The sequence below is a fragment of the Hyperoodon ampullatus genome (assembly GCF_949752795.1).
Source record: "Hyperoodon ampullatus genome assembly, chromosome: 11".
NCBI lineage: Eukaryota > Metazoa > Chordata > Mammalia > Artiodactyla > Ziphiidae > Hyperoodon > Hyperoodon ampullatus.
Window position 1 is genome coordinate 96,484,470 of NC_136924.1, and position 60,948 is coordinate 96,545,417.

The window sequence follows — 60,948 nt, forward strand, 5'->3', positions numbered from 1 at the left end:
CTGGTTGGGGAACTAAGATCCCACAAGATGTGTGGCATGGCCAAAAAAAAAAAGATAATATAGAAGAATTTATTCATGAATTCAAGGTGGGGAAATCTTTCTTAAGACAAATACACTAACCATAAAGGAAAAGACTGATACATTTGATTGCATTAAAATCAAGAACATCTGTTCATCAAAAGACAAACCACAGAATAGAAGGAAGAATTTGTAACATTATCACTGACAAAGGATGTGTCCAGGATGTATAAAGAACTCCTACAAATGAGTAAGAAAAAGTCCTAACCATAAAAATTATAAATGTGAACTAAAGAGTTGAACTAGCAATTCACAAGAGGAAATCCACAAGGTCAACGAACATATGAAAAGGTGCTCAACCTTATTAATAATTAGACAGATGCAAATTAAAACCATAATGAAATATCGCTGTATACACCAAAGTAGCTTAAACTAAAGTCTGAAAATATTGTGTTGACAAGTACATGGAGCAAGAGAAACTCTCCTACACAGCTAATGAGAGGACAAGTGGTTCAACCACAGTGGAAAAGCGTTTAGCATTATCTAATAAAGTGGAAGATGCCCATCTATGATGCCGTAATTCACTGCTACACGTATAACAAATACACCTACTATTATTACATGTGTATCTTCAAAAGCAGACAAAAGGAACTATATTGTTAAGGCATGTAGATACATACAGGGAAATTATTAAGAAAATCAAGTAAGCGATTGCCATAAAAGTCAAAATACTACTGATCTACCGTGAGGAGGGAATGGTATATGTTGGAGTAAGATCACAGAGGTCCTTTTTGAATACTGGCAAGACTCTTTTAGTTGGCCTAGATGGTGGCTACATGAGTATTCCCTCTCTAAGTATTCCCTTTATAACTATTCAATATACTTTATGTTCTCATTTATCTTTGTGTTATATTTCACAATAAAAATTGGCTTTGAAAAGCATTTAATTCAACAACCACATGTGACAGAACTCTTAGAAAACTAGGAATAGAAGGGGGCTTCCTTAACTTGATAAAATTTCATAATAAAAAAAAAACCTACAGCAAACACCATTCTTACTGGGAAAACGTTGGAAGTGTTTCCTTTAAAACCAGGAACAAAAGAAAGAAGCCAGCTATCACTATTTGTATTCAACATTGTACTAAAGGTCCCAGCCAGCACAAGCAGAGGGAATTAACAGCACAGTATTGGAAAGGAAAAAGCAAACTGCCATCATCTGCAGATGACATGACTGTCTTTGTAGAAAATTCCAAAAGTCTATAGAAAAATTAGTATACATAAAACAGAGCTTGTTAAGGTGGTTAATAAGCTAAAATCAATTGTGTTTCTATATACCAGCAAAAAGCAATTTGAAACGCAATCTTAAAAAATAGCATTTACCATAACAAAAAAGCAGTAAAGTACCTGGGAATAAGTAAAACAGAAGATGGGCATTATCTGTATGCAGAAAATGATACAAGTTCATTGAAAGACCTTAACAATCTAAATAAATTGAGAGATACCCAAAATCCATGATAGGAAGTTTCAATAACAAAAAGGTATTGGGCTTCCCTGGTGGCACAGTGGTTAAGAATCCACCTGCCAATGCAGGGGACACGGGTTCGAGCCCTGGTCCAGGAAGATCCCACATGCCGCGGAGCAACTAAGCCCGTGCGCCACAACTACTGAGCCTGTGCTCTAGAGCCCGCGAGCCACAACTACTGAAGCTCGTGCGCCTAGAGCTCGTGCTCTGCAACAAGAGAAAACACCGCAATGCGAAGCCCGCGCACCACAACAAAGAGTAGCCCCTGCTCCCCGCAACAGGGGCGAAGACTCAACGCAGCCAAAAAGAAATAAATTTATTTTAAAAAATACTAGCCAGCTATAGAGCCTTTTTTTTTAAAAAAAAGGATGACTCCAAGATTTTTGCCTTGATCAACTAGAAGAAAGGAGATGTCATTTATTAAGAGAGGAAGCGCTGAGGGAGGGGCAAGTTTGCAGTTGAATAGAAAAGTCTGGGAGAGGGAAGGGGCTGAGCTGGAGATTAAAATTTAGCATCATCAGTAAAAATGATATTTAAAGGCCAGAGACTGTAATGCGATCCCCTGGGGCGGGACCATAGATGGAGGAGACAGCCAAGAACTGGCTGTCAGGGAAATGAAGAGGAACTAGCAAGGAAGACGGAGCAGGAGGAACCAGTGTGGTAGCACAAAATCAGGACAGCATAGTATCATAAAAGTCAGGTAAGGGCTTCCCTGGTGGCGCAGCGGTTGAGAGTCCGCCTGCCGATGCAGGGGACACGGGTTCGTGCCCCGGTCCGGGAAGAACCCACATGCCATGGAGCGGCTGGGCCCATGAGCCATGGCCACTGAGCCTGTGCGTCCAGAGTCTGTGCTCCACAACGGGAGAGGCCACAACAGTGAGAGGCCCGCGTACCACAAAAAAAAAAAAAAAAAAAAGTCAGGTAAGAAAGTGCTTCTAGAAGGGGACACGATCACCTGTACCAAAGGCTGCTGATCACCAAGTAAAACGATGCTGATCATTGACCTCTTGATTTGGAAACATGGTGGTCACAGGTAACCTTGACAAGAGGCATCTCAGCATAGTTTGGGCAGAAGCCTGATGGGAGTGGGTTCAAGAGAGATCAGGAGGGCGTCCATACGACAGGATACTATGGAGATGTGTGAAAGGATGACAAGGCTCCCTATTCACTGATATGGCAAGATAACAAAGATACACCAAGTCAAAAAGGAAAGATGTAGAACAGTGTACATGGTATGGCAACTCTATGTCAAATACATGGGGGAATAAGAACTTGCATTACTGTTTGCTTGTGTGGGCGTAAAAAGACTCTGGAAGAATATGTCGAAATTAGTCACACTGGAGGCAGAAGATGGGAAGTGGACAGATAGTGGATGGGGTGAGAATGAGAATTTTCACTACATACCTTTTTGTACATTGGAAACTTTTTTTGCACATGGGAATGTATTACCAATCCAAAATAATAAATGACAAAAATCAAAGCTTACGTTCATAAAAGAGAAAGAGAAGGAATGGGAGGAGAAGTGGAAGAGCTGGTGAACAGAGAGCATCTTCTGAGATCTTTGCCTGTAACGGGAAGCAGAGAAGGGCAGACACTGGAGGGGAAACGCAAAGCTAAGGAGGGTTTGTTTCAGGCTTAAACTGCAAGAAGTTACAGTGTATTTACGTGCTGCTGGGCATAATCGAGCAGAGAGGAGGAGAGGGATGCGGCAGGAGAGGGAGGGACAGTCGCTGGAGTGATGGCTTTGGGTGGTTGAAAAGGCCTGGGATCCCGCACAGAAGGAGAGGTGGGGCTGGGATGCGGTGGTGGCCTGCTTCTATTTTCTCAAAAAAGCAACAAGTGAGCTGAGAGTGAGAAGGATTCAAGAGAACCGACATTTGAGGACAGGAAACAGACAGAAATGTACCCTGACAAATACTGGGAAGTCCCAGTGAGCCCAGAGATAATGATAAATGTACCAGCAGAGCCAGGCACAAGGAGAGAATTTACAGACTGTGGAGTGTGAGAAGGTCCTCAGATTCATCTGAAGACACATGTATCTCTCTGTTGTTTCGTCTCCCTGGCTCCATTCTAAGTTCCATGAAGACAGTGATGACTTTGTTCTTGCTCTCCACCATGCCCCAGACTGCAACACGGTACCCAGCATGTAGGAGGTGTTCAAAAGATAGTCACTGGGCTTCCCTGGTGGCGCAGTGGTTGAGAGTCTGCCTGCTGATGCAGGGAACACGGGTTTGTGCCCCGGTCTGGGAAGATCCCACATGCCGCGGAGCGGCTGGGCCCGTGAGCCGTGGCCGCTGAGCCTGCGCGTCCGGAGCCTGTGCTCCGCAACGGGAGAGGCCACAGCAGTGAGAGGCCCTCGTACCGCAAAAAAAAAAAAAAAAAAAAAAAAAAGTCACTGAAAGAATGAATCAATCAGGAATATGAGAAATAATTCATAATGACCCAAAGTCTTCAGTGTAAAAGTCACTTACACTGCTAGTGAATATTCACTTGATAAATTTGACCCACACCCACCATATCCTCAGGATGCAGCTGGGGCTCACTGGGGCCCAGGATTTGCACACCCTGCCTGACATGGCCCGGTTTGCATCCAGTGTGCACCGTCTTTCCCTGCCACTGGGAGACGCTAGGAGGAGGGCTCACTCACTGTCTTCTGACCTCGGAATGAAGGACTGTCAGGGACAGACAAGCAGCAGGGCAGCCACTGCAGATGCTGGTCAGAACAGCAGGTTTCCTTCCGGGAGGCGAGTGTGTCAGGCTAATGACAGTAATAACGCAGGGGATGAGGCGTGAGAGTCTGGAGGGGCAGGGGTGTAAGCAGAGACTTGGCTTAAAGCATTCTGCACGGGGAAGAGATCAGGGGGAGCAGGCAGACAGACCGGAAAGGCAGGTGGAGAACAGAGGAGAGAATGAAGAGCTTGGGGTGGGCAGGGGTCCCAGGTGAAGTTCGCTGAGCGATAAACATTGAGCATCTACTATCTGTCAGGCGCCAAGGAAGGACACAGGGTGAACAAGGCAAATGAGGTCTTTGTTTTCTAGTGTATGTGGGGGTGGGTGGGGTCAGACAATAAACAGTAAACAAATATAAGATCATTTCAGAGTGTAATGAGTTGGGAAAACAGTGAAACACACTAATGAGACAGAGTGGGTGGCTGAATGACAAGAGGGAGAGGATTGGTGAAGATGCGGGCGGCCAAGGATTCCAGGAAGAGGGGATGAAAAGTACAGGGGTGCCAAGAGGATAATTTCAGATGTTTAGAACATCAAGAAGTCTGATCTGGCACATTGTTTGAATATTGAGGAGTAGGAGATGGAGGGCCTCTCCTAACAAGGAGCTCAGGTTTACTCCAAGCACAATGAAAAGCCACTCAAATATTTTAAGCAGGCAAGAATATGATACAATTTAGATTTTCAAAACATTACTAGAGGCCTACCTGCTCTTTGGTGGGGCTAATGGCGGACTCTGGGAGGGCTCACGCCAAGGATCACTTCCCAGAACTTCTGCTGTCCTTGTCCCCGCGGGGAGCCACAGTCACCTGCTGCCTCTGCAGGAGACCCTCCAACACTAGCAGCAGATAAGCCAACATTTCCAGTTAAAGGTGCTTATTCCCAATGCTGAACTTTCTTTGGAGGAATCCAATCAAAGGGGCTTGGATCCACAGTCAAATCACTGCCCACAACTGGTGAAAGGTGACACGGAGTGTGAAAAGTTCTCCTGTTTTGAAAGGAATCTCAAGAAAGAATGGCTGAACTAAAAACCAAGCCGACGTGAAAAGTGGGGCCAGGAGGAGGGATAGCGACAGGACATTCTAGAGCCTCCTAGGGGCTCTTATCAGGAATAGATGCGTTAGAGAGCAGACAGCAGAAGCAAGAAGAACAACAATCCTGCACCCTGTGGAAAAAAACCACATTCACAGAAAGATAGACAAGATGAAAAGGCAGAGGGCTATGTACCAGATGAAGGAACAAGATAAAACCCCAGAAAAACAACTAAATGAGGTGGAGTTAGGCAACCTTCCAGAAAAAGAATTCAGAATAATGATAGTGAAGATGATCCAGGACCTCGGAAAAGAATGGAGGCAAAGATCGAGAAGATGCAAGAAATGTTTAACAAAGACCTAGAAGAATTAAAGAACAAACAAACAGAGATGAACAATACAATAACTGAAATGAAAACTACACTAGAAGGAATCAATAGCAGAATAACTGAGGCAGAAGAACGGATAAGTGACCTGGAAGACAGAATGTTGGAATTCACTGCCGCAAAACAAAATAAAGAAAAAAGAACAAAAAGAAATGAAGACAGCCTAAGAGACGTCTGGGACAACATTAAACACAACAATATTCGCATTATAGGGGCCCCAGAAGGAGAAGAGAGAGAGAAAGGACCCGAGAAAATATTTGAAGAGATTATAGTTGAAAACTTCCCTAACATGGGAAAGGAAATAGCCACCCAAGTCCAGGAAGCACAGAGAGTCCATACAGGATAAACCCAAGGAGAAACACGCCGAGTCACATAGTACTCAAATTAGCAAAAATTAAAGACAAAGAAAAATTATTGAATGCAGCAAGGGAAAAACGACAAATAACACAAGGGAACTCCCGTAAGGTTAACAGCTGATTCCTCAGCAGAAACTCTGCAAGCCAGAAGGGAGTGGCATGACATATTTAAAGCGATGAAGGGGAAGAACCTACAATCAAGATTACTCTACCTTGCAAGGATCTCATTCAGATTCGATGGAGAAATCAAAAGCTTTACAGACAAGTAAAAGCTAAGAGAATTCAGCACCACCAAACCAGCTCTACAACAAATGCTAAAAGAACTTCTCTAAGTGGGAAACACAAGAGAAGAAAAGGACCTACAAAAACAAACCCAAAACAATTAAGAAAATGGTAATAGGAACATACATATTGATAATTACCTTAAATGTGATGGAATAAATGCTCCAACCAAAAGACACAGGCTTGCTGAATGGATACAAAAACAAGACCCATATATATGCTGTCTACAAGAGACCCACTTCAGACCTAGGGACACATACACACTGAAAGTGAGGGGATGGAAAAAGATATTCCATGCAAATGCAAATCAAAAGAAAGCTGGAGTAGCAATACTCATATCAGATAAAATGGACTTTAAAATAAAGAATGTTACAAGAGACAAGGAAGGACACTACATAATGATCAAGGGATCAATCCAAGAAGAAGATATAACAATTATAAATATATGTGCACCCAACATAGGAGCACCTCAATACATAAGGCAACTGCTAACAGCTATAAAAGAGGAAATTGACAGTAACACAACAATAGTGGGGGACTTTAACACCTCACTTACACCAATGGACAGATCATCCAAACAGAAAATTGATAAGGAAACATAAGCTTTAAATGACACAATAGACCAGATAGATTTAATTAATATTTATAGGATATTCCATCCAAAAACAGCAGATTAAACTTTCTTCTCAAGTGTGCATGGAACATTCTCCAGGATAGATCACATCTTGGGTCACAAATCAAGCCTCAGTAAATTTAATAAAATTGAAATCGTATCAACCATCTTCTCTGACCACAATGCTATGAGATTAGAAATCAATTACAGGGAAAAAAACCGTAAAAAACACAAACACACGGAGGCTAAACAATACGTTACTAAATAACCAAGAGATCACTGAAGAAATCAAAGAGGAAATGAAAAAATACCTAGAGACAAATGACAATGAAAACACGACGATCCAAAACCTATGGGATACAGCATAAGCAGTTCTAAGAGGGAAGTTCATAGCTATCCAAGCCTACCTCAAGAAACAAGAAAAATCTCAAATAAACAACCTAACCTTACACCTAAAGGAACTAGAGAAAGAAGAACAAACAAAACCCAAAGTTACCAGAAGGAAAGAAATCATAAAGATCAGAACAGAAATAAATGAAACAGAAACAAAGAAAACAATAGCAAAGATCAATAAAACTAAAAGCTGGTTCTTTGAGAAGATAAACAAAATGGATAAACCATCAGCCAGACTCATCACGAAAAAGAGGGAGAGGACTCAAATCAATAAAATTAGAAATGAAAAAGGAGAAGTTACAACAGACACCACAGAAATACAAAGCGCCCTAAGAGACTACTACAAGCAACTCTATGCCAATAAAATGGACAACCTGGAAGAAATGGACAAATTCTTAGAAAGGTATAACCTTCCAAGACTGAACCAGGAAGAAAGAGAAAATATGAACACACCAACCACAAATAATGAAATTGAAACTGTGATTAAAAATCTTCCAACAAACAAAAGTCCAGGACCAGACGGCTTCACAGGCGAATTCTATCAAATGTTTAGAGAAGAGGTAACACCCCTCCTTCTCAAACTCTTCCAAAAAATTGCAGAGGAAGGAACATTCCCAAACTCATTCTATGAGGCAACCATCACCTTGATACCAAAACCAGACAAAGATACTACAAAAAAAGAAAATTACAGACCAGTTATCACAGATGAATATAGATGCAAAAATCCTCAACAAAATACTAGCAAACAGAATCCAACAACACATTAAAAGGATCACACACCATGATCAAGTGGGATATATCCCAGGGATGCAAGGATTCTTCAATATACGCAAATCAATCAATGTGATACACCATATTTAAAAATTGAAGAATAAAAACCATATGATCATTGCAATAGATGCAGAAAAAGCTTCTGACAAAATTCAACACCCCTTTATGATAAAAACTCTTCAGAAAGTGGGCATAGAGGGAACCTACCTCAACATAATAAAGGCCATATACGACAAACCCACAGCAAACATCATTCTCAATGGTGAAAAACTGAAAGCATTTCCTCTAAGATCAGGAACAAGACAGGATGTCCAGTCTCACCACCATTATTCAACATAGTTTTGGAAGTCCTAGTCACGGCAATCAGAGAAGAAAAAGAAATAAAAGGAATCCAAATTGGAAAAGAAGAAGTAAAACTGTCACTGTTTGCAGATGACATGATACTATACATAGAGAATCCTAAAGATGCCCCCAGAAAACTACTAGAGCTAATCTATGAATTTGGTAAAGTTTCAGGATACAAAATTAATGCACAGAAATCTCTTGCATTCCTATACACTAATGATGAAAAATCTGAAAGAGAAATTAAGGAAACACTCCCATTTACCACTGCAACAAAAAGAATAGAATACTTAGGAATAAGCCTACCTAGGGAGACAAAATACCTGTATGCAGAAAACTATAAGACACTGATGAAAGAAATTAAAGATGATACAAACAGATGAAGAGATATACCATGTTCTTGGATTGGAAGAATCAACATTGTGAAAATGACTATACTACCCAAAGCAATCTACAGATTCAATGTAATCCCTATCAAATTAGCAATGGCATTTTTTACAGAACTAGAACAAAAAATCTTAAAATTTGTATGGAGACACAAAAGACCCCGAATAGCCAAAGCAGTCTTGAAGGAAAAAAACAGAGCCGGAGGAATCAGACTCCCTGACTTCAGACTATACTACAAAGCTACAGTAATCAAGACAATATGGTACTGGCACAAAAACAGAAATATAGATTAATGGAACAGGATAGAAAGCCCAGAGATAAACCCACGCACCTATGGCCAACTAATCTATGACAAAGGAGGCAAGGATATACAATGGAGAAAAGACAGTCTCTTCAATAAGTGGTGCTGGGAAAACTGGACAGCTACATGTAAAAGAATGAAATTAGAACACTCCCTAACACCATACACAAAAATAAACTCTAAATGGATTAGAGACCTAAATGTAAGACCAGACAGTATAAAACTCTTAGAGGAAAACATAGGAAGAACACTCTTTGACATAAATCACAGCAAGATCTTTTTTGATCCACCTCCTTGAGTAATGGAAATAAAAACAAAAATAAACAAATGGGACCTAATGAAATTTAAAAGCTTTTGCACAGCAAAGGAAACCATAAACAAGACCAAAATACAACCCTCAGAATGGGAGAAAAGATTTGCAAAAGAATCAACAGACAAAGGATTAATCTCCAAAATATATAAACAGCTCATGCAGCTCAATATTAAAAAAACAAACAACCCAATCCAAAAATGGGCATTAATAGACATTTCTCCAAAGAAGACATACAGGTGGCCAAGAAGCACATGAAAAGCTGCTCAACATCACTAATTATTAGAGAAATGCAAATCAAAACTACAATGAGGTATCAGCTCACACCAGTTAGATGGGCATCATCAGAAAATCTACAAACAACAAATGCTGGAGAGGGTGTGGAGAAAAGGGAACCCTCCTGCATTGTTGGTGGGAATGTAAATTGATTCAGCCACTATGGAGAACAGTATGGAGGTTCCTTAAAAAACTAAAAATAGAATTACCATATGACCCAGCAATCCCACTACTAGGCATATACCCAGAGAAAACCATAATTCAAAAAGACACATGCACCCCAGTGTTCACTGCAGCACTATTTACAATAGCCAGGTCATGGAAGCAACCTAAATGCCCATCGACAGAGGAATGCATAAAGAAGATGTGGTACATATATACAATGGAATATTACTCAGCCATAAAAAGGAACGAAACTGGGTCATTTGTAGAGACGTGGATGAATCTAGAGACTGTTATACACAGTGAAGTAAGTCAGAAAGAGAAAAACAAATATCGTATATTAACACATATATGTGGAACCTAGAAAAATGGTGCAGATGAACCGGTTTGCAGGGCAGAAATTGAGACACAGATGTAGAGAACAAACGTATGGACACCAAGCGGGGAAAGCAGCAGGGGGTTGGGGGTGGTGGTGGTGGGATGAATTGGGAGATTGGGATTGACCTATATACACTAATATGTATAAAATGGATAACTAATAAGAACCTGCTGTATAAAAAATTACTAGATATTGTGAAGACTAGTTTGTAAAGGGCAGGGGCAGAAGCAACAAGATTATAGCAAGATTCTAACAATGATGGAGAGAAGGAGATGAATTCAGGACATATTTTAGATGCAGAGCTCACAGGACTTGCTGATGAATTAGATACACGGTGTGAATCAGTGAGACAAGGGAAAGGGAGGAAGGATGTTTCCCAGGTTTTTAGCCTGAACAAGCAGAAGCCATCATATCCCAGGACGGGAAACAGTACTGGGAGAGAAATGGATTGTTGGGGGGCAGCAGTGGTAATTCGAGACATCTATTTGAGCCATGGGAGCTTTGTATGGCTATTAGGCATCCAAGTGGAGATGTCAAGTAGGCTGTTGGATAAATGAGTCTGGAGTGCTGGATATAAATTTAGGACTTGCTGACATTTACATAGTATTTAAGCCCTGGGACTGGATGACATCACTGGACAGAGAATGTGGAACGAGAAGGGGGCCAAGGACTAAGCCCTAGGAAGTTCTAACATTTAGAGGTCAAGCAGAAGACGGAGAAGGAAAAACCAGGGAGGATGAAGGGAAACGAGAAGAGTGTGGTGTCCTAGAAGTGCAACTCAAGTAAAACAGGGTAACCTGAAAGGGCGGGGGGGTAGGGCAGGATGAGAGTGGGGGCAGGGGAAGCCCATTTAGACAGAGAGGTTAGGGAAGGCCTCGCAGAGGAGATGACATTGGATCTAAGTGAAATTTTAATGAAATGAGTGAATCATTGTGAAAAGCCAGGGTAAAACATTCCAGGCAGTGGGAACAGCAAATGCAAAGGCCCTGTGGCAGGTTAAGCCCTTCTAATTCTAGTAACATAGATCAGGTCCAGTGTGGCTGGGGCATGAAGAGCGTTAGGAGGGGCGGGGCCAGGTTATACAGGGCCCTGTAAGTCACGGTGAGGAATTTGATACTCTGAGCGCTAGAAAAGCTGAGTAATGCAACTCGGTCTACCTATTTTAAAGATCGTTTGGTTTGCTTCGGGAAGAATGCATTGCAGCAGGATCAGAATGGAATCAGGGGATCAAGCTGTTGGGATAATCCAAGGTCTCCACTCCCACCCTCACCCCGACCTCATCCCCAGCACTCAGCACTCTCCAACAGGGGCGAAACAGAGTTGGGGTCACAGAGCTTTGGGTGACTCAGAATCTCAGAGATTGACTGGGGCAACCAGGGGTGTCCATGGAGTTGGGGTGAAGGGTGGAGGAGCCCGCCACCGGAACCCGGGGAATCGGACGGTGCTCACCCTCCGCTGATCGGACGGTGCTCACCCTCCGCTGCCCTCTCGCGTTCTCCACCTGGGACGCGGCCGGGCGCGGCTCCCCAGGCGCGGCAGCGAGAGGGTTAAACCATGAGGGATGGGGAGAGGCGGAGACCAAGAGCTTCGTGCTGCCGCGCCGAGCCCCGCCGGGCCGAGCGCAGCCCGAGCCGAGCCGAGCCGAGCCGAGCCGAGCATCTCCCGCCGCCGCCGCCCCGCGCCCAGGGCGCCCGCCCCCACCCTCTACAGCACCCCGCTGCCCTCAGAACCCCCCGACCATGCCCAGTGCCCCACACGCTCCCGCGACCCCCCAGCCCGGCGCAGCCCCGAGCTCCCGCAGCCGTCGCGCCGCCGCGCCAGGCATGCAGGTGAGCGAGAGGGACCCCCCCGCCCCCGCCCGAGGGAGCCCGGCCCTGCCCTCCCCGACTCCGAGCCTTTCTCCCCCCGCCCCGCCCGACGCGGTCCCTCGCCCGGCTCGAGCCTCCAGCCCATAAGCGCGCCTTCCCAACCACGCTTTCCTTCGCTCCGCGGGTCCCGACTCCATCCTGCCCTCCTGGCGCAGCGGTCGCCGTCCCCGCCGCTGCCTTCCTCCCGCCTTGGGCTCAGCCCCCGGCTCCTTGCATCCTCCTGCCTCGGCTTCCCTTTCTGCTCTCGGCGCTCCCGCCCGAGGAGACCCCTTGCCTACCTCCTGGTCCTCGTCCCCCGCCCCCCTTATCGCTTTCCAGCCCTGTCCAGGGAGCGTGGGCCTGTGGGAGGGGTGGGCTCGCGGCCGCGCTGGGGATGGGGCCCGGTTCTCCCAGCCCGAGGCTCCCGCCCCACCCCCAGCTCGTCTCCTGCGCACAACAGGTCGGTGAGGAGCGAGGGGAGGGTGGGGTGGCGCGCCAGCCAGGGGACTTGGGGCTTCCTGGAGGGGGTGACTAAGGGGTGCGGGGTCCGGGGACTGGAGATGACGTTGGTTGGGGAGGGGGGATGCACAGGCGGAGAGGCGAGCGGGTCCTGGAGTCAGCTGGCCACAGACGTCCCTGGGAGCCCCTTTCCCCTCCCCCGGCTCACACGCCTTCCTCTGTCCCTGCAGCTTCGTTCTTTTCCCGGTTCCGTCTCCCTTCTTCCCACCAGGCCCCCATCCCTGCCTCTCTCCGTAGCTCCGTATCCCTTTCCGTTGGAAGAAACAATTTCCATCTCCTCCATCTTTGCTGTTCCCGTTTTCCGTGCCCCGTCCCCTCCTTGTCTCATTTTGTTCTCGGTACCATGTTCTCTCCTTTCCCGCTTCCGTCCTCCCATCCCTGGTCCCCTCCACCCCACTTCTCCCTTCCCCTTCCACGATCCCCGCTTCCCATCCTGCCTGGACCTTTCCTTCCTCCTCCTCCTGCCCTTCCTCCTTCTTCCCGGCTCCTGTGACCGCTTCACCCTCTCAGCTTCCCTCCCTGACCTTTACTCTCAGCCTCAGCATCCTCCAGCTGCCGATCTCCTCTGCGCCCCCCAGTCCATTCTTTCAGGACTAGCCGCCTTCATCTGCTTCCTCTTCACCTTTCTCTTCCCTTCTCACGCCTCACCAGCCTTCCCCCTCTCAGGCCATCATCGCTTCCCATCTCTCCCCACAGCCCACTTCCCCAGTCCCTTCCCCAGACTCACCCACCTTACTCCCCTGTTATTCTCTGAGAGTGCTTAATGTCCAGATTTAGACCCAGAATCCAGAGGACACCAAGTGTCATATCCTCCTTCACTGGGGAGCCTGCTGCCACCGCCTGGATCCACCACCCTCAGCTCTGAGAACGTGTCCTCCTCTTTCAAAACCATCCATCCCGATTCTCCCAGGACTCTTTACCCAGGAGAGCTACCTTTGAGGGGGTGGCCTCTCCCCAACTCCACCTCCCCTCAGAGGGCACCTGTGCATTTGGACGATCGAACATTGAGCAAATATTATATTCTGTAGTTTTTCTCCCGCCCACCTCTCTCTTTCTCTCTTTCCTTCCATCCCTCCATCTCCTCTTCCCCTGCTCCTGAAGATGAGATCCTGGGGCCATTCAATCCTAAGAGAAATGCCTCAGACAACAAGTGGGGTGGGCAGGCTGGGATGCTCCCCCTGTGCAACCACACACGTTCACACACTCACTCAGATTGACTTCCTCTTCCCTCCCCCACTCAGACTCCCTCCCTCCCTGGGTAGGTGCTCAAGGAATCACAAGGTTCTTGGCTCTAAATTAAGATCTAAGAAAAGCTAGGAGCTGTGGGCAGAGGAAGTGAGACGGAAGGAAGCCAGAGAAGTGAGAGTAGACCCTGGGGTGGGGAGGTAACAGGGGTCTGGGAAGTTGTGTAGATAGGGGCTGGGGGCTAGACAGGGGACTGTTCCGGGGGTTCCCCTCCCCGCTCCCCACCCGCCCGCCGCAAGAGGATGCTAGCAGCCATGTGTCCTGAGTGGCAGCAGCATAGCTGGCAGCCACAGCTGGGAGGGGAGTTGGAAGTGAGCTGGTGGATGAATGAGCCGGGGAGGTATTCAGGCCAGGGTTGGGGTGTGACAACCCCTCTCTCCCCCAGTAAAGGCTGAAAATCCGGGTCATCTCGGAGGAAGATCTCGGACATGGAGTCCAGAATGTGGTAAGTCTGGCCCAGCAGGGGAAGCTTGGAAGCCACTTTCCCTCCTAGGCCCACCCGGGGCCTTCCATCCTGAGGGCTAGACCCTAGGAAGATGGGAAATGAGACCAGTCTTCCCAAGGCCCACCTACTTTTTGCACAGAGTCTTGGAGGGAGGCGGTCTGTCCTCTGCACACATAAGCCCAAGATGGCCTCGGTTTCACCCGCGCTCTCTCTCCCTTCCCGCAGGCCTGCACTGCTGCTGTCCCATCTCCTCCCTCTCTGGCCACTGCTGTTGCTGCCCCTCCCACCGCCTGCTCAAGGTTCCTCCTCCTCCCCTCGGACCCCACCAGCCCCAGCCCGGCCCCCCTGTGCCCGGGGAGGGCCCTCAGCCCCACGCCACGTGTGCGTGTGGGAGCGGGCACCTCCACCAAGCCGTTCCCCGCGGGTCCCAAGATCACGTCGGCAAGTCCTGCCGGGCACCTCGCCCCCGGCCACCCCATCAGGCTTTGAAGAGGGGCCGCCCTCATCCCAGTACCCCTGGGCTATTGTGTGGGGTCCTACAGTGTCTCGAGAGGATGGGGGGGACCCCAACTCTGCCAATCCTGGATTTCTGCCCCTGGACTATGGTTTTGCAGCCCCGCATGGGCTGGCCACCCCACACCCCAACTCAGACTCCATGCGGGGTGATGGAGATGGGCTTAGCCTTGGAGAAGCACCTGCCACCCTGCGGCCAGTCCTGTTCGGGGGCCGCGGGGAAGGTGAGTGGGAGTTGGGGAGGTTGGTAGGGATTTGGGGGTGGGGAGGCTGGCGGAAGACTCTAAAGAAAGCAGCAGAGGTCCTGCCTGTTAGCTCCTTCCACAAATGTGTCGGGGACTAACGCTGGCACAGGAGGCCGAGTTCAAGATGCATGTGAGCCTCAGAGGAGCTCAGGTCCACTGGAGAAGACAGAGGTGTAAACACTCGGGGATGAGTCAACGTAATAAATGGAGGCGCGCACGGCACGTTTTTAGGCAGAGAGAGAAGGGAGAGACTACTTCTGCCCGGGGATCAGGACACCCTCCAAGAATTGACATTTAAGCTGGACCTTGGAAACAGTGGGAGTATTCCAGGCAGAGGAAATGAACGAGCCCTTCAGGGTGACATCTCGGCTCAGGGAGCGCTGAGACGGGGCCAGTGGTCTGGGGGTGGGGCCGGGGTGGAGATGGACGTTTCCAGCCCCTAGTTTCTGTGCAGTCTCTCTGGCCTTGGAACTTCCTCCTCATCCCATATATACAGAAGATTTGGGGAAGTGGAGAAAAAGGATTTGGGAGGAAAAGAGCTGAAAACTCTGGGGAAAGCCGATGATAAAAATAAAGTGGGGAGGCTCCAGAGAAGCAGAAAGAGTTGGGCAATGTGGCTTCAGACGGCAACACTCCAACCCCACCCCCAGCCTCTCTCGGCTCCCCCCACCTCGGGCCTCCCTAAAAATTTCTCCCTACCCCAAGCAGGTGTGGACCCTCAGCTCTATGTCACAATTACCATCTCTGTCATCATTGTTCTCGTGGCCACTGGCATCATCTTCAAGTTCTGGTAAGCTGGGGTGGGGGGAGGAGATGCTGGCATTCCCATCAATGTTTGGCTACATTTGGCTGGAAGGAGGGAAGGAGCCAGGGCGGCAGTTTTGCTGGCGGTGGGATAGGAAGTGGTGGATTAAGGCAAGACTTTGGGAAAAGGTAGGAAGGATTCGGGTGGGGGAAGCTCTGAGAAATGAGTGCAGATTCCTTCTGGGGAAATACGAGGGTGATGGGAGAGGCGGGGAGTCATTTGTGTGCACGGGGGCTTTGGTGGCCACCCCTTGTCCCCATATCCTCCATGACCCATTCTGCAGAGCCCCTTCTTAAGGCTGCCTGGGGAGGAGGGAGAAAAATCCGAGCTTCCTTTGCACACACTTAATATCGGGTCGTGCGGTCCTTCCCACTTTACTGCAAGAATCATTAGACTGAGGTGTCCAGGTCATTAGCTGACTTTGAACTAGAACTAAACCTGCCAGGCGCCTGCTGCGGAGGGAAATGGCTCTGCTGGGTATGGGTGGGGGAGAGGCGGTTCTGGGGGACTGTGTGTCTGGGGGGAGGAGCTACTCATTCTGTGGATCTGAACCAGGCGAGAGGGTGGTTTAGATTCCCGAGCCCCCTGGCGGGGAGAGGAAGTGGTTTTATGGACGCGGTTTCAGGACACGGGGCTTAGGGACCTGTTAGAGGCTGGTTTCTCTGCTGTAGGATGTTGTGGGTGCCTGAGGGAGGCTAGGGGCGACCAGCGGTGGAAGCCCAGGTTGGGGGCTTCCTGAGTGTGTGAGAACCTCTTTCCTTCCGGGGCACCAGCTGGGACCGCAGCCAGAAGCGGCGCAGGCCCTCTGGGCAGCAAGGTGCCCTGAGGCAGGAGGAGAGCCAGCAGCCCTTGACAGACCTGTCCCCAGCCGGGGTCACTGTGCTGGGGGCCTTCGGGGACTCGCCCACCCCCACCCCTGACCACGAGGAGCCCCGAGGGGGACCCCGGCCTGGGATGCCCCAGCCCAAGGGGGCTCCAGCCTTCCAGCTGAACCGGTGAGGGCAGGGCAGAGGGCTGGGAGGGTGGGCAGGGGAGGCACCTGGGGCTGCGATGGTGGGATTGGGGCGCTCCCTCCCGGGTGGGTGGAAAGGAGGCAGACCTGCCCCCCCACCCCGGGAGACTGGACCCCTCCTCTCCGGGGGCACCCTTCCATCTCCCGCTGTCTGTGGATCTGCGTCCTGTTCTCATGCTGCCATTTAACTCCAACTCTGCCCTCTTAACCTTGATCCCTTTTATTTCTTGGACTGCCCTCTCGATTCTGGCCTGCCTCTTGGTTCCTGACGGTGCCCTTTCCCTTTTCCTCTCAGGATTCCCTTGGTGAATCTGTGATCCCCCCCAAGCCTGGGCTGCCACCAAGCAGGGGGCCAAGGGGCCGGCACAGCCCCCATCCCGCTGAGGGCAGGGCGGCCGTGGGCGCCTCGGAACACTCGCTAGCCCGCGGGTGAGCGCACCTGCTCAGCCTCCTTTAGGTGGGGGCCTCACATATCTGTGGCTTTTGGCCCCCGGCCCCGCCCTGGCACACTCACATGAGAGCCTTGCACACTCGCCTCTCCCCTCACGAGCCACTGCACACACTCACGCTCTTGTACGGCCAGTCTCCCTAGCCACGTCTCTCCCCTCCGCGGATCCCTCACGTCCTCCCTTTCGTCTCACACTGTTCCCTTTGTCTTCTCCCACGTCCCACCCATTGCTCAGTGGCCCATCACTCAGAGGTCAGTGGGTGACTCCCGTGGACTCTCGTGTGCATGTCCCGGCCCTGCGCTGTGGCGTCGTGTGTCCTGCTCACATTCTCGCCTCATGAACACCCACTGATTGAGTTTCTGTGGCCCCTGCATGCTGCCCCGGAGGTGGGTGGGAGGTGAGCTGGGGGCTCCGTGCGCCTCCGTCTGTCACGGTCCCATCCCGCTCCGCTCATGTGTTTCGCTGTCTCCCCCATCCCGCTCCGAGGGCACGAGCACTTGTTACCCTGAGGGCTCCCTGGGGGAATGGGAGTACTGAGGGCGCAAACTCCTACCCCCTCCACTGCTAAATTCTGTTGTCTGGGAGATGGCTTTTGGGGAGCCACCTGCTGCACTACATGAGAAAGGGGCTCCCATTTGCCCTCCCCTGCCTCCCAAGTCCTTCTGTCTCGTCTGTCCTGGCTGTCTGTGTGTGTCACTCTGGAATTCAGAGCCCCCTGAGCCAGTCCTCCACTTCCCGGCCTCCCTGAGGGCCTCCCTAACTCCACCTAGGCTGCCAGGGACCGGAGCCAGCTGGTTCAAGGCCATCGGGAGTTCTGCCTCCCAATCCGACCCTCCCTTCCTCCCTCCTTGGCTCCTCCACTCTCCCTCCTTTTGCACCGCCCCCCCCCTCAGGTTTGTCCTGACTTCTCATGGCTTTCCCACCTTCCTTCCTACTTCCCTCTCTTACCTGGCTCCTATGCTGTGATATATATTTTTGTATTATCTCTTTCTTCTTGTGGTGATAATCTTGAATTCTTGTGGGTTGTAAGTTTCAAAATTTTCAAATAAAGCCTTTGCAAGATACCTGAGTCCCCTGGTTCTGCCTTATGAGCCCCACAGAGAGGAGAGGAGGAGGGGCGATGGGCAGCTAAGAGGGAAGAAAAGAAGGATGGGGGGGTGCGGATAACCCCTCCCGACCCGATGTGACCTGGCCTGCTCTGACCCGGGGTTGGGATTCGGGGGCTTTGACTTGGGATGGAATGGAAGGAAGAGACACTGAAGGGGGCAGTCTTGACAAGGAGCAGCCGGAGCAAGAGAGAAACCGGAAGAGTGGCTTGTTAATTGCTAGAGAAGGTCAAGGGAGACCACGAAAAAGGAGGCAGAAGAAAAGGGAAACACGTAGAAGCACAGGCGATGGCGCAACCAAGAAAAGGAAGAGGAGAGCGCTGATAGACACGTGGAGGTCGAAGGGCAAAAGGAGAAGAAAAGATGGAGCAACGGGCAAGCGATGAGAGGGTCCGCAGGAAAGAGGCTGGCTGCCCTGCTTGCTTTATTTGCAGCCTTGCCCCGTCACCCGCCCCCGCCCACAGCTGCCCCCAGAAGCCCCGCGGTTAGCTCTCATTAGCTTTCCCTGCTCTGCCCGCGGGCGTGCAATCGAGGGGTGCGTTTGGAGGAGGGAATGCAGGATGCCCAGCTGGGATCAGTCACCTCTGAGCCCCCAGTTCTAGGTCTGGCTCTCGAAACAGCCTTGCAAAAACCCACACGGCAGCCTCTCAGCTGTTGCTAGTTTCTGTTGCCATGGTAACCGCCCAGGTCCCATTTCTCCCCCCACCCCCATCTGTGCCCCACTTGCTCCCTGGAAATGGGGGTGCTCCAGGGAGGAGAGGAGACGGTCACGTGCAAGAGGGGGGCTGCCCTGGCCTGTGTTGGCCTCCATGTATTTATTTTTGCAGTTAGAATCGGGAATGTCTATGTATCTGTAGGTGGGTGCTTTAGGGGTTGGGGCGCTTTACTGTGTACTCAAGTGAAGTGTGGCTGAGTCCACGAAGCACACAACAGTGAGCGAGGTGGAGGGAGTGTATTTCTCAGGATCAGAGCAGTTTGTGGGTTCGGGTCATAAGACTCCCTAAGAAAAAGAAGAAAGAAGCAGATCCGGGCCAAGGAGTGATGAACCAGCTAAAAGCAGAGGTGCAAGGCAAACATGCTGCTGAGGCGAGCTCAGAGTCAACCCAGTGGGACCTGAAGAGACCCCAGCCTGGAGCTGGTGGAAGGGAGAGGGCTGGATGAGACCTGAGGGTGCAGGAAGAGGTGCTGCTGGGATGGGCTGGGGGCAGTGAGGGAAGGACCTGAGGAGGAGGAAGGGGAGGAGGGGGAGGAGGAGGAGGAGGAGGAGGAGGAGGGGGAGGAGGGGAGGAGGAGGGGGAGGAGATTGACGGGAGAGGAAGCCTTATTACCCTTTCCCTTCCTTCCCCACAGGAATCTAGTCCTTGTCAGGTGGGGGTTGGGGGGAAGAGGAGGCGCAGAAGGGGAAGAGCTGAAGTGCCCAGACAGCACATGTCTCTTCACCTTCCTCTTCAGAGGGACAGTGTGACCCCAAGGCTCATCCATATGCAAAAGGCACACATGAAGGTCCCTAATGAAGAGGGAATTAGTTATCACCTGATTAGACTGCTGTTTCTCTAAATTTAAATAAATTAAAATATACCAGCAAGACACAGGAAATTCTTACCTGTTCCTTCTCCCTAAATGCCCTCCTTCCCCATGGAAAGTCAGATGGCAGGGAGAGACAGAGGAGAAAGATGTCCGAGTCTCCTGAGTTGTCCTAAAGGAACGATCCCAAACTAAATCCCATTGTTATGCTAAGCAGGAAGAGTCAGGAGGCCCTGGGGAAGGATCCTAACTTTATCTCATGTAGTGTTGAAACTGAAACTATGGGGCCTCGGGAGGTCCTCAGAAGGCTCCAAGTGGCAAAGCAGTCACTGCTTAGTCACAGACCAAGAACACAAACGGTGGCCATACTACCCCTTTGCTTCTTGGAGGCCACCCATCACTACTGGGACCAGCATCTCTCATCTCTATGCTTTCTTTGCCTCCTGAGCTGTGCATCAAATGACTAAGCCAGGCTTCTCTTAAGCATTTTTCTGGAATGATTACCATTGTGGCTCAGACCAAACCAGGGAGTGGGGAAGCCCCCAGGAGGAGGGATCTCCCAGGCAGAGCTCAGGGTGTGGAAGTGATTCAAGATGGAAACAGTGTGCCAGCTGGAAAACCCCAGGCTAAAATTAACAGCCCTCCTCCCCCTACGCCCCACATTTATCTCTCTAAAGCTTTTCTCTAAGGAGTTCAAAGCACTAAAACTTGCTTCTTATAGCAAGGGCAGCAGCAGGGTTGACAATTGGAGACACCGAGGCCCCGGGGGGTGCAGTTATTGTAAATAGGAGAAGAACAGAAAGAGAACCAGGACTTATAGTGATTACCATCATTTTGCTCCCACTTTTCTATCTCTGCCCCCAAAGTCAAGGTTTCTCAAATCATCGATCTCTAACCCATACAGCAACTACGTCTGGTCCCATCTGCGCCCTTAAGACCCTTATCCTATTGTGTCACTATTGGGTTGACACAGACAGGTTACAGAGTCCCAAAATGTGATAAAGAGAGCGGATGCTTTTAAAAAGATACAAATACATACCTTCTATTTAAACAGTTAATTGGAATTTTTATTTTTAGGTGTCTTTTGCTACTTCCTGGGGAAGCTGTGACCTTGGGAAAAATCACTTAAGTCTTCAGAGTCTTATGTTCATTATATGTAAAATTTGGCATTACAGTTATTCCTATCCGGGTTATTTTGATCTCTAAGCAAGGAACTATTACTGTTAATAGGAGGCACTTTGATTCTGTTTCACTCAAAATAGAGCTGAGCCCAGAGGGATTCTGGTCAGATCTGGGACAAGCTGGTGGCAGCATTCATTTACTCAAATAGCATGTATTTATTTAGCATCTACTGTGTGCTCAGCAAAGCAGTGGGAGGGTACCATGTATGAAACAGTTTCTCCCGAGTTGCTGACAAACTTGCTTAAGAGTCACATATATGAAATAGTTAAAACAGCCAAAAAAAAAAAAAAAAAAAAGATACGGACTAAATGCTGTGGAAATTCGGAGAACGAGACCGTTGGAGCAATCAAGGAAGGCTTCCTGAAAAAGTTCACATTAATTGTTCATTGATGCAACAAACGTTTACCAACTGCTTACTAAGTGCCAGGCTCTGAGGATACAGCAGCGAACAACTCAGAGTCCTTGCCCTCGTGGGGCCGATATTCCAGTGAGAAGAGGAGGACATCCAACATAGAATATAGAATCCAACATCCAATATAGAATCAGGTAGAGGTGAGTGCTATATGTAAAAGTAAAGCCGGGTGAGTAGGAGATAAAGATGTGGAAGAGGGCTACAAGAACTTAGAGACCAAAGCAAAGAGAGTAAGGGGTGTGGTTAGGCAGGGGTCGGATTCTGAGGCCTGGGAGGGGTTATTAGTCACGCTTTGGGCCTAAGGAGGGACCTCAGAAAACTACTGACACATCCTTTTCCTTTCTTTCATATTCAAATCATTGAGACATTCTTGAGAGTATGTAAGAAAAAAGAATGGTAACTCCCTACGTCTGCCTATCGCCCCTTGGGGGAAGGGAACCAGGACCCGACTTTTAAGAATCCATGCCGCCCCTCGTACCTTGATGCATAATTCATGAACCTGTCGCGTTTCCACCCGCCCACTTCCCCTAAAGTCCCTTCCGGAAGCCCGGAACCGCAGTCGTGAAGGTTCGGCTCCTGCCCTTAGCAGAACCCACCTTCACTTCCGCTGTGGCGTCACATCCCTGGAGGGTCTACCGCGTCCCCGGGCAGAAGCTACTTCCGCCCCTACTTGTCGTAACTTCCGCCCTGAGTATGCTTGAGCGCTAACCGCGCCGGATGTGCTCTAGCTGCTCCCGGAAGTGACTCGACCTTTGCATTTTCACCCCCCCTTTCCCCATTGCCGCCCCCCCAACATTGCTATTTCCCTCCCTCCCCCCTTTTCGTTTCCGGCGCTCCCGCCTTCTCTCAGCCGCGACTCAACTCCGAGCCAGTGGGGGGAGGGAGGGAGGGAGGGGGCGTGGAGGAATCGGGGTTCTCGGGAGCACGAGCTGCGGCACCACTTCCGGGTGAGTGTTAGGGGAGGGAGGGAGGGAGGGGGCCACCCACTGCCTAGCGCCCCCGCCCTGCGGGTGTCTCGCGCACGATCCGTGCGTGTGAGTGTGTGGGTCTGCCTCGCGCCTAAAGTGCGTGCCCGCGCGCTCGCCTGGCGCTATCCCCCTCCCCTCGTCCTCTCTGGGTCCTCCCACCGCACTCGGCTCCCTCCTTCCCAGCAAACGCCGCCCCTCCCGCTCTCTGGCTCCGGCTCTGGCGCCGCCGCAGCCGTCGCCGCCGGGTGAGTCTAGCGCCGCTGCAGCCGGCGCGCGCCGAGCTCTCTGCTCCTTCCCCCTCCCCTTTTCCTTGGGGGGGGCGGGGAAGGGGGGGTCCACGATGGGACTGTACGTGTGTCCGTCCCGGAACCGGAAGTGGTTGTGGAGGAGCGGGCGATGGGGAGGAATGGGGGGGTTTAGGGGGCGGGTGTCTGTCTGGTGGGTGGCAGAGTTCAGCTCCCTGGAGAGGAAGGAGGGGCGTCCTAAAGAAGGGTCTTAGAGGAAGGGGTGGTGGGCGACCTCAGGAGAAGGCGCCCAGGGGCTGTCTCAGGGCAGCGAAGGTGTTTGGGGGACAGCCGGGGTCTCCAGTAGCTAGACCACTGTGCAGGCTGAGGGAGGTACTTCTTGGCGCAGGGCCTTGGGTAGGCAGGGGCGAAGTCCTCGCGGCGGGGGGGGGGGGGGAGGCCAGAGGAAGTGCCTGGGCCTGAACTGGCACTGTGCCTGACACAAGGGCTTGTGCATCCCCCCCGGGTCCTCAGCTTTGCCTTCTGAGCCAATCCTTGGGAGGCAGGGACGCTTCTCTTCTTCCAGCTCTTCTGTTCTCTAACCATCCCCACACACCCCCGCCCCCGCCTCCGGTTACCTGCGGCCCCGGGGGGACCAAGAAGAAGCAGTGTCTGAGCCCAGGGGTGGACCCCACACACTGGTGGTAGAGTTCATCTTAGTTGCTGGGAATTGGATGTATTTCCCTTGTATCCACATAGGGGGTGGCCCTGCACTCCTGTTGTTCTATCCTTGTATCTTTGGATCGTTGGTCGGGGGTTCGCCTGCCTTCTGGACTGAGTGCCGATGGTCAAAGAATTTCTGAGGTTCTCCACAGTTCTCCGGTGGCTGCACCCTTACCGGCCCCTGTAACCCAGACAATTTGTTTACAGAAAGTTCAGGAGCCCTGGAAAGGACAAGGAATAAGACGACAGGAGGAAGAGAGAGAGAGGGTAAGACAATTTGGGGTTAATGGCTTTTCCAGTTTTGGGGGGCAAAGGGGTCATAATCAAATGGCCCTTTTGCGGACAGCGTGACAGAATTGTTCAAGTAATAGCAATTGTAATACTAGTGTTTGCTGTGGGAGAAAAATCAGCCTCTTCGTATTATCTCTTGAGGATACCCAGGAAGTTTTGTGCAGAAAGTTGGCACTGTACCCCATCACCTTCCATTCCCACCAGTCCTCAACAAGAATGAGTTGTGAAATGCTCAAGTGAACTCACTAAGCAGTGTTGCATTGTGTCCAAAGGAGAAACTTATTCTGCTTTGGAGATAAATGGGCCCTAGTTACCAGTGTAGCCTTTGTGGCATAGCTAATGGAATTGCTTTCCCGTGTTTGGAACAAGCAGAACTGAGTTTAGAGTGGAGTTTGTATCCTTAACGTTGCATCGGTGTTTGGAGTGGATCTGGTGAGTGATTAGAATCCGTAGTGTGATGTTATTTGAATTTGACATGGCAGGGTGAAGTTTGGGGGAAAAAACTGATTTGTGGGTAGTTTGAAGTAAAATGGATAAAACTGTATGGAGTAGACTTCAGAAGTAGCTCTGGAAGAATTCAGAATATGAGGTTTGATGGTGATTGAGTTTTAGGTTGCCTGAAAATGACAATATATCAACCCAACAGAGTTTGAGTTCAGAGCTTATAATCTTAGAGGTATCTTCTGAGAACCAATTCCAGGCTGGTTTATAAAATTTATTCCCCATAGGTTTCTGAGCCAAGTTGGTGATTAACTATTAGGTGCATATTCCCTCTTCTCCAGACTTTTTTTCTTTGTTTTTTTCTTTCCTGCCTCACAATGCGCAGATCCGTCAGTTAATAGTGGAACGGGCAGGGCACGGGGAACCGCTATGGCGTTCTTCCTGCAGGGTGCAGGTCCAGTGGTCCAGTGGTGCCCAGGGTAGAAGGTGCTGGCTCAGATTGCCAGCTTTGTGGTGGTAGTGGTCCTGTTGGTCTCTTTGGGCATGGTGTGATGGTCTTTCCCAATAGAATTGGGATAAACCTGTTCTCAGTTATTTTGTACTTGGGAGAGTTCACAGTAGCAAGTCCCCAGATCCTATTGGGATGGCCCTTCTTGAATGCCCTTAGGACCTGAGAAAAAGATTTGTTTCCTAACCGAGGAAGAATGGTCCTGTGTATCCTCACTTCAAGTCTTTAGCTAACATTGCAACCTTTCTGCAGTTGTGCATTCTGGAACAGTTTTTTTCAATAAAGTGTCTGAGATCCATGTGTCAAGTTCCTTCCTTTTTTCTTTTTCTTAATTAATTAATTTTTTTAGTTTTGACTGCGTTGGGTCTTCGTTGCTGCGTGCAGGCTTTCTCTAGTTGCGGCGAGCCGGGGCTACTCTTCGTTGCAGTGTGTGGGCTTCTCATTGTGGTGGCTTCTCTTGTTGCGGAGCACGGGCTCTAGGCACGCGGGCTTCAGTAGTTGTGGCTCGCGGGCTCTAGAGCGCAGGCTCAGTAGTTGTGGTGCACGGGCTTAGTTGCTCCGCAGCATGTGGGATCTTCCCAGACCGGGGCATGAACCCGCATCCCCTGCATTGGCAGGTGGATTCTTAAACACTGCGCCACCAGGGAAGCCCCTCAAGTTCTTTCTGCAGTTGAATTTGAGTTCATTGTTCTTTGCATCTCTCTTTCTTGTTAGTGCTTCTAGTTGGTGATTAGTAAGCTGGGGGTTATAAATCTAATACTTTTGGGTAGTTCCTTTATAATTATGTGGTCTCTGTGTAATTTCTACTAATTGTCACTAATAGTCCTCATCACATGGAAGTGTTTCTCTAACTCTCCTCAGGAGTACTTTGAGCATTTTATTCTTTTTCTTCTGTGTGTTGTCTCCATCTCAATTCCATGTGCCTTATGAATTTTTAGGGGTTTTATACTCTTCCATCCTCTACCCAGGTAGAAATTTAGGAGAGTCGTAAATTACTCAGAGTCATTTACTGATGTAGGGCGTAAACCTAGATTCTGGAAGCCTTCATTCCTCGGTCCATCCTCTGGCTACTAAATTGGGTTGGTGTATTTCATGATTTCCTAAAGGTTGGTTGTGTGAGCCAATGTTATTTTCTTGAGAAAAGAAAACCATGCTTTATTTTGGGAGGAAAAAATGTAAAAATTGTAAGTACCAGGAAAGAAGTGGTGGTCTTCAGCACTGCTACGAAAACTGCAATGCTGGAGGCAGTGATGTCTTTATCCCTGGATGGCTGGTAGCACTGGGGAAGGACGGACAGATGGACAAAGGTCTGGTGCAAGAGTTCAAGTCCTCCTATGTGTTTCATGGACGTAACTTAATATTGTCCTTTTTCTTCACCTTCTCAGTCTTCCAAGGTTTCTTTTGAGATTGGAAAAGGAGTATGTAGTTCCTGAACCTCTTGAAAGGAAAATGCTGTCCAACTTAATTATAGTAAATGTCCCTTCTTATTGGAGAGCAGCAGAGGCATGGTGCGGTAGTAAAGTTGGAATTAGAACCCAGATTTTCAATCTGCCAACATCATCTTTCCACCTACTGTGTTTTTCCTTCTTTCCTGAGCTTTGGGGCTATAATAGAAGCCTGCCTCTTCCTTCCCAGTCTAGGGTAAACCCCTTCTGGTTTGTTTTTAATATGTTGGCATAATCATCAAAACTGATGCTCTGTGGGGAGTTCCTTGGTGGCCTAGTGGTTAGGATTCGGTGTTGTCACTACCGTGGTCTGGGTTCTATCCCTGGTCGGGGAACTGACATCCCGCAAGATATGCGGCGCGGCCAAAATATAAAACAAACAAAAGAAAACTGGCGCTCTGTGTAGAGATGAAGTTTCCCTGTAATATCATTACTTTCTTCAGGTTTTAAGAATGTTCATATGTATGTACCTGGATGTCAGGATGGTTTGGTAGGCGTTCCTCCATGCGTGATAGAGAGTTGAAAGGAGAAGTGGTAAAACCACAGTTGGCAGGTATTTGAGTGAGCTGGTGCCAGGGCGCCCTGTGACACAACCCCAGGGGGCGCCATTTACATCACATTCTGGCCTCAGAGCAGTTGACCCTTTCTCTGGTGTCATCCTGCAGGCAGATATTGCTTCCAGTTGGGCAAGCAGGGCTCCCCGTGCACCCCCTTTTGGGCGGATGTATTTATCAGGAGCCCACAGACACGTTTATCATCTTGTCCTAGGAGCAGCTGTGGTTCTGATCTTCAGCTTTGTTCTTTTAAGAACCAAAGCAGACTGAGAGACTGGGTATCCAGGGAGGTGGGGGAGCCTTTTCTTCTATTTACCCCTTCCGGACAGTCTGACCTTTTAATTCAGACCCTATCATTCTAAAATCAGTTATTTTGGTGGCCAGGTGAGGTTTCACTGGATGTGGACAGAGAATATCATCTTTCACTGCGTTTTGCTGTCATTGAAAACTTCGTTTTTGGTGTTTGCTTTTTTTTTTGGCAACCATGCTGTGGCTTGTGGGATATTAGTTCCCTGACCAGGGATTGAACCTGGGCCCTTGGCAGTGAAAGTGTGGAGTCCTAACCACCGGACCACCAGGGGATTCCCTGAAAACTTCATTGTTGAAAGCATTTATTGAGAACTACCTGAAAAGTATATAGTCCATTTCTGGAAATAGTCTAAATTTTGATTTGTGAATCAAGCCCCAGCATCAGAGAGCACGTACTTAAGTTGGTCTCTTGTAGGACCCTTTTCTAGCTTGCTCTTTGGTCCTGGGTTCAGATCCTTATTCTGCTATTTACTGTTTGCCTCCAGTTTCCTCGTTTGAAAAATGGGTAACACAACATTATAAATCAACTATATTTCAGTAAAATGTTTTTTAAAGAGAAAGAAGAAAGAAAAATAGGGATTGCACTATCCTGCTTCATAAAATTGTTGTGGGATTAAATGGTGTGGTGGTTGTAAAGTGCTCAGAACAGTACCTTGAACACAGTGGGCTCTTAATAGGTGCTAAGGGTGGTGGTGATATTGTCCTCCAAGTCACTTCGTGCCCGTTTGTCACAACCTACAGGCCATGTTTGACTCAGAAGCTGCTTCCCCTGAGCCCCTGGCAGGACACTAAGAATGGATGTAGTTTGGGCCGGGAGAGGAGGCTTGTTCGCCAGGATCCTGAGGGCAGCCTTATTTTCAGGCTCTCAGTTCCTCCCTCCTAAATTCTCACATCCGTAATGCGTTTACTTCCTTGTCTCTTTAGGGGGATATCATGATTAGATCCTCCTTTCCTTTACTCTCCAGCCTGACTCTCTACTGCGTTTCCACCACAGCCGCCACCCTTGTCGATTTCATGCCTCTCAGCTAGAAGGTTAGAGGGACGGGGGCTGTGGGTCCCAGTTGGAGCCCTTGGCTTGGCTTTCAGGGTCCGTATGCGTAGGCTGCTGCCACTTGGTTCACCAAGTATGGAATTCCCTACTGGGTGATGGGTCCTGTGTTAGAGCTTGGGGGCAGTTCAGGATGTGGCCCCTGCCTCCCCCAAAGCCGGGCAAGATCGGGTCCCCTTACACTGTGATCTCGCTGTTTCTCAACGTCCATTGCCTACGGAGGGCCTGAGGCTCAAGGCCCTTTATAAAGCTGGCAGGGAACTGGGTGGCACCCCTGTGGAGAGTGTCTGGTTTTACTGTGTTTATAACTCGGGAAGCAGGATTTGTCTGTGCCTGACCCTCAGGGCATTTAAAGTTGAGTCTCATTTGTGTGAAGCTGTGGTAGCCACAGATTTGCTTGCTTTACTTTGCTACTTTTGGGGGAAAATAGGCTGAAATTCAGTTCTGCTTCCCTTTATAGGTTTTATGAAAATTCAGAGTGTTGTTCAATAGAGCAAAAAATGTGATGAGACTTCTGGAGAAGGACCAGGAACACCATTACATTTAGAGTGAGATCTTTTGCTTCACCTCCTTTGCTGAAGAACTTTCCTGGTTTCCTTAGTCACTGCTTGAGACCCAGTTTCTCTGCCCAGTCTACCCACCCATCTCTTAGAATCCCTGGTGTCCGCCTCCAGCATGTCCTCAGTGGGACCATGTGTGTGACCAGGCTACAAGTCACAGCGTCCCGTGAGTCCTCCTGCCCCTCCTGGAGCCTGGCCACTCTTGGCCCAGAGCAGCACCGCGGTGTTAATGTTCACTCCCTCTCCTCCTCACTTCCCCTTCCCACCGGTGTCCTCCTCCGGCTTCACCTGCCTTCTGCCAGCCTGGATCTCTCCTGGTCCAGGCTTTTGGGAAGCTACTCCGGACCAATAGCCTGCCATTAAGCCTTGTTAGGAGAAGCGATCAGAGTATGAAAATGAGTGGTGGGCTGCCTGGGTTCCGGACCCATCTGTGACCTGCACCGAGATTCTCAGGGATTCCTCTTCTTGCTCCTTATGCTTCCCTCCCCAGGTTTTAAGCTTGCTTGTCGCCCGCGTACAGAGGAGAGCTTGAACTCTTAGAGGTATAGTGTTTGAGAACTACAGAGGAGTCTGGTAATGTGTGTGTGTTCTGACCCACCATTGTCCCTGTTCTAAATCCCTTTAGGTGGAGATCTGGGGTGCTGGTGCTAGAAACAGTCCCCCTTCTTTTTCTGGCCGTGCCATGTGGCTTGCAGGATCCTAGTCCCCTGACCAGGGATTGAACCCGAGCCCTCGGCAGTGAAAGCGCAGAGTCCTAACCACTGGACCGCCAGGAAATTCCCTAGAACCCCTTTGAAAACTGGTTAACTCCTAGGTTCTTACTGCTCAGTCCAGTGTGTGTGGTACCCAGTGCAGCATCACAGATGTTCTTAGACCTTGGTGGGATCCATGGGGCGTGGTCCCCAGATATCATCTGGTACCCCAAAGACCTTGATTCTGATTCTCGCCAATTTCATTCTTTAATTCTCTTGGACATTTTGTATTCTGGCCTAGAACCTTTTCAGGCTACAGGGAACTATAGACATGTCCGTTGGAACCCTTGAAATTTTTTATTTCAAGGAAGATGGATTTGAGGGACGAAAGGAGAGGAACAATGATAGGTACCCTGGCTGTTTTCAAGCCGATTGGTGATCTGCTTTGTGTGGACCTTGGGTCCATGCCTTCCTCTCTCATGACTTCAGTTTCTCTTTTTGTCAGCCAAAGAAAGAAATACCAATTCTGTTTATTTGGGGTACAGGAAACATTGTGTGGGTAAATGAGATGTGTGTAAGTTCTTTCACCAGCATCTGAACTGGGATAGCCTCTGTTGGATGGGGATGTAGTGGTGAGTGGCTCTGACCAGAGGGACTAATATGCTCGATCCTGAGGCCTTGACTACTCACTCCCAGTCCTGTGGGAAGAGACCCGGAGCTCCCCAGCGCCCCTTCCCCCTTACTCAGCTGCTTCAGATGATTCCTGAGTGTGATGTGGTCTCGTTTCCTTCTTCAGGTAGAATGGAAGAATCTCACTTCAATTCTAACCCGTACTTCTGGCCTTCCATCCCCACGGTCTCAGGACAGGTACGTGGTGTTTGGTTTTTTACTTCTGCTCCACTGGGTACTTTTTTCAGCTCTGAGTAGCAAGTCCTATTACCGTGGACACTGAAGCAAGATAAATCCCATGCTGTTTCGCCGGGCCCCCCATCGTTGAGAACTACACAGTGTTTCTGTTCAGTTTCTCTCTGGAAGCACAGATATTAACCACCCGCCTTTCGGTCCCCACAGAGGATGGACAGTGCAAGGTGCCGAGGGAGCGGACAGCCTCGGGACTCTCCCTCAGAGGCCACTGTCCCGTTCCTTTTCTTTCAGATTGAGAACACGATGTTCATCAACAAGATGAAGGACCAGCTGTTGCCGGAGAAGGGCTGTGGGCTGGCTCCGCCCCACTACCCCACCTTGCTGACAGTGCCTGCCTCGGTGTCCCTGCCCTCGGGCATCAGCATGGACACAGAGTCCAAGTCAGACCAGCTGACCCCACATAGCCAGGCGTCCGTTACCCAGAATATCACGGTGGTCCCTGTGCCGTCGACAGGACTGATGACCGCTGGTGAGCACCCTCCGCTCTTCTCCAATCTGAGGTGTTGATCTTCCACGATCAGTACCCCAGGCTGGAGGGCGCCAAGGACATGGGGAGTGGGATATGTGTTTGATTACTCAATCAGATTTTTATTAAGTGCCTACTGTGTGCCTAGCAATGCGCTAGGCATTGTGGGCGATACAAAGAAGTAGAAGATGCGGTCCCTGCCTTTGAGGAGGTGACATTCTTTCCTTCTCTGAATCAAGGAGTCTCCTGTTCTCAGAGGTGGAGAAGAGAAGGGAGTCAATCAAGGGGTAAATCTCACTGTTACTGGGGGCGGGGTGGGGACAGGGGTTAGGAGACCACTGTTTTTCTACAGGGTTTGGGGTTTCCTGTATACTCTGGGCGGGGGGGCGGTGGTGAGGGGTTAAATAGACAATGATCTGGGGAAAATGACGTAGGACTAGGATCAGGACTGGGCAACATGACACCATCTCCTTTTTCTCACAATCCTAGGTCCCGGCTTGGTTATCACATCCCCCTCAGGCTCCCTCGTGACCACAGCCTCGTCAGCTCAGACCTTCCCCATTTCGGCTCCCATGATTGTCTCAGCTCTTCCCCCTGGCTCACAAGCCCTGCAGGTGGTCCCTGACCTCTCTAAGAAGGTAGCCTCAACCCTAACAGAGGAAGGAGGCGGCGGAGGCGGTGGCGGTGGCACTGTGGCCGCCAAGCCCCCCCGGGGCCGAAAGAAGAAGCGGATGCTGGAATCGGGGCTGCCCGAGATGAGCGACCCTTACGTCCTCTCCCCTGAGGATGACGATGACCATCAGAAAGACGGCAAGACCTACAGGTAAGGATCAGAGCCAGGGCAGGATGGGGTGCGGCTCTCTCAGCTTCCCTGCCCCCATTGGGCTCTGCGCTCTGGCGGCTTCCACCTCAGATCCACGTGCATGTCAGGTGTTCTGTTGAGGGGTAGGAAGGTGGAGCTTCTGGCCCCTCTCTGGCTCCTCTTCCCCAGGATGCAGACCCATTTCACCCCTTCCTTTTTTGAGGTCTTCAGCATTGACTTATTTTGGGGTGACGTAATGGAATTTCTTTCTTGTAATGAGGCTTTAGACTGGGTTTGAGACTCTTGTCTCCAGCTCCTTTTTGGTTTCTACATTTTCCATTCCTATTTTTTCAAGAAACATTTCTGGTAAGCCCCTAACCTTAACCGGTGTGCTATCCACCGGTTCTTGGGCTGTATTTGAGCATTGAGCCTGCCTGACCCTGCATGGTTGGGATGATGGGAGGGGTCTGTATAAAAAGGTGGAACGATTAGGATACCTCCCCTTCCCCCCTGTGGAATATATGCTTGTGAAATGGCTGTTTGCTCACTTTCTCATTCATGGAAGTTCTTTTGATCCTCCACTTCCTTTAAGTCGTCCGTTGCCAAAAAGCATTATAAGCATATTTGCATGTGGTACTATACAAAAATAATTACATATCTAAACTCCCTGCCCTTTGAAAGGTGGAAATCTTTTAATCCCCTTGAGAACTGTCAAGGGCCCTAGTGGGTTTGGGGAGTCTGGTCCCAGTGTACAGAGTGGAATAACCACTGTCACAGCTTTGACGCAGACAGGGGTAGATGTGCATGGCTGGGAGACTGGGTCTGTCCTTAGTGTACCGAGATGGGCAATGTTGTTCCCATTTTAGGAGCGAAGGGAACTGCGGCACAGGAAATGGACAGAGCCTTGGGCTCATGGATTCAGTTCCCGGCTCCACCACGAACTTGCTGTGTGACCCTGGGCAAGTCCTTTTCCCCTCTCTGGGCCTCAGTTTCCTCATCTGTAAAATGGGGAGAATTCTGTTTATGCCTCCCAGTTGTTGGGAGTATATATCAAATGAGATTTGAAATGTTGGGAACTTCGAAAGAGATGAGAAATAGTCATCATTTAGCATTTACTTTTATGTGTTGTACACGTCTACCATGGAGAGTTCAGAGCGTTTAAATCCGTCTTTGTAAGTTAAAATGAGGGGAGTGTTGCTATGCAGAAAGTATTGAGCACTGCAGAATTCCAGCTTATAATCTGGAAGTTCACTGCAACTTTATTATTACAGGTGTAGCCCACTTTATACAGTAAAAGTGTTCCTGAGCAATGCTTACATCATATCATATTATAAAGGTACTTGACAAGTTTGGTTCATGTAAAGGTATCATACATTCCATGAAATGAAAATCCCTTTTAAATTTATTTTGTAGAAATTTGGATTTTTATGTGTTGGCTTAAAGTGAGGTCATTGTGACATGGAGCTACACCTGAACAAGACCGGTTGTTGCAGGAACGGTGGGAGGGCTCCCTGACACTCTGTAGGGCCCTTCACGTGGATCAGTGTCCTCTGGTTCTGCCAAGGTTTCTCTCTCTTTGTCTTCCGGACCCACATTAAAGCTATTTCTGGACTTCCCACACTGTGCATGTGTAAAGAAATGTGAATGTACAATTGGAGGGCAGCCCTGATAGGACTTTCCACACACTACCTCCAGGTGACTAAAGAGAACTCTGAATTTAAGGGGCACTGATTATGTTATAGGTAAATGGAATTTCTTCAGAAACTCAGAACTGAGGTTCCAAAGGAATCTTTTTAATCACGAAGAATCCCTGTTTCGATGGCAGGTGTGGGTCAACCACATCCATCCCTGTGGTCTGTGGCATTTGACTGGGTATTGGGGGAACTGGGTTCTTTTGCTCTGGGCAAGTCCACTTATTTCTAGTAAAATTTGAAACCAATCATGGCCCTCATCTATCCTGTGGAAATGTTCTCAGGGAAAATCAGAGTATCTGAAAGTGTTTTTTGAACATCTTAGGGAAAAAAGGGTTGATAATTCACTTCAAAGCGGTTCCTGTAACCAAGGCCATTGCCCTGCATGCCTCCAAGGGAGCACCCTTGTGGTGTTGGGTGTGAATGGTGCCCCCTGGAGCTGTGCGCCCAGCGACACGGCCACTGCCCACTGCCACAGCTCTCCTAATCAGGTTTCTTTCCCAGCACCTGACACCTTGCATTAGGCTTATTTGTACTTATTTGGCTTCTCTGTAGTTTTCGTGTTTAAACATTTCTGGCAGATGATAGGATGGTCCAGCTTCCCCCCTGGATACCTCTAGTGTGAGGAGTATTAAGGTTAGGTGAGACTGAATCACTGTTCGCCCTTTGGCAAACTGCTTTACCTTTCTGAGCCTTTGTGCTCCTTTCTGTAGAACAGGGATAGTACTTGCCGAGTTGTTTTAAGGAGCGGAAACAATGTGTTTAAAGGACCTGATTGGAGCCTGGCAGTGTCGGCACAACGACAGGTGGCAGCCGTTACTACCGTTATTATTATGTTATCGTTATGATTGTCCTTATTACACTCACACCTCTGGAGACAGCTCATTGTGTTGCCAGTCCATTATTGATGAATTTAAGTTTTGCAGATTCTTCTCTAGTTGCAAACTTTGAGGAAGAGGGTTATTTTCTCTTCTATAACTAATTTCAGGTTAAGGGGTGCAGTTATGTGTTCAGCATTGACAGGCAAACTCATGAGGTTTGGTTTGAGCTAAAATCATTCCACCTGTCTGAGAAATCTTAGTGGAGGGAAGTTATTTTGTAACTCTAGTGCAGTTCCTCTCCAAGTGACAATGTGTCTAGTTTTCTAACCTCAGTTTTAGTGAAATATATAGTAGCATGAGCTCACTCAGCACTGGTGCTGCTAACATTAATGCAGTTTTATCGTTAGAGAATGCTTGGCTTACCATTGACTATCCTGGGTGTTTGCTGGCCCTTTTGGGGGCAGTTATTTATCTCTCCATTTTACAGACCAGAAAATTGAGGTCTAGATTGATGAGCAAGCCTGTAACTGAACCCTGAGTAGAGCCCCGGTGTCCAGACTTCCGTTGGCTGTGTCCTTTGGACCCTGCTAACTATAAACAGAACCTCCTACCCTCCCACACAATGGTTGGGCATCCCAGACAACAGCCAGGGGTTGGTAAACAGGTAATCGGATTTCTTTCAGAATTATCAAGTGACTAGAGAACTAGAAATTGGCCTCAATGATTGGATTTTTAATGGAAGCATTAATACAGGAACAATACCCCCAAGTAACAGTGGTCTCGTCTTCTCTGAGGAGCTCAGAGTTCTTTTTAGTCTGCATCTCAGTTATTCTCTAATATTCTCTTGGGATCAGGAAAAAAGCAGAAGTCACCCTTCACCATCCTAAGCCCCTCCTAGAGAGAGAAGTTGGGGGGGACCCAGAGAAGAGGGACTTGCCCCAGTTGCCTGGCTTCTAGGCTGCGGCCGTTGCTACCAGCCCACATTGTGTGCTGGTGAGTTGTTTGAGTGATAGGGTTCTAGCTCACATATAGATAGCTTTCGCCCAGTAAAGTCTGAATAGTTGTGACTTATCTTGCCCACAGGCCTCCTTATTCGATAGTGTTGGGCAGTATCAGAGCAGGAAGAAGGATTACCAGCTCAGATGATGCATGAAAGTGTATTCAGATGATACGGTTGTCAACCCCAAGTGCTGGCATTGTGCTAGGAAAGAGGAGAGGTTTAGCGGGGAAGCTCAGCATTTTGCCAGTCTTTTTCTCCTTAATATTTGAGGGATACAACCCACTCCAGCAGTTACCTTGGCTCATTGCAGAAGTAATTCTCACTTGATTGCCAGGGGGCCGGGGGATAGGGGGAGTCGGTGGAACATCAGATCCAGAGCAGAGGCTGGACGTGTGGTTTGGGAAAGCCCCCTCCAAATAACCCTGATTAATTCTTCACCTCATCCCTCTAGAAATCACTGGCAAAAAGGAGAAAATCTGAGAGAAGACAGTTATCTGAGGAGACAGGAGAAAAGTCCTCTGAGGAATCTAGTCAGGTTGTCCTCATTGTCCCCTCAGGAGCTTGAGGATTACCTGAGGGATGTACTTTCTCCACGGGAAACTGGGGAGAGGGGTTCTTCAGAAGTCTGAGGTCAAGTTACAGGCAGAAGGAAAACAGAGGTTAGGTGATATTCCTGGTCCGGTGAAAGCCATGTCAGCCCAGGGCCTGTAATAAGACTTTCCTGTCTTACCTGGTTGAATTCTTGTTTATGTACACACTTAGGGAGTCCAGGCATTTCAGCAAACACTTATTAAATACTTGCGTTGGGCTGTATTAGAAGTGCAGGCTGTAAAGATAGATAAAATAGAGCTGCTCCTCTCGAGGGCCTCGCGTTGTCGCTGGAACAGAGGAGAGATCAGATAGGTCGGCATCTTTGGAAGCGGAGGGGCGGGTTCAGCGACGCCCTCTCAGCGGGCAGGGTCCTAACCGCTGCCCTCCCTTGGCCCAGGTGCCGGATGTGCTCCCTGACGTTCTACTCGAAGTCGGAGATGCAGATCCACTCCAAGTCACACACCGAGACCAAGCCCCACAAGTGCCCACACTGCTCCAAGACGTTCGCCAACAGCTCCTACCTGGCCCAGCACATCCGTATCCACTCGGGGGCCAAGCCCTACAGTTGTAACTTCTGTGAGAAGTCCTTCCGCCAGCTCTCCCACCTCCAGCAGCACACCCGGTAAGGCTGCTCTCAGTCTCCCCACGACTCCCTGCCGTGGACCCCTCACCCCGAGGCCACGTGGCCCACGCCTCCTCTTTTCTCCACGTGTTTTCTTTTGTCCCTTTCAACTCTGCCATTTGGGAGCCTTGATTCTCTCCCACTGCTGTCTGTGAAAACTAAACTCCGTATCCCCGCAGCTTGGGGGTGGTGCCTGGAAAATTGTGCTCTCGGTCCCAGAGTCTGGAACGATTTGTGTGGCTTCTCTCTGTGTCTGTGTTTGGAAATCTTCTGCAGAGCAGGCCCTGCTTTTACTATATGCTTCAGTTCAGAGCCAAGGTGTGCATTCAACCTCAGGTCCATGGGGAACAGGCGGTGTTGGTCTTTGTTCAAATTACTGTTTGCAAGCAGGGTGTCTGTGGTGAGTGTGTAACCTTGGCACAAAGCAGAGGGCTGACGAGACCGAAATCTTTAAGGTTACAGGAGCCAGGGGTGCAGCTCTTCATCATCTCACTGCCATTCTAGCCACCGACTTAAGATCCGCAGCAACCTAGATGTGGGTGTCCTCTTCACGAGCCTCTCCAGGCCGGCGCGGGTTTGTGGGGGAGGGAGGAGGGGTGCTCTCATCCGTCAAGCAACATCATTTCACCCAGCGGAGAGCCGAGCCCGTGGTGTCGAACCGCTCCCTCCTCCCCCCTTCCCTCCTCTCCTCTCCGGCAGGATCCACTCCAAGATGCACACGGAGACCATCAAGCCCCACAAGTGCCCGCACTGCTCCAAGACCTTCGCCAACACCTCCTACCTGGCCCAGCACCTCCGTATCCACTCGGGGGCCAAGCCCTACAACTGTTCCTACTGCCAGAAGGCCTTCCGCCAGCTCTCCCACCTCCAGCAGCACACACGGTAAGGGAGAGTGGCGGGCTACTGCCCCCGCCCCGCTGGCATGCCCTCCCCACCCCCGCCCCGGACACACACAACAACCCGCATGCGGGGGGCGGGGGAGAGACCCGGCTGGAGGAGAGAGCTGGCCGGAGGAGAGCGCAGCTGGCATCTGGGAGGAAGACCAAGCAAGAGTGGAGACGCAAGTGGACGCTCAGAGAGCCTTTCTGGGGCAGAAGCAGCGCCGAGAAGACACAGTGACTGTGGGACATTCCCTGATCCGAGGGAGGAGGAAACTCACTGGGAGCGGAGCCAACGTTTCCTGCCCTCATTCCCCTCCCTGGAGACACGTGTGCACACATCCTGCAAGATTCTCTCCTCGATGCCAAAGCAGGGCCATTTGGTTGGAGAAGACCATCCCTCTAGCCCTTAGGGCACCGATTATGAACGGGAGGAGGTATAATCAGACTCCAGCTGGGTACCAACCCAGCGACACCTACAGCACCAGGCAAGGCTCCAAGGGATGCCTGGGCTACAGAAGAGAACAAAGCGCAGCGTAAATGTTCACAGAGAACCGGCAAGTGAGATGAAAACGCTCTTACTCCGTAAGGATGCGCGCTTCGTCCCGTGAATCTGGAGTGGCTCGGAGGTGAGCCCGCCTCCTGGAAGAGCTGATGGTCTCCTTCAGCGGGGTCTCAAGTTGAGCTGGAGTCCGGACTCCTGCTGGCTACAGGTCTCCTCTCCCGGCTGCTTCCGGAGGTGGCGATCCCCCTTAAAGCGGTCCGACAGCTTGCTTCTCGAAGAGGAGGAATCGGCCTTTCCTCACAAGGAGACGTGTCCTGCGAGGTTTTCAGGATTTTATACCCGGGATCTCGAAAAGCACCTGGTCACAGAGATGCTTCTGAAGTCCCTGCCGAGGAGCAGGGGGTCTGCCAACCCTCAAGTCCTTGGCTCGTCTCAGCAGAGGGCCCTATAGTGTTTGGAAGGAGGTCAGATCAGTAGTAAACTAGGCGTTTCCTGCTGTTAGGGGCTGAGCTGGGAAAAGCCCCGAGGAGCTTCCACCAGCATCGAGGTTGCTGCCACCCTTCACGGTTCGCATAACTCTTGTGCTTTGCTTTGACCCCAGGACTTTCTCTGGGATCGGTGCTAAGGCTGAAGGGGTACTTTCTGGCTGTATGTTGGGGGCCAAGGGAGAAGTGTTATGTGTTTCTTTTTTCTCGCCGTGTGTTTATCTCACGTTTCTGAACTCTCCTGAGGGCCGGTGACTGTAGGAGCTGCCTTGGCTGCCAGATCGTGGCCTCCCTGCGCCTTGGCTGCCAAGCCCCCGGCCCTCCCCCAGCAGAGAGGAGCCCAGCTTGAGCGGAGTGGTGCGGGCAGCGAGCAGCAGTCGGGCCCGTTGGCCTGAGCCGGCGTCTCCTGGAGACCCACCCTGTGCTCCCAGAGGAGGCCTGTTAAGGCGCTGGTCCCTGAACGGCCTTGCTGATGTCCTTCCCCTTTCTTCTTCTCTCGTCCCGTGCAGAATCCACACCGGGGATAGGCCGTACAAATGTGCACACCCAGGCTGCGAGAAAGCCTTCACACAGCTCTCCAACCTGCAGGTAGGTGTTCCACCCTCCACACGAGGCCTTGAGTGTAAGACTTGGGGTCACAGTGCCGTTTGACTAGTACAGTGGTTCTCAAACTTTTCCAGGATGCTTTATGTTCTTAACAGTCACTGGGGAGCCCAAAGAGCTTTCATTGATGTGGGTAACACCTAATTACATAGACATTAAGAAACTGAAAAACTATTTAGTAATTTGTTTAAAAATAACAAACCCCATTGTACATTAACATAAATAACATATCTCTTAACCTCCCTCCCCGCAAAAAGAAGTTTAGTGAGAAGAACGGCATTGCTTTATGTTAATGCACGTTTCTCTAATGTCTGGCTTACTAGAAGATGGAGAGATTCTCTTACCTGCTGCGTTCAGTCTTTACGATATTACACAGCATGTAATGTCTGTATAGTCATGGAAGAATGAGAGTGAAAAGGCACACAGTGCCGCCTTATAATTATTACTATTTTGAAAATAGTTTTGACCTTGTGGGCCCCCTGAAAAGGTCTTGGTGTTCCCTGGCAATCCCCATGCCTCCCTTTGAGAACCACTGGACTAGTGGGACCAGGCGTAGCCGCCATTCTGACTTCAAGGATCCTGCAGGATGCTGCTTCGCTTAGCTGGTAGCGCCTGAAATTTCATTTGAAGCAATTTCTGCTGCCTTCGGACGGAAGAGAACCCAGGAGGCCTGGCACCCAGCCCAGGGCTTTCCATTAAGGTCAAGGAGGCAGGAGGGCAGAGTCTGGCGCACCCGTCCTGATTTCTCCTTATTTTCTCAGTCCCACAGGCGGCAGCACAACAAAGATAAACCCTTCAAGTGCCACAACTGTCACCGGGCGTACACAGACGCAACCTCGCTGGAGGTGCACCTGTCCACGCACACAGTGAAGCATGCCAAGGTGTACACCTGCACCATCTGCAGCCGGGCGTACACGTCGGTGAGCACTCGGAGCCCCCTCCCCTCCCCTGCCAGCGGCTTCCCCCGGCCTTTCCGATGAAGAGCTGCCGCAGTGAATACACCCCATCCATCCCTTGCTCCAACTTGCCAGGATCAGTAAAGAGAACAGAAATTGAAAAGACCCAGAGCTGAGGAGTTTGGGGGATGCCTGGTCCCTTCAGCCTATAGCGATTGCTCAGCAGTGATTCTTCATTTTACTTAGACATAGGACAAAAGACAGCGTCTTGAAATTGTGAGAGACGAGAGATTTCAGTTAGATGTTTTCCATTAGACTCCAGAAAAAGGTGGTCAGGTTGTTCCATTCAGAGACCTTTGAGAAAGTGATAGCTTTCCCTGTGCCAGTTGAATGCCCACGGTTACCCTAAAGGTCCCCCCCTTGTCCACCCGGTGCAAGCACTGAGAGTGGCTCATGGGGAGAACCTGCGTGGCTCTAGAGCACCTCTGTGTAAGTGTCGTTCTGTTCAAGGTAACAGCCCAGGGTGCTGGTTACAGGGAGCTTCCTTCCTCCTCTTTCTTCCCTCAACCCCTCTTCCATCCCCCTCAGGAAACGTACCTGATGAAGCACATGCGCAAACACAACCCTCCTGATCTCCAGCAGCAGGTGCAGGCGGCGGCGGCGGCGGCGGCGGTGGCCCAGGCCCAGGCCCAGGCCCAGGCCCAGGCTCAAGCGCAGGCCCAAGCGCAGGCCCAGGCCCAGGCCTCCCAGGCTTCGCAGCAGCCACAGCAGCAGCCGCCACAGCCTCCGCACTTCCAGTCCCCGGGGGCGGCCCCCCAGGGCGGGGGTGGCGGGGACAGCAACCCCAATCCCCCGCCCCCGTGCTCCTTCGACTTGACCCCCTATAAGACGGCGGAGCACCGCAAGGACATCTGCCTCACCGTCAGCACCAGCACCATCCAGGTCGAGCACCTGGCCAGCTCGTAGAGACCTGTGCCGCCGTCCCCCGGGGAGAGGGGAGAGAGGCTCTGGTCCCTTCGTCCTCCAGCTCCTCTTGGTGGGAAAAGTCCTCTCCTTCCTTGACAGGCCACGGCTCCATCTCCTTGGGCCTCAGGCATGGCCTTCTCTCACAGGATGCCATCCTTGTTGTCTCAGCTCCTCTTCCGAAGGGACGTCAGCCCTCCTGAATGGCAGAGGAGTTCTGAGCTGGTCGCGTGATCCAGCAGCCTCCCGCCTAAGCGTAGCTTTTAACATTGGGGGTTGGTGCTCAGGGGAGGGGTTTGCTATGACCTCATAGAGACTTTTCCAGCGTGGGCACTTACTCTCTCCTCACCCTCGTAATCCTCCAAGCTCGGGCTGACAGAGGACTAGAGGCTGGCACTCCCAGACGGCACAGAGGAGGGAGCCCTAAATGCAAGCAGCCTCCTGTTCTGTTCTTGCCTGCGAAAGAACAGGGGCTCCTCCCGTGCCCCTGTCCCTGGGAGCCGTTTTCTTCCCCTCACGATCTCACTTCACTTCCTGCCTGATGCTGGAGGGAGGTCTGGGGCGGGTCAGACCCCCTTTATTTGTAAAGGGGCAAGGGCCGCGATGTGGTCCCCAAGGGGCCGGAGATCCCCAGAATGGCCGACGGTGGCTTAGAAGTGTGGGTTGTGGTTTTCCTTGGAGCCTCGCCCCTTCTCTGCCAGCCGAGGCCCTGTGCTCAGTCTCCCCGTCCCCAGCCTAAGGAGCTGCGGGTTCTTTATGAAACCCCACAATAAGGGGGCTGCAGAGAAGGGAGGGTTCGGGGCAGATGCAAGGACTGGACTTAGCTCCCTAGGTGCCGCGGTCAGTTGCCGGACACGGATTTATATATAAATATATATATATAAATATATATATACCCACTCATCATGGCCATCTTTGTTGTAACCATTTCTGTGTTTATAAATGCATTATCTCTGAGAATTTTCATATTTGATGTTTTGTTTATTTTTGTCCCTTTTGTTTTTCTCCACCCTGTCCTCTGGCCAATGGCATTTTTATTTCCTTTCGTCTTTTTTTTTTTTTTTTAAATCACGGCAGATTTCAGAGAAAAGAGAAAATGGAAAAAAAAAATCAGGAAACCAGTTGTTATAATTTAAAATGAGGAAAAAAAGAAAAACTTATGTACAAAACCAAGGGGTGTTTTTAGAACCTTGTATAGAAATAAATTCGTGTAAAAGGATCAGAGGCAGTGGAGCTACTGATGTGAGTATAAGCATGGGAAACAGCTCTTTGGGGAGATGTTCAAGGCCAGTACTAAGGATTTACAGTAGAGTCTGCAAACGGTAAGGATGAATGCTGTGTGATGGGGCTGTGTGTGTATCCCTGGCCATAGAAGGGCACAACTTTGAAATTTCTGAAGTGAAACCTTGGTTTATGAGGGTTCCTACACACAAATCCTGCTGTGAGGACTGTGTCGCCTAAGGTGTAGGAGCAGCGTTTCAGTCGTGTGTTAACAAGATACCTCGAAGCTCTCCCTATCCAGGAAACGGAAGCACGGCCTCCTGGAAGGACCTGCACTGCTGCCAGCGCATCCGTGGGCTCAGTGCTAATTCCAGCTGGCATATCCTGTGGCACCTAAAACCAGAGGTTTCCAGTGGTGGAACCCATAACCGGGATAGAAGAATGAAACAGGACAGCTGTAGTGCTGAGGGGTACAGCATGGGCGGGAAACCCGGACTTCCGCCCTGGCTCTCCCATCAACCAGCATGGGCCGCAGTGCTTCTTCAGCTGTTAAACGAAGGGATTGGGCTAGATCACCTCCAAGATTCCTTTCTGAAAATTAAAAATCTTTTAAGCACTGAAAAAGTAGTGACAAAGCTCCCACGTCTGACAACGTGGCCATCCTGTGTGGGACTGCTGGGCGGCCACGCTCGTTAGCTGGTGGCGTGTGGATAGGCAATGAAATAACACCTCTGAGCTTAGGGCTCGGGCTCTTGTGTGGGCATCCAAAATAGTCTCAGTCTGTGGTGTGACACTAACGACTGTATCACATATGACCAAACGTGCAGTGTGTGTGTCCTGCACATTTACTACTTTCCCTCCTGTTCTCACCAACTGTTGAATTGACATTGAGAGCCCTACCTTCATCACAGGTATTACAACCAGCGCCTCTTTTGAAGGGTACCCTCGCACTTCAACAGCAACAACCCTATGAAGTGCGCAGTGTTCCAGGCATTTGATAGAGAAGGAAACAGGCACGGAGATTAAATTATCCAAGGGCCTGCCGCTTGCAATTAGAGGGACGTCTTCTAGATTCTATTGCTCTGTCTACCACCTGCTCAGTAGTAAACCTGGGGTTTCACCTTGCCCTTTTTTACATATTTGAGCTAAATTATGTGGCTGAAATGTTTCATTGAAAACCTGCCACGTGGGCGTTCCCTGGTTGCCTAGTGGTTAGGATCTTGGGCTCTCACTGCCGCCACCCGGCTTAACTCCCTGGTCGGGGAACAACCCGCGAGCCGTGGCGCAGTCAAAAAAAAAAAAAAAAAAAAAAAACACCAAAACCTGCCATGTGACATTAATACTTATTATTAAGAACGCGTGATTTGGGGTGACAATGATCTCCAAAACTGTCTTACACTCTCCGGCTCTGGGCGTTGAGTTCTGCGTCCCTGGTGTGGTGGCGGCCTGTCGTGCACTTGGTGGCTTTCCATCCGTACGAGGAGCGTAGTTGTCGCTGTGATGTCGCGGACCAGGGTGATAGTGGGCATCCAACTGGCCCCGTTGTGACAGCTCCGTGCCCCAATCCTTTCAGAATTATGGTGCCAGTTAACATCGTACACAAACTCGAATAAAAAGGGAGACAAACAGGAGGGCAAGGCCAGAAGCACTCCGTCACTTTACAAGCGAGAACGTCCTCAAGTGACAGGAACCCTGACACAAGGTGTGGAGAGTCGCAGCTTTATTGTGTGAGTAGTTCTTTGTATGTATAAGTAGAGTTTATAAATAATCAATTGTTTCCACGTTAAAACATAATCCTGGGGAGCTGGTGTTCGCGCGAGTAAACAGAAACGGGGAGGATTTAAACCTCGCACCGCCAGGCGCCTCCTCAACTTCCTAAGAAACTAGCGACTCGGGAGAAGGCACCTGCCCTCGTCGCCAGCTTCACATTACGCCAAGGGGCCGATTCACATTCCCCAGCTGCTGAGAAGGACTTTGTGGACTGAAAGCCCAAAGAGACAGGTTTCCTTGCTCTCACGCCCACACGTCCCCGTCCTGGAGGGGAGGGAAGTTTGAGCGAGGACGCAAAATGGCGCCCTCGGCCGCGGTAGCCGGCCCCGCACCCGGCCGACCCGCCACGGACTAGTGTCTGCGCCAGGCGAAGGCGACTCCGCGGGCCCTGTACTCAGACCGGAAGTTCGTCTCGTGAGGGCGGAAGGGCTCCAGGCCGGGTAGGAGCGCTTCGGCTCCCTTCGCGTTCAGTCACTTCCGGGGCGGAGCGGAAGTTGCTTTGTTTTGCTTCAAGATGGCTGCGGGGATGTATTTGGAACATTATCTGGACAGTAAGAGCAGGCTGGAGGAGGGGGTCAGGGGTCACAGACGGGTGGGGGCGATCGGGGCTGAGGAGCTCTACGGCCCCGAAGTCTCGGTGGTCAGAAAGTCACAGTCGTGAAGGGTTGAGAGAAAATACTGGAGGGTGTGAAGAAATAGGGGGCGGGGCACCGGGGTCGAGGCCTCGCTCTGGGGTGTAGACGGGGGAGGGGCTGCGCGGCAGGGCTGGGGGACGGCTCTTGAAGGGTTGGTGGGCATAGCCGGGAAGATATTTGCTGCCCCCGTCTGCAGACTCTCTGGCCTCAGCATATATCATTTTCTTAAAATCGTTCCGAATCGGTCGTTTTCGTATTAATATATCATCCACTGCCATTTGGAGCAGCGATGAAGATCTGCTCGCGGCTCCTCCAACCAGTTCTTTCGAAGAAGCGGCTTCTCGTGGGATGGGGGTTTACGAGTGACCACTGTCAGATGATGAACTGGAAGCCTTCTCCTCTTGGAGTAAAGATCCAATTCCCATCAAATGGAAATCTGGTGTTACGTTTATGCCATTTGTGTAACCTACCTCTTCACAGAGTCTGTCACCCTATGCCCTTACATTTGGCTTACCGTTGAGAGTCATTCATTCATTCGTTTTTTGAGGTTCTGCTATGGGTCAGACATAATGGCAGGTACTGGCGACATACAAGGATGAGTAAGACCCGGCTCTTGCCCTCAAGTGCTCATAGTCTCGTAGAACACAGGTTCTGCTCATATTTATAAAACAGTGTGACAAATGAAATAATAGAAATACATTACAAGGACTGTAGGTAACACTGGAGAAAGAGGGGCTCATTATCTGGGGGTGTAGGTAAAGCTTTACAGAGGATGTGATGTATAGAAACTTGAAGGTTGAGTGCGGAGAGGGAGAGGGAATTGCAGGTTGGGGAAAGCATCAGCAAGGGTGTTATGATGGGTTTGTGGCAAAGCCAGGGAAAAGTGAGGCCAGAGTGTTTGATATGTAGGACTCCGGGGTGGAAGATTGGGAAATGAGACTGGAGAAGGTAGCTGGGGCTAGGTTGTCCAAGGTCGTTTAAGCCAAGCTAAGAAGCTTGCACGTTATATTTATTTGTTTGTTTGTTTGTTTTAGCTGCATTGGGTCTTCGTTACTGCCCGCAGGCTTTCTCTAGTTGTGGTGAGCGGGGGCTACTCTTTGTTGCAGCGCGCGGGCTTCTCCTTGCTATGGCTTCTCTTGTTGCGGAGCACGGGCTCGAGGTGCGCGGGCTTCAGTAGTTGTGGCACGCGGGCTCAGTAGTTGTGGCTCGCGGGCTCTAGAGTGCAGGGTCAGTAGTTGTGGTGCACAGGCTTAGTTGCTCCGCGGCACGTGGGATCTTCCCGGACCAGGGCTCGAACCTGTGTCCCCTGCATTGGTGGGCGGATTCTTAACCACTGCACCACCAGGGAAGTCCACCACTTTAAAGTCCACGCACTTTAAATAGCGAGGAACCAACGGATTTTCTAAATAGTGATTTTTTTTATATAAAGGAAAATAAATGTTGCATGATAAATTGGAGCACGATGACATTGGTAATAGGGACATCAGTTAGTGATAACAGTCCTGGTCAGAGATGAGGGCCTGATCTCAGGGAGTGACAGAAAGTGTTTAGGAGTTAAATGTGACAGGATTGACTGACTGAGTGGTTGAGAGAGAAGGAGGAATCTAAGGTGACTTCTCTATTTCCTGTTTGGGAAGTGAGGTTGACAGTAATCATCAACAAGATAGGAAATTCAGGAGTAACAGTAACATATTTATTCAACTTAGATTTAAGCATAGGAATGGTAATTGTATCTGTAAGAGTAAATGAGATGGAGATCATTCAGAGAAAGCAAGTGAGAAAATTAGAGGATTAAATTAAGTGTAAGCTCAAGAAAATATTAACATTTAAGGGACAGGCTAAGGAAATGTCTGTGATGGAATTGCTAGAAAGTACGTGATGAGATTTGGAATCTTAAGAGGAAGAAAGTTATTCGAAGACGAGAAGGTGGTGCCAGATGCTGCAAACGTTAACTTTTTTTAGGATAGGACTAATAACCTGTCATTTGATTGGTAAGTCATTGATGACTTTGTCTCAGTAAACTGGTGGTGGCGAACCTCAGTTTATAGGTTAAAGCAGTGGAGGCATTTTAAAAGTTGGAAGTGGAGTCATGGGAAGAGATTTTTCTTTTATGAGAGAGACTTAAGTATTCATGCATTTATTCAAGTATTTATTGAGGATCCGCTGTATGCACATCATAGTTCTAAACTCTAGAGAAATAGGAAAGAAGACAGATACATCTAACCCTTCTGGAGAGCTGGGGAGACATACCAGATAACTAATTACACAATTACTTATTTAAGTCCATTGGATAAGAGCCCAAAAGGGTAGACATAGAATACCACGACAGGGACTTCCTTGGTGGTCCAGTGGTTAAGACTCTGCGCTCCCAATGCAGGGGCCCTGGGTTCGATCCATGGTCAGGGAGGGAACTAGATCCCACACGCTGCAAATACAAGATCCCACATGCCGCAACTAAAAGGTCCCGCACGCGGCAACAAAGATCCCGTGTACTGCAACTAAGACCCCGTGCGGCGAAATACACATTTAAAAAAAAAATAGCATGACAGCATAATCCAGGGCACTTGTTGGAGTCTGGGGCAGTCAGGGTTGAGCTGAACTTTGAAGAATGAACAGGAATTTGAAGGCCAAGAGGTATGGTGGAGGTGGGATGAAGACGACTGGGCAGGGCATTCTGGGCAGAGAGAGTAGTGTGTGAAAAGCCAAGTGTCAGGAAGAGCAGTGGCAAGTTCAAGGCACTCAGAAGTGGCCAGTGTGACAGAGCAGAGAGAGCACAGCCAGGGACTGACGTGAGTTAGGGCTGGTGTGAGGGAAGCAAGGCCGGAAGTGCAGAATAGGAATAGGGGTATTGCACTAGGAGGTTACTAGAGGGTTATAAACAGGATAGTGACTTGATCAGATCTGCATTTTTTTTTTTTTTTGCGGTACGCGGGCCTCTCACCGTTGTGGCCTCTCCCGTTGCGGAGCACAGGCTCCGGACGCGCAGGCTCAGCGGCCATGGCTCATGGGCCCAGCCGCTCCGCGGCATGTGGGATCTTCCTGGACCGGGGCACGAACCCGTGTCCCCTGCATCGGCAGGCGGACTCTCAACCACTGCGCCACCAGGGAAGCCCAGATCTGAGCCAGAACGTTCTGACTACTGTATGGAGAGCAGATTGGAGGTGTGTGTGTGATGAGCGGTGGAGGGTGCCAGGAGGGTGTTTGTAAGTTGAGAGCAAGGAGCTTGGAGACAGAGATGGAAAGGAAAGGAAAGGGAAAGGCTGATTTGTAGAGTCAAGTCACTGAAGGGAGGAAGGGTGGGAAGGCTGTGTGGAGATGGAGGGGTTAGTTTTGGAAAGAGGCGGACGTGACCTCTCCTGAGAGCAGCGTGACGAGTGCTGTAGCAGATAATCCAGCGGTCTGAAGGAGGGAGAACCGAGTGTTGTTTTGGACCTGTTCTTAAAAGCAGCTGTAGGGCCTAGGACGTCCAGGGAGGCTCAGTTTCTCCTCTTCTCCCCAGGTATTGAAAACCTCCCATTTGAACTGCAGAGAAACTTCCAGCTCATGAGGGACCTGGACCAAAGAACAGAGGGTACGTGCAGAGTAAGGAGTCCGGTGTATAGTGAGTGTGTATATGATCGTTTCTTCTTCTGTTTGGTGTTACCGTATCATCTGGTCTGGATCGCTGCAGCTTCTCTCTCTCTCTCTCTCACTCTCTTGCAATTCTTAAAAGGAGAGTAATAATGACCCATATTTGTGTGTCAGCTTTTCCATAACACGTGGAGTATCGTGACAGTGCCTCAAGAATTCAAAGATGCTATGCTCTTTATATTTCCCTCAAGAAGAATTTAAAAAACCAAAGTCATTCCTAGAATCATTTCTGTTCTCCATGTTCAGTATGTTGATAGGAAGACGAGAATGTTTCTATTCCATTGGATTGTTAATGTTACTGTCACAAAATTCACTGTGGTTTTAGACTGCAACTCATGTTGGTAGACAGGAACTTTGCTGCATGAGAAGATCTTAAAAAGAAAGAAAAAAAGAAGGAAAAGCAGCAATGAACAAACATCAGGATCTCTACACTGTATTCTTCAGCCGTACAGAAGCACTGGGTACCATCTGTGGCCTTGCCTGGACATGGAGCAAGTTTGGCTGCACTGAGGCATTCGTTTGGAGCCTGAGGCCACACTACAGTGGTCAGGTTTGTCTCTTCAAGGTCAAAGGTGTTTGTTGGAGCTATCCCCCCACGCCTGCTGATGGATATATAGGTGCATCCTCATGTAACTGCGCCCAAGGATGTAGCAAGCTGTTATTAGAATACCTAAAGCTGTGATTTCAGTTACTCTTGGTAAGTTTACTCATGAAACGGTGAGCATCGTCTAAAATCCTGGATGTAGGGGCTTCCCTGGTGGCGCAGTGGTTGAGAGCCCGCCTGCCAATGCAGGGGACACGGGTCCATGCCCCGGTCCGGGAGGATCCCACATGCCACGGAGCAGCTGGGCCCGTGAGCCATGGCCTCTGAGCCTGCGTGTCCGGAGCCCGTGCTCCGCGACGGAAGAGGCCACAGCAGTGAGAGGCCCGCGTACCAAAAAACATAAAATAAAATCCTGGACGTAAGCCCCTGAGAACTCCCTGCTGATTGCTGAGCACCAGCTCTTTGCTTTGTAATACAGTTCCAGCTCTCGAGTTCATGCACAGAAAGACCAGTTGGAGATTACTGAACTACATCCATGCTTTTCCAACTTCCTCCAAGAGCCTCGAATGAAGCGGGGCGTAAACCTAGTGTGCACGCAGGCCTTCCCTGTTACCTATTGCTGCCCCGTGTTGCAGTCATACTTTTTTCTCCATCGACATTTTTTGTGAGCACTACCAAATTTTGGGCAGTGGGCACCTAAAGTCTCAGTGTCTTGGGACGTCACCCGCCTTGCAGAAACGTTTGGAGCAACATCTAAAATGAACAAACAGAAAAAAAAGTGATGGGAAGTATAAGCAAGTTGCAAACGATGCGCAAAACAGGGTGGGCAGTGGTAGAAGTGTGCCGTGAATGGACCAGGGCCTAATTTTAAATGGTGAGATACAGATGTACAGACCTGGAAGCCAGCAGCAGCAGATGACCCAGCCTGGTTTGTAGCACTCAGAGCTGTCGTGGGATGTTTTCGAGACGAGAAACCAGATGGCTTTTGAGACAAAGTTCATGGTTCAAGAGGCAGCAAGCCTTGCAAAGAAGCTATCTTCAGACAGCGACAAAAACACACTTCGTATTAGTGCCGGCTGCCAAGAATCCCTCATTATGGTTCAATAAATTCAGTTCCAACTAGGGTAGCAATGTTTTCAGCACCCGAAGGGACCTTTGAAACAAATATCGTGAAGATGTTGCATTACTTGAGTACGTGGCACAGTACCTAGGAACGTTCAGTACGTTTTAATTCGAAGGTTATGATGGTTAATGGAAAAGGTCCAAAGAGCAAAAGCAAGAAGTGTGTTCCACCTAGCCACTCAGGGGGCCATTGTGACCAGGCCTCTGTCTTTGTTGCAGACCTGAAGGCTGAAATCGACAAGTTGGCCACTGAGTATATGAGTAGCGCCCGCAGCCTGAGCTCCGAGGAGAAACTGGCCCTTCTCAGACAGATCCAGGAAGCCTATGGCAAGTGCAAGGGATTTGGTGACGACAAGGTGCAGCTTGCCATGCAGACCTATGAGATGGTATGGCCCTGCTCACGGCCCCCGCCTGCCCCCCGTCCATTCCTTGGGGTCCTACACCCCCTCCTTCAGCCGTGCTGGGATCTGTTTTGGGTCTGGGAGATCCATAGAACGTGCCTCAGCCTGTTTTCTTTAACTGGAACCAGCTCTGTAGCTCTTCCTTCTCCTTCCTTCCCACCCAGGTGGACAAACACATTCGGCGACTGGACACAGACCTGGCCCGTTTTGAGGCTGATCTGAAGGAGAAGCAGATTGAGTCAAGTGACTATGACAGCTCATCCAGCAAAGGCAAAAAGAGTGAGGAGGGGGGCGGGGCTGTGAGAGGCGGGACGAGGACCCCAAGGGAGAAGCCAGCCTGCTCCTCAGCTCCGAGGGCGGGCCACCGGCTTGGAGGGGCAGGGGGAGGGGGTCTTAACCCATCCTTCCGTCCCCCTGCCTTCTGGCTTCCCCCGCTCTTGCCTAGAAGGCCGGACTCAGAAGGAGAAGAAAGCTGCCCGTGCTCGTTCCAAAGGGAAAAACTCCGACGAAGAAGCCCCCAAGGCCGCCCAGAAGAAGTTAAAACTTGTGCGCACGTGAGTGTGTCAGGGAGCATTTTGCCAAGGGACAGACTCCTCTTTCCCGCCACCTCACCCCAGCCACAGTGCCCCTTGCCGCTTTGCTGTCTCCTGTGCCAACACCTCCCCTTGCCATTTTGGTATCTGCTGGCTACAGAGGAGAAGCCACAAATCACTAGCCCCACAAGGACCTCCTCTGCCGGCTCTGAGCATCTCAAGCTGTAGCTTCCCTTCCTGCAGATGACACTTTCTCTCCCTCTTGGCACGCAGAAGCCCTGAGTATGGGATGCCCTCAGTGACCTTTGGCAGTGTCCACCCCTCTGATGTGTTGGATATGCCTGTGGATCCCAACGAACCCACCTATTGCCTTTGTCACCAGGTCTCCTATGGAGAGATGATTGGCTGTGACAACCCTGATGTAAGAACCGTTTTGCCTCAGGATGGGCAGGTTCTGGTGGACATGAAGGGAGTTGGGTACAAGAAGGGGGGTAACGGTTGAATAGGGGGACTTCGGGATAGGAGGAAGGTAGTTGGAGTTGGTTGGCCTTGGGCCCTTCAAGAATTCTCCCAAGGGATGGAATAAGGGAGTACTCCTAAGGGATGGGGGGGGGATGGAGGGTGGGAGGGTGGGTTCTTTTCTTTCTTCTGCCCCACCCTGGTCCCTGAGTTCTGCTTCTTCCATCCTCTTCCTTTCCCAGTGTTCCATCGAGTGGTTCCACTTTGCCTGTGTGGGGCTGACCACCAAGCCTCGGGGGAAGTGGTGAGTGAGAGCCGCGGTGGGGCTGGACTGTCACCAGCTGAGTGAGTGACAGAGGGCATCCTCCCTTTCGCTCACTCTCTCCCCCTTCTCTGTCACGTTCCTTTGTAGGTTTTGCCCACGCTGCTCCCAAGAACGGAAGAAGAAATAGACAAGGGCCTTGGATTCCAACACAGTTTCTTCCACGTCCCCTGACCTGGGCTAGTGGGGAGAGGGATGCCTGGCTGGGGTCAGGGAGAGGTGGGTGGCGCAGAGTTGTCATGCCCTCTCCTCCCCTCCCCACTCCTGGTGCTGAGGCTGCACCCAGCCCCTGGTACCGGGGTTGCTGCAGCCACTAACGGTATGTGCTGTCATTCAGCCCGCCCCCTTCAGAGGGAAGGGGTCTTGCCCACTGTCCTTTTGCCTCCATGCTGAGGTTGGTGCTGTATTTTTGAGGGATGGTCCTCTTTACTCCCCTTGCTTTGTATTTAAGGACTGGGGCAGTAGCATGGGGCCCGCCCCCAGCCTCCTGATCCCCTCCCCTCATGGGGGGCCATGGCGTGATAAACTTTCTTCACTCTCTTCCTGCTTTTCCAGCGGGGGCTCCTCCAGATCATCTGGGCAGTGGCCCTGGCTGAAGGGTCACCCCTTCCTCTGTGCCAAGAGGATTCGTCCTGGTTTGTGAGTGGGAGGGGCAGGGTGGAGTGCAGATATCTCATATGTAAAGGAATTGGGTCTGTGAATAAAAGCTGTACATGTTGGCCTGCAGTGTTTATTGTAGAGACACTACTTTAGTACATGTGCTAAGCACATTTTGCATCCTCTGAGTTGGCTAAAAGGTGGGAGGATGACATGCCAGAAGTGAGACAAGATGTGGAACCAGAAGTGGTACCTCTGCCCCAGAATCCACAACTTCTCTACTTCTCTGGAACCACCAGAGCTGCCTGGGGACTGTGCCTCAGACCAGGGGTTTCCAAAACCTTTAAGATTCTACATCTTTTCTCCCTCAGATACCTTTCACTTAATTTCCAGTAAATGTGTATTTTGTGCTTTATACGTGACTGAGTATCAGGCTGACTTATTTTAAACACAAAACAGAAAAACACATAGTTTGCCCTACACCAGTGAGCTGTCTGGCCCGCCTCCACCAGGAAACCACCTCCTTAGACTGAGCCCCCCTTATGCCCCATCTCCTCCTCACCCGAAGCCCCTCTTGCTTCTCCTTCGGCTCCTTACCTGGAGGCGCCCTCTCCAGACTTTGTGTTGTACGTCCCATCTCTGCGCGCCTCACTTCCAGGCCTCACCCCCTCTTGGGCAGATTGTAAAATAGGGCTAATAACAGTATCCACTTTATGGGATCACCTTGAGATGAAATAGATGTCACGCGTAAGGAACAACACAGGAGCTCCGCCATCCAAGGCACCGAGTCAGTGATCACTCTTGCCCTCCTTGTCCTCTCGAGCTGGAGCGTGACACGCGGGGACCCGCACCCGCCCTCCGACCGAGCCCGGCCAAGCGTCCGTTTCCCCGCCCCCCACCCCCCGCGTGGCCCGCCCCGCCCTTTGTGACGTCGGCGGCCTCGCACCCGCGGCCCCCGCCCGCCGGCTAGCCCTGGCTCGGCCCGTTAGAGGCCGCTCGGTCCCGGGAACACGGGCGACCGTCCGGGGCCATGAGGCAGCTCGCCGCCGCCTCCCTTCTCTCACTCCTGAGGGGTGAGCGCGCGTCCGCCCCCGGAGCCCTCCCTGCACCGTCTCTGAATCGCCTTCCCCTGGGCCGGCCGCTTCCAGCCCCCCCCCGCCCCGCCCCCGCCCCAGCCCTCTCGCCCTCGCCCGCGGGCTCGGCGGCAAGACGCCCCGGTCCCCGTGTGCGCGGCCCCGCTCGCCCGGCTGCGTCCGCCCGGCCCGGCGGGTGTCGGAGTTGGGTCCATCCGTGGTCTGTTCCCCGCCCCGCAGTGCTGCTCCTGCCTCCGGCACCGGCCCCCGCCCAGGATTCCCTCTCGACCTCCACTCCGGGCAGCCCCCTCTCTCCCACCGAGTATGAGCGCTTCTTTGCGCTGCTGACCCCAACCTGGAAGGCAGAGACCACCTGCCGGCTCCGCGCAACCCACGGCTGCCGGAACCCCACCCTCGTCCAGCTGGACCAGTATGAAAACCACGGCCTGGTGCCGGAAGGTGAGGGCCCGCCTCGAGGGCCGGACCTGTGCTCGCTGGACCCGGGGCGAGGGGGTGGCTGGCACCTCACGCTGAGCCCGCGTGCTGGGCTCTCCATCCCCCGGGAGCGCACCGCCCCGTCCCGCCCCCTCCCAGAGGGCGTGCCTCCTCCCAGAGGGCGTGCCCCTTGGTGTGTTCACTTCCGCCGCACGCCCTTCCCCAGGCGCTGTCTGCTCCGACCTCCCTTATGCCTCCTGGTTTGAGTCCTTCTGCCAGTTTACTCAGTACCGTTGCTCCAACCACGTCTACTACGCCAAGGTGAGGCCGGGACAGAGGTTGGATCTGGTGTCAAGGATCAAGGGACAGGCGGTGGCAGTGGCTCCAAGCCAGCCTTAGGTCCTCCCTCCCTGCCACTTTGCCATCATTTACCCAGATTATACGTGCGTACAGTCTCACCTTGGGCATTCAGACTGTCAGAACGGTCCTGTTACTGCAAGAAAAGTAGGGAAGAGGGATGGGAGGAGGCAGAGATAAGCCCTTCCAGCAGGTCAGTGATGTCATTCAAGTCAAATGCAAAAGACTGAAGGCAGGAGTGTGGGCCAGACGGGAGTCTGATCTTGCAGGGGACCCTTTCTCAGGTCTAGAGAGTTCCACCGGGGGCCATGTCCCCTCATTCCCACCCAGGAACTGTGAGAGAGGAGACCCGAGGGACAGGGACTGAGGATAAGCAGGAGTAGAAAAGTCCGCCCTTTGGGAAAGTCGTTCCCACTTTGCTTCTCTCCTTGCAGAGGGTCTGGTGCTCCGATCCAGTCTCAATCCTCTCACCAGACACTCTCAAGGAGGTGGACACTTCCTCTGAAGTGCCGCTCACGACGATGACCTCCCCCAAGTCCTCCCACGTCACAGGTGAGACCCTCCCAGCACCCGGGAGACTCCCAGCCTCGAGTCCCACGAGTCCCGGAGCCCAGGGTTTAAGGCATCAGTGGAAGGGATGTGGGGAGATGAGCCAGTGGAGGTGGCCACGGGCAGCTATTTACATAGGGAGAGCCTGCTTTTTCTGAATACAAGTTAGGGCTTTCCTGTCCCAGGATGTTTTCTGACATTACATACATTTCTGCCCTGAACCGATTTTTCCTAGCTCCCCAAAACCTTCCTACATTAAGAAGTGCTCTGGGACTTTTCCCAGCTAAAATCTTCACTCTAGAAAGGATTGGTTGCTAGGTATTCAGAATACTTGGTGTTTCCTAAGTGAGGGGGACAAAAGGTGGTGTTTGAGGTGGGTTAGGGGGGAGGACCACTTGTAAGGGAGGTGGAAAGGGGACCGGTAACGCTGCCACCACTGTCGCCATGGTAATATCCTTTTATTTTGATATTTGTATTCTTTCCTGCGTTTTTTATGCTCGACTGCATGAATATGTGTAATTTGTGCTGCCTTCCTCTGCCTTTGTGTTTATGTATGTGTTTGTGTGTGTTTATGTGTTTTTGTCTGCGTTTATATGCGTCCCTCTGCGAACAAAGACACCGGGGGTCAGAAACCTGACCGTCCCTTTCCCTTCTCTCTCTTGGTCCCTCCCAAACCCTGCTGCAGCCACAGAGCTCCAGCCCTGGCCCGAGCGGCTTAACAGCACCGTGGAGGAGCTGCTACAATTCTCCTTGTCCCTGGGCGGCCAGGATCAAGGGCAGGAGCTGGAGGGACAAGAGGAGGAGCGGAAGGAAGGACAGGGCACAAAGCAGGCGCTGGAGGCGACGTCTGGGTTGCAGGCAGACCCGGAGCCCAAGACCCAGTCTGAATTTGTATCCTCCAACCCTTCCTCCTTCACTCCCCGGGTGAGGGAAGTGGAGTCTACTTCCATGATGACGGAGGACATCCAAGAGCTCATCCGATCCATGCAGGAAATGGATGAAATGAATGAAATGAATGATGTATATGAGGAGGAGAATATCTGGAAAGCCCAGAGCCCCGGCAGGTACAGGAAGTTCTGTCTGCCCCACCGGCCCTACCCTCCCTGCTGTCTTTGGGAATGAGAAGCCCCCTTTGCCAGCCTCGGCCTCCAGACCCACTCACATCTGCCTGGGCTTCAGGTGCACCTAGCCGCCGCCCGCCTCGCCTGCTCTGTGGCCGTCATGGGCTTAGGCACTGCCCTAGAGGGCCGTCTCTACATGAAGTAGTGGGGTGCGCCCTGAACCTAGAGCTACCAGACTTGGGTTCTGGGGTTGCCTCTTGCCCTGATGAGCACTGCACCTTTTACTTCCCCTTTCTGGACCTCAGTTCCTCATTTGTAAAAGGAGGCAGTTGGTCTGGAGGCCTCCAGGGCCCCATCCGGCGTGCTAAATGTGTGTGACTAAGACTAGACGCTAAGGGGAGGGGAAGAGAGTGGGTGGGCTTTCTGCCCCAGCCCTCTGGCCCATCCCTTCCAGCCGGTGCCATCTTCTTGCAGTCTCCTGCAGCTGCCCCACGTGGAGGCCTTGCTGGCACTGTGCTACTCGATTGTGGAGAACACCTGTGTCATAACCCCTACAGCCAAGGCCTGGCAGCACTTGGAGGATGAGATCCTTGGTTTCGGGAAGTCGGTATGCCCACCATGCCGTTTAATGGCTCCATGCTCACCGGGCATCCTCTGGGCCTCGGGAGTGGTTAATGGGCGGGGCTACATAAAGCCCGAGGCATCATTGGAGAGATTCTCTCCAAGTGAGAATCCCTTCTTTGGAAGGGTATCTCCAGCTCCCCTTAAAGAAGGAAGTCACAGGACGGAGTCTGGAATCCATTTCAGTCCAGAATTCATTCGGTGGCTGCGCCTTGTTAGGTTTGAGTCATCTCCTGAGCCAGTTCACCACCGGCAAGGCTTGGCTTTACCTTAGATGTAGCTCTTCTTTCCAGAGGGATCATAGAACCCTTTCCAGGGATCTGTAGAGAGATCCCAGCCTCGACGTGTCCTCAGCACCCAGCAGGTCCCAGGAAATAGGACTTTCAAAAAGTGCAAGTTAGCAAATGTTTGTTGAGAGCTGGTATGCTACCCATTCATCCGTTTGTTCAAATATTGATCGGGCTATAGGTGTTTGAGATGTGAGCAGCTCTGTCCTAGGTATTTTAGCAATGAGTACAACAGATCCCATGCCCTGTCCTCCTGGAGTCCGGTGGGAGAGACAGACGCGGAAACGGGGAGAACGGTGTGGCAGGATCAGTGCATGACGGACAAAGTGCAGGGAGCGGATGGAGAGCGCAAACGTCGCGTTGGGCTGGATCGGAGAATCGCCTCTTGGAGGAACTGATGTGTAACCTGAGACCCGGAGCTAAAAGAAGTTAACCAGGCAAAAGAAGGGGTTGGTAGAGGTTCCTGCTAGCGGGGTTAGTATCAATATGTGCGAAGTCTCTGAGGCAAGAAAGAGAAGGAATTCCACGTGGAACCAAAAAAAATGAGCACACTGCTGCTCCTGGCCCGCAGGGAGCCAGGGAGCTAGTAGCATTACAAAAGGAGTGTGGTAGGTGCTGGAGAGAGAGTTTTTCTGGGTCTTTTTGTTTTTGTGTTGGAGTGTAGGAAGCTCAGGAGTGGTGGAGGGCTCACTGGATTTTAAGGCTTGGTTGAGGGAACAGTAAGGAGACCGTTTTACCTGGAGATAGAGTCAAAGAGATAATAAGGGTCCTGATGTGAATAATCCCGAATGGCAGTCTGAAGCATTTGTATTTAATTTGGTAAGAAAAGAGAATTCAGTCATGATTTGGGGTCAGGGACATGATGCGTCCCCCGCATGCTGTTAGGAGGAGCAAGCAAGGCGACGTAAGAGATTTTGTGACTGTGACACGCTGACGGGATGGACTGGCGATGCTGCAGGGCGAGATCTTCCTTCCTCCTGGAAGGCTGGGGAGACTCGCTCAGGGCAGAGAGCCCCACGGGGAGATGATCGGCTCCACGTCCAAAATGTCATCCAAGAACTTGGAGGTTCTGAACCTGGGTGCTCCGGCAGAGGACAGGTTTTGGAGTCGGAAGCACCAGGACCAGTGCCTCAGCTCCACGTGCACTAGACGTGGGTTTGAGCAATTGACTCAGCCTCACGGAGCCTCGGTTTCCTCGTCAGGCAAACGGAGGCCTGCTTAGTACCTATGCTAGTAGAAGGTTCCTGTGGAGACCAGAGGAGATGATGGCATTTATTGCCATGGTGGCAGCACTGTGCCAACTCCTTGTGAATATTAGCGTTATCATTAGCGGAGACGAAGGGAGGGTTAGTCTTTTTCAGACGGGCTAAGGTAGACGTCTGTCAGGCACTTGGCCGTGGGGATTTGGAGCTCAGGAAAGAGATCAGAAGTGATGGTAAAGGTTTGGGTGTCACCAGCAGGGACATGAATATTACCTGTGAGTAGATAAATTATCCAGGAAGAGGGTGAAGAAACAGAGAGCCGACGGGAGGTCCTTGAGGACCCTTGGGGAGGGGGGCAGGGAAAAGCCACAGGAGCTTCTGGAAAAGACTTAATGCAGAGACATTCTGCGGAGCGGCTCTGGAGGGCGGAAGCGGGTGGGTCTCAGCCTCAGTTCCTCAGCCGCACTTCTTCTCAGGTCTGTGACAACCTTGGGCGGCGACACGTAGCTACATGTACCCTCTGTGACTTCTGCTCCCTGAAGCTGGAGCAGTGCCACTCGGAGGCCAACCTGCAGCGGCAGCAGTGTGACAGCTTCCACAAGACGCCCTTCATCAGCCCCCTGCTCACGTCCCAGAGCATGTCCATCGGCACCCAGGTACCGAGGAGGGTGGCCTGCAGTGGCCGGGGGCCTCAGGCCGCAGGCAGGACGGGGCAGCAGGGGGGCCAGGACGCCCACCTCTCCCCTGTGTCCTGTGCCACAGATAGGGACCCTAAAATCAGACCGCTTTTACGGGCTGGATTTGTACGGCGGGCTGCACATGGACTTCTGGTGTGCCCGGCTGGCCACCAAGGGCTGCGAAGATGATCGAGTCGCCAGCTGGCTCCTGACTGAGTTCCTCAGCTTCCAGGATGGGGACTTCCCCACCAAGGTCAGCGCCTTCCCCAAAGCTCAGCCCCGCCCTGCTCACCCCGGTTCCTTCTGGCCCCTTGCTCTGGGGCACCCTAGGATGTGGAGCGGGGCTTGGGCCCCTGGCCTCACTGAGCCTCCTGCCTCTCTCCAGTAGACCCCCCGGACCCCCAGGAGAGCAGGATTGCGCTTAGCAAAGGAGTAGGAATCTGGAGGGCTGGGCGGGCACAGGGCATGGGAGCATGAGACAGGTCTGGTCCCAGCTCTGCTGGTTACCTGCAGGGGGTGAGGTGGGGGACTTCATCTCTGCCCCAAACAGCTGCTGATGGTGACCCAGTGCTTCCCTGCCTAAGTCTGGAGGCTCCTTCCCAAACCTTCTAGCGCTTTCCCTCTCAATGGGATCAACTTTGCTCCCTGCCTCCAGGGTTACCTCCCCCCACGGAACTAGCTGCTGTAGCTGAGAGCCCAGCCCCTCCCTTCTGTGGTTTAGCAGGAAAAATCAAGACCAGGAAAAGCAGAGGCAGCTTAAGAAAGGGCTCTGCCCAGCTCTTCTCCCTGGGCCCCTAGATCTGGAAGGGGTCTCGGACTGCCTTAGCTGCTCCCCTGGATTTATAGATGGGCAGGCGAGGGAAGTGACTGCCCCAGGGTCATACATGAGAGGCACTTCTGACCTCTTCTGCACTGAACAGTCCCCTAGGAAGCTCCCTGAGATGGGACCGCTGCTTGGGCCCCTTCCCGCATTCTGGTCCCTTAGTGCCCTTTCCCTGGCCCTCCCTCGGCTGCTTTCCCAGCCAGCTGACCAGCAGGGCACTCCCTTCTCACCTCCAGCTGAGAAGCAACTGAACCATGGCTGAGGGTGGGACGGGGAGGGCAGAGGGGACACCCCGGGTGCAGAGGGTCTGGTTCTGTGCCCTGGTCCTGCCATCGTGGGCGCGCTCTGCAGGGCTGGTGTCTGTGAGGCTTGTGATGTCTTCCCACCTCCCATCTCCCGCTCCTGGCTTAGATTTGTGACACAGAATATGTGCAGTACCTGAACTACTGTGCCTTCAAAAGCCAGCAGTGTAGGATGAGAAGCCGGAACCGGAAGGTGAGCCCTTCCCTCTGCCGCCCCCGCTGCCTCCCATCAGCCACAAGGGCTTGTCCGTTCTGGGCCCCCCGTGGCGTCCGAGCATCAAGGGTGTGGAGAGTGGGTGCATCTCCGGGCAGAGCCTCCTCCGTGGACCTCTGTCCCCACTCCTCCCGCCTTGGGGTGAGCAGCTCTCCCAGGCCCCCAGGCAGAGGGTCCCAGGAGGGAGGGAGGCTGCAGATCAGAGGCCCTATGGATACGCCAGGAGGGAAGAAGCCCCAGCCGGCTTGGGCCTGAGAGGCTGAGGCCTCAGTCTTGGCCTCTTGCTGTTACTCACCAAGTCGTCTGAGCCAAGTCACTTCCTCTCCAGCCTCAGGCTCCTCATTTCTGAGAGGGGGCGGGTCGGGCTCCGTGGTGTGTCTCCTGCTTTAAAAACCCACATCTGAGTTTCCTCCTTCCCTCTGCTCCCTGTGCCCACGCCCGCCCACCTCCTGTTCTTGAATTTCCGACACCTCTGGCTCCTGGCTTTCCCACCTGGACCACGTGCGCCCAATCCCCGTGCAGGTGTCCCGCATGGGATGTCTGCAGAATGAGACGTACACCGTCCTGACCCCGGCCAAGAGCGAGGACCTCGTGCTTCAATGGAGCCAGGAGTTTAGCACCTTGACTCTCGGCCAAGCCGGCTGAGCTGGACTCTGCCCTCTCCCCACCCACTTTCCACACCCTCCATTGCCTCAGACCCCAGGTTGTCTCTTACTTGGCCCAGACTCACGTTTCCCTCGGGTTGGGGCAGCCGTCCCGGAGAGGTCTGCGATGGGAACTCCACCTACCTTAAAGGATGTTTTTACATAAAAGGTTTATTTGCAACCTGTGTGGCCTGTTGTGGTTCTGATCCCCTCGTTGGCCCTGCCCTCCTGCCCCGGGGGAGTCAACCCTCCAACCCCTGGATCCATCTGCAGGCGAGGGAACCATGGGGATGGTCCTCAGGGAAGCAGCCCTCTGCCAGGAGGGGAAACCCTGAGAAATCAGTTGGATTGAAGAAGGTCACAGCCGGTGTCTTGGGGACCATGTGGGCCATGAGGGCGTGGGTGTCTCCATTTCTGAAGCCCTGATCCCATGATCTCAAATGTGAGTGTAGGATTGTCCCTCTGGAGGACAATCTGAATGAGATTGTGTCCAGGGGGACCAATCCCAGACAGTAGGGTAGAACTTGCTCTTTATAGGAGGAAGGAAACAGCTGGGCTGGAGCTCAGGAAACCTTTGCTGTGACGTCCAGTCATGGGCCCGATGGCCTGAATGTGGGGAGGAGCTGCATCTCGAAGCATCAGCCTTTAATAACTTGGGATCTCCCAAAACGTGTTCGGGGGACACACGTGTGGGGAACTACACAGCATTTAAAAGAAAACATTTATTACGGAAAAGCTCAAACACGCACACGTAGAGAATAGTGTAATGCACTCCCATGCACCCTTCACCCAGCTTTGATTACCAACACGCAGTCAACCTTTTAAAGGCATGTCAAAGGCTCTGAGGAGCCCGCAAACAGAGAAACCTGTTCGACTTAGTGTTTCCCATACTCGTTTGA

General features: G+C 51.4%; 4 protein-coding genes across 19 annotated transcripts; all 4 read left to right on the top strand.

The window, feature by feature from the left end:
* Positions 1–14,295: 14,295 nt before the first annotated feature.
* Positions 14,296–17,204, top strand: PIANP (PILR alpha associated neural protein; the record flags this gene model as incomplete). Its single annotated transcript, XM_079714548.1, has 5 exons — positions 14,296–14,312; positions 14,538–15,049; positions 15,779–15,860; positions 16,649–16,870; positions 17,183–17,204. 5 exons carry the CDS (start codon positions 14,296–14,298, stop codon positions 17,202–17,204), a joined length of 855 nt encoding a protein of 284 aa, XP_079570674.1.
* Positions 17,205–30,124: 12,920 nt separating this feature from the next.
* Positions 30,125–40,573, top strand: ZNF384 (zinc finger protein 384; the record flags this gene model as incomplete). 15 transcript variants are annotated; one of them, XM_079714517.1, is made up of 10 exons in its annotated part: positions 30,125–30,190; positions 30,479–30,716; positions 30,953–31,000; positions 31,203–31,536; positions 32,382–32,474; positions 36,016–36,240; positions 36,940–37,122; positions 38,618–38,696; positions 39,473–39,631; positions 40,196–40,573. In XM_079714517.1, 10 exons carry the CDS (start codon positions 30,125–30,127, stop codon positions 40,571–40,573), a joined length of 1,803 nt encoding a protein of 600 aa, XP_079570643.1. The 15 variants fall into 15 exon arrangements, with proteins under 15 accessions (XP_079570643.1, XP_079570654.1, XP_079570651.1 ...); XM_079714528.1 differs by lacking the exon at positions 36,940–37,122; XM_079714525.1 differs by lacking the exon at positions 32,382–32,474.
* Positions 40,574–42,615: 2,042 nt separating this feature from the next.
* On the top strand, positions 42,616–51,914 carry ING4 (inhibitor of growth family member 4). Of its 2 annotated transcripts, XR_013811144.1 has the most exons (9): positions 42,616–43,518; positions 47,696–47,767; positions 49,712–49,878; positions 50,058–50,172; positions 50,342–50,447; positions 50,700–50,847; positions 51,128–51,189; positions 51,298–51,426; positions 51,763–51,914. XR_013811144.1 is itself a non-coding variant. In XM_079714550.1 (8 exons), the coding sequence occupies exons 2-8, from the start codon at positions 47,740–47,742 to the stop codon at positions 51,335–51,337; spliced, it is 666 nt and encodes a 221-aa protein (XP_079570676.1). In that variant the 5' UTR covers positions 42,616–43,518; positions 47,696–47,739; the 3' UTR covers positions 51,338–51,914. The 2 variants fall into 2 exon arrangements, 1 of the variants encoding a protein (XP_079570676.1); XM_079714550.1 differs by having other exon boundaries at positions 51,298–51,914.
* Positions 51,915–52,834: 920 nt separating this feature from the next.
* ACRBP (acrosin binding protein) lies at positions 52,835–60,234 on the top strand (the record flags this gene model as incomplete). Its single annotated transcript, XM_079714533.1, has 10 exons — positions 52,835–52,877; positions 53,118–53,336; positions 53,539–53,633; positions 54,104–54,221; positions 54,904–55,282; positions 55,754–55,886; positions 57,866–58,045; positions 58,152–58,319; positions 59,301–59,384; positions 59,928–60,234. The coding sequence occupies 10 exons, from the start codon at positions 52,835–52,837 to the stop codon at positions 60,048–60,050; spliced, it is 1,542 nt and encodes a 513-aa protein (XP_079570659.1). The 3' UTR covers positions 60,051–60,234.
* Between the last annotated feature and the right edge of the window lie 714 nt (positions 60,235–60,948).

Coding starts and splice junctions, on each gene's coding strand:
- ING4 (XM_079714550.1), top strand. CDS start 47,740: ATGAGGGACCTGGACCAAAGAACAGAGG. Junction 47,768..49,711: donor CCTGGACCAAAGAACAGAGG/GTACGTGCAGAG, acceptor TCTTTGTTGCAG/ACCTGAAGGCTGAAATCGAC. Junction 50,173..50,341: donor ATCCAGCAAAGGCAAAAAGA/GTGAGGAGGGGG, acceptor CTTGCCTAGAAG/GCCGGACTCAGAAGGAGAAG.